Raw genomic sequence first — 72,089 nt, 5'->3', positions numbered from 1 at the left:
TGTGTGTGTGTATTCATATTCAATAAATACTTCTAAGACCGCTGCATGCATTTGGTTAATTACCACAGCTCTGAAAAAAATTAATTTGACAATTTTCACCAATTTTCTTATTTACTTTATGGAAGAGAGAATTTTGCCATCTTTGCTGAAATAATTCTTGTTTAGGAGTTTTGCATTTTCTGTATAAATTTTTAGGCTTTTTTTTCTGTGAAATCTTTCTCAAGTCTTCATATTAGTGTTAAACTCACTCTATAAATAGAATTTGGCACTTTTCCCTTTTTGGAGGAGTTTTATCAGTTTTGCAGTTATTTGTTCTTTCAAAGTTTTGGAGAATATTCTGTGAAACCATCTGAAAGTAACAGTTGTCTAAAGGAATAGCAGTTTGATCACGTTTTCTATTTAATGTATCTAAATATATATGTTCATATTTTTAATCTTTTCAGGCAATAATTCAGTAAATTATATTTTCTTAGAATATTACATTGTTTATTCAGACTTTCAAATATAATTATGTAGGTTTAAGGAGAGTAATCCCTCATCCTTTTAGTTAACTCTGATTCTGAGGTTATTTTCTTCTTAACACTTCTTATCTTTTATTAGTGTTTTTTCTCTTTTTATTCTTAATTAGTTTATCTAAATATATATTTGGGGATTCATTTATTAATTCTAATATGTTTCTTTATTTAACTCAATTTCTCTATCTTTAGTAAATCATTATTTTAAAGTTGTGATATTTTGTTGTTATATTTGTGATTTTAAGTCAGATTATTAACTCATTTATTTTCCTCTATTACTGAAACACATATTTAAGATCATGAATTTCCCCTTGAGCACTGCTTTAGCTATATCTCAAAGGTACTGATATATACTGCTTTATTTAATTATGTGTTTTAAAGACATTCATAAACTTTGTATTTCCACTTTAACCTCAAATATTATGATTTGTTTTCTTTTTATAAGCAGGAAATACTGTTTTTATGATTTAAACATTTATAAAGTTCTCAACTTATTTTATTATAATCAGAGAATGTTTTTGTACTACATATTAGTTAATGCTATAGAGTCTTGGAAAGTATTCTCTTCTCTATTTTTTAATTTTAATTAATTAATTATTCATTTATTTTCATTTATTTATTATTGTTGTTCAAGTACAGTTGTCTCCATTTCCACCCTGCCACACCCCTGCCACACCCCTGCCCCACCCATCCCTGCCTCCTGAGCTTAAACCTACCTTTTTTGGCTTTGTCCATGTGTCCATTATGCATGTTCCTTGATGACCCTTCTGCTATTATCCCCTCTTATTCTTCTCCCTCCTCTCTGGTTACTGGCAATTTGTTCTTTATTTTATTTTATTTATTTTATTTTATTTATTTACAATTTTTTAAAAGATTTTATTTATTTATTTATATTTAGAGGGGAAGAAGAGAGGGAGAGAAACATCAATGTATGGTTGCCTTTCCTGTGTCCCCTGCTGGGAGTTGGCCTGCAGGGAACCGGCCTGCAACCCAAGCATGTGCCCTGACTGGGAATCGAACCGCGATCCTCTGGTTCGCAGGCCCGCGCTCAATCCACTGAGCTACACCAGCCAGGGCCTGTTCTTTATTTTAATGTCTCTCCTCTTTTCTTTAGAATACAGCATCCACTATATATGAAAAGTTACCTATTAATTATATTATCTAGTTTTCCCAAATTCTTACTTACTTTTGTTCACTTGATTTGGCATAGACTGCGAGAAGAAGTATCATTCTACTATAATTTCTCTTCTTATTTCTTATAATTTCTCCTCTAAGAATGGTTTTATTAAATTACTTGGTGACAGACACACAGCTCTATTTTATTTTTAAAAATATTTTATTTACTTACTATTAGAAAGAGGAAGGGAGGGAGAAAGAGAGCAAGAGAAACATCAATGTGAGGTTGCTTTTCAAGCAACCTAACCAGCAACCCAGTCATATACCCTGACTGGGAATCGAACTGGCAATCCTTTAGTTAACAGTCCAGCACTCAATCCACTTAGCCTCACAAACCAGGGCAAGATATACAGCTCTATTATAGCCTACACATAAATTGTATCCTTTATTACTTTAAATATTCATCTCTGTCCTTTTTGATGATTTTAGGCTCAATTTCACTTTGTTTTAAATTTTAAAAAATTGACCTTTGGCTTATTTCCTTTGTATTTACTGTTTATATATTTTTACTTGCCACTTCTGTGTGTCACTTTGTCTTGGGTATCTCTCTTGTGTATCCAACATAAATTTGGGTTTTGCTTTGTGATGCAGTCTTGAAGTTCTCTTTAAATTAGTGATGTAAGTCCATTTAGTTTACAGATATTTAAAACTTTTGTTCTCATTATATAATAAAATAATTACTTAAAACACATACTCATTCTCAGTATTTTCTTTTGTATAAACATACAACTATTTACTTCCCTCAAGTATTACTGTGCATCATCATATTCAAATGGTTTCTTTTATCCCCATCTACTACAAATAAGGTCAGTGGTGGACTTATTCTACTTACATGTTCTTTCCTTTTCCTTCTAATTTGCATCAATTATATGATTTTTACATCTTAAGGCATATACCATTTATAATATTATCTGTCACTCTATTCCCACTTTTTTGGTCTTAGTTATACAGTGAAATATATTCAGAGTTCATTGTAAGTCATCTGATTTAATGTTCTCTCTTACCACTTTTTGGCGTAAAATAGTCTTCTGATGGTTTTCTCAGAAAGGCTCACAGAAACAATAGTCTCTGAAATCTTACCAATTTAAAAGGACTTGTCTGTAGTCTTTACACATGACTGGATATAAATCATTAACTCACATTTCCTTTCCTTGAATACCTTGTAAATGTTGCTTCACTGTCTTTTAGTGTAGATTTTTTCCTGTGGTGAAATCAGAGGCCAGATTAATTCTTTTATCCTTATACATGACTTAATCTTTTTGTATGGCTGCTCAAAGAATTCTTTCTCTATTTTTAACAACTCTTAACATTACTGCACATTTCCCAGCATGACCACTCTTACTCATTTTTTTTTTAAGATTTTATTCATTTATCTTAGAGGGAAAGGTAAGGAGAGAGAGAGGCCTGCATCCCAGGCATGTGCCCTGACTGGGAATCGAACCACGATTGTGTGGTTCGCAGGCCCGCGCTCAATCCACTGAGCTACACCAGCCAGGGCCCTTACTCATTTTTTTGCACACTCTGTCCCTTATACAGTTCTTTCTATATATAAATTTTTATTTTTCTTCAGTAGAATTTTATTTAATTATATGTGCAAATATTTGTTCCATTTTATTGTTTCAGTTTTCTTCCTCAGGTATTCTGTTACACATATATTCACTCTCCTTTGCCTGGGATGTAAAACTCTCATTAATCTCATATTCTCACCATCTATTTAAAACTCTTTTTAAAAACCTTTAGTGCTGTTTCAGTAGAGTAAATAGCACTAAATCTTTTCATTTAATATTTATTGCATTTTTCATTTCCATTTATAACTCTTTATTTGCTTTATTACTACCCTGATTATTATTTACTTTCTAATTTCTATTCTATGTTTCTATCCATTTCACATAATATTTGTTCTATTTTGTTACTGTATCAGTTTTGCTTTTGTATCTGATATTAGTGTTATTCACCTACTTATTCTTTTATTGATTCCATCTCACACTTTATTGCTTCTATTTTTCTCATCATTTCCTTCCCAACTGTGTTTTTCTTTACCATGATCTTCCTTTATAAAATTGATCAATTCATTATTTTTTTAGTATTTTGTTCTATTGAACCATATTTTGGTGAATATTCTTTTGTTATATAATAAACAAATTATATTTTAACAAATTATGCTGCTAAATTCTGTTGTTCTTTTATATATTGTTTTGTTTTGTTTGGGGGGTTGTGAAATTTTTTAAATTATTTTATTGTTGTTCAATGTGTATTGTTTTTACAATATCTTTGTATGAATGCCATGACAGTTGCTTTCTATATTATTCATCACTAAGTGAGTTGGCTTTCCTTGGACCATTTATTTGTAAGTTTCTTGAAGTTGAGGCCACCACAGCTATTTGACTTTTACATCTAAAGAATTTTTCTTTCTCTATTACCTTAGAGGCAGATGACTTCTTGCAAATATGGTTCATGCATGTCATTCTTCTTCTACCTCTATTTGTTATCCTTTGAAATGAACTGAGACTAACCCTATAAACCATTTATCACACCTAGTTTCCAACAGAAGATGCAGTAGTTATACTTCTTGGTGAGAATTTATCATTCAGAGTATTTCATGCTTGCACTATTTGAAATCTGCCACTTCTGAGCCAACTCGCTGTTTCATGTCTTCATTTCCTCCCTTGAGGTTTTAAACTGATATGTGGATTATATTTGACTTGCTGTCTTATGGAAACTATGGTTTGAGGGTAATATATAGATATCATAATTCCTTCTTCTTCCTTATTGGAGAGAAAAGGCAAAGGTAAAACGCACTGCTATGTTTTTTCTGTCTGCATGATGAGGCAATTTCTATGTAATAGGTTCTATTGTTTCTATGAAGTATGAGACATAGGGCAATAATGGATAGCTTCAATATTTAGGGAGAATAAACAAGGTATCAAAAAGTGATTTCAGAGGGTAAGAAAGCAAAATTTAAGAGATATTTGTAAAAACTGCTGTGATTTTTGCCCTGGTCAGGTGGCTCAGTTGGATGAAATGTTGTCCCATACGCCAAAAGGTTGCAAGTTCAATTCCAGATTGGGGATTGTTCAAGGGGCAATCTCTCTCTCTCTCTCTCTCTCTCTCTCTCTCTCTCTCTCTCTCTCTCTTTCTCCTTCATCTGTTTATAAAAAAGCAATAAAAACATCCTCAGGTGAGGATTAAGAAATAGCTGGGGTTTGTTAAGTGTTCATTTGTTTTGCATGATCACACATATAGGGTAATATATACTAATCTACATGTCTGATGCTTTTCTGCTGGGCAAGAGATGGATCATCTAGAGACTTCCGCCAAGATGGAGGCATAGGTGGAAACACTGTGCCTTCTCCCACAACCAACTTTGAATACAACAAAGGTTTAGTAAACAAAGACGCAGCCAAAGAACAGAAAACTGAACTATACGGAAGTCCCACAGTGACGAACCATTCAACCAGGACTGGTAAGAGGGGCGGAGCCAGCAGCGAAGCAGGGTCTGGCAGGAAGGATCCCGACCCAGGCAACACAGGCGACCCAGGCGACCCAGGCCCATAGGCAGCCAGGGTAGCATCCTGGACCCAGTCAGGGTGCAGAGCAGGCTGAGTGCGGTTGCACATTCGTGAGCACAGATAAACCCAGCAAAGGAGTGAGCAGTGAGATGGACCGCGCAGCCCCCGAGGGGGGAAGAGGCAGAGGGGATCTCCATTGCTGTCCTTTGACCCCACCCCCACATACAGTGTCACAACCCAGTAAACTGAGTTGCCCCGCCCTGGTGAACACCTAGAGCTCTGCTCCTCCTATGTAACAGGCATGAACAGTCCAAAATATGGCTCAAGAAGAACTCAAAGCCCCAGAGCCGATAACTCTAAGCAACCAAGAAATAACAAACCTCTCAAATGCACAGTTCAAAACACTGGTGATCAGGATGCTCACAGAACTGGTTGATTATAGTCACAAATTAGAGGAGCATATGAAGGCTAAACTAACTGAAATAAAGGGAAATGCACAGGAAACCAATAGTGATGGAAAGGAAACTGGGACTCAAATCAATGGAGTGGACCAGAAGGAAGAAAAAAATGACCAAACAGAAAAGGATGAAGAAAGAAGAATTTTAAAAAATGAGGAGAGTGTTAGGAACCTCCAGGACATCTTTAAATGTTCCAACATCTAAATTATAGGGGTACCGGAAGAGAAAGAGTGACAAGTGGAAAGCTTATTTGAACAAATAATAAAGGAGAACTTCCCCAGTCTGGCAAAGGAAAGAGACTTCCAGGAAATCCAGGAAGCTCAGAGAGTCCCAAAGAAGGTGGACCCAAGAAGGAACACACCAAGGCACATCATACTTATATTGCCCAAGATTAAAATGAAGGAGAGAATCCTAGAAGCAGCAAGAGATAAGGGGACAGTCACTTACAAAGGAGCTCCCATCAGACTGTCAGCAGATTTCTCAAAAGAGACTTTACAGGCCAGAAGGGGCTGGAAAGAAGTATTCCAAGTCATGAAATCCAAAGACCTACAGCCAAGATTGCTTTATCCAGCAAAGCTTTCATTTAGAATGGAAGGACAGATAAAGTGCTTCTCAGATAAGATCAAATTCAAGGAGTTCATCATCACCAAGCCCTTACTATATGAAATGTTAAAGGGACTTATATAAGAAAAAGAAGATGAAAAATATGAACAGTGAAAGGACAGCAAACACACAGTTATTAACAACCATACCTAAAACAAAAGCAAACCAAGAGGACAGCTAGATCAGGAGTGGAACCATAGAAATGAAGAACACATGGAGGGTTAGCAACAGGGTAGTGGGAGGAGGAGAAGGGGGGAGAAGGTACAGAAAATAGCATAGACAGTAGGTAGAAAATAGATAGGGGAGGACAAGAATAGTAGGGGAAATATAGAATCTAATGAATTTGAGACACGTGGTCACAAACTAAAGGGGGGGAATGGTGGAGGAGGGGGTGTGCAGGGTGGAGGAGAATGAAGGGGGATTAGAACAACAACTGTAATGGTATAATCAATAAAATATGTTTCAAAAAAGAGATGAATCATCTAGATTTGAATATTTCCTAGTTAAGGCTGGTATGGAAAAATGTGAATTACAATGACTATGTGATTTATCAGGAACAGGGTTTTTAGCAAGAGAAGGGGTGAGTAAAATCTGTAAGTAACATTGAGCAGCAAGGAAGATACCAATCTCAGCAGTTTATGAATTATGACAGGAAAACAAAGCATTGCTCATTTAGGATGATAGAAGAAAAAGGAAAAATTGTTTTCAGGAAACTGCCAAGTTTCGGAGGAGATAAGAAAATGAAAGAAGCATTCAGAGAAGCTGTGAATATAGAAGGTTTTTCTGATAATGCACCAGGAGCTTCAGGAATTACAGGGGTAAGATTATAATTAGAGTTCAAGGAGGGTTTTCTAGCCACCTGCAACTTTTAATTTTCAGTAATTTTCTTAATTGTGGCTAAAGAAGTATGTCTGAGTTAACACAGTTGGGTCAGAAGTTTAATGATATTGTACATAGATAATAGGTGGCAGGGCTGGGAAAGATAAATCACCTCTTTAAACATGCATTTCCTCATCTCCATAGTAGTCTTGTGAATATTAAGGGAGATCATACATATATAAACTACCAAGCGCTGGACCTGATATATAGTAGGCACATAAAACTGTTGTACCTTCTTTGTTTCTCACTCAGGATGGTGCTTCATTAAGACACATACTGTTATCCTCTTAAGGCTTCATTGACATGCAGTAAAGACTTCTTTGATACATTCCAATGAGGTCAGGCTTTTTATTTCTTCCCTGACTTGGGCTGCTATATAGGCCTCCTCCTCCCTCATTTCCTTTTACCTTCACTTGGTATTGGAAACTACAAAAATACTTTGACCTAGGTATGAATTGCCTTTTTCATTGCTATGGCTTTATTGCTGAGTTAGCTATTATGATTCCTTTTTTCTTTAAGTAAGCGTGGAAACACTTCTGCCTTTTTTAAAATATCCTTTGCTATAGAAAATATAGGAATTAATGAACTTGCCATTGAATGGGAATTCCCAGAGTTAATGCTCTAGATATACATGTCTACATTGCTTTACCTTCAAAATCTAAATTCCTAAAAGTCTTACAATATAATAATGGAAGGATTAATATTAATAATTAAGTTGGGTGGCAGTTTTAAAAATAATCTAGTATTGAACAAAAGCTCTCTTACTATTTGACAACTTAGAGAGACATTTTATTTTTTTAATGTTTCGCTTACATTTACTTCTCTTTTGATTATTATCATATTCAGGGTATAGATGAGCAAAGCCACTTCATATTGAATTGAAAAGGTATAGTCAATTAGGTATTTATTGCCTTGTTGATACATCCACTGTCAGACTATGACAACAGCTGGCAGGGGTGAATGCTGTTGTGAATCATTGTTGTTTATAGATCTCTTGAAGACAAAGTGTTGCTCTCAATATGTTTTAAATGTTTAATATCTGTACTATGTGGAGAACATTGTCCAGGATGAAGAAATTATGTTTTTAATTTCATTTATATGCAACCAAAGGACTTTTACTTTAATAACATTTAAATATTTAAACCTGACACCTCCGTACAGCAATGTCTCTATTAGCTGTAGATAATACAATCATGTATTTGTAGTCTCCCAAGATAGAAGGGTGTTGAGTTATGCCAAATAAATCATGTAAAATACATACAAATTTTTTGTTAATTGGCCAATTGTCAGGTATTAACAGTCATAGAAATGAAAGCACATAATAGTTTGATATTTGCAAAATCCTTATTTTCCACTGCTTCACAAACTTCTATCTAAAGTAAATATATCTACTGACCAGATTCAGAGCACAGCTGTGCCAGCTGTAAGATTGAATGCATTTTGAATTTTCACTTCCCCGTTTATTTTCACAAATTGCTGAGGAGTTGTTGGGAGCAGCTCACTTGGTTTCAGAATAGAATGACAGTTTATTACCAATGAGTGGCTTAGTGCCTAGGGGCTTATAGAGGAAGGAAGGAGGAAAGTCAGAGCAAGCCACACAGCAATCATGTTTGTTGGGAGTAACCACTGGATTACAATAACCTAGCCTCTCTATTAGAAAAGGTAATAAGGGGGCATGAAATCAGGCAAAAGAATAATGAGAAATGCATTACATAATTTCTAAGGCACATACACTTTTAATTTTTCTGTAAAACACTCCCCGAAGTCCAATAAGCTAACCTCTAAATGGATTTCCTTTGACAGTCTGAATTATGAATTTTAATGAAGTACCAAATGTGAAATGATAGAGAACCGCCCTGCTAATGATTACCAGTTGAACAACAAAGCTCTTAAATTGTGTTGGCTATTTTCTCTGTAAACCATCCTTTCTATATAATAACATCATTATATTACTGAGATGTAGAGTACTCCTCTTATTGAAATGCTAACAGCTCTATACAGCCAACTGCTGGCTGTTATCTCACAAAATGGTCCCCATTTTATACTTCAAAGTAAGAAACATTATCTGGGAATAGAAGCTTGAACAGTAAAATGAATCTTAAAGTCAGAACGTTTACCATATGTCATATTTTAACTTTCTACATGTTATGATGAGCAAAGAATTATAATGTTCTTCAAAATATCTGCAAATGAATGTCCCTAAAAATGACCGATGAACTAGACAGACAATACCAACAGAAAGTTTTCATCTTATGCAATTGATAGCACTAACCAGGATCATTAGTTTAGTGATTTGAATACTGAGCTCTCATTTTATGTATGTTTCTCTTTTGCTGTCTCTAAAATGATGATAATTGAACTGTCACAAATTTAACTCTACAGTGGAAATTAACATTAGTAAAGCTTTTGGAATTTACAAATCAAGGCAAAGAGTCTTATTATAAATATTGCCTGACCTAAGGCAAGAGCTACCATGTCTTATTATGCTGGAAAAATAAAATGCCATAGTAATGAAATGTCAAGGTACTTATCATAACGAAGAATGAACTCAAAGATACAAAGGAGGTTTACCTCAGCTTTCTCCTGTTGTAAGTCTAATTGTTCCTGATTTCCCAGTTTCCTAGAAATGGCTTCCCATTTTCTGTTCCTAGATGATACTTAAGAGGAACTAAAAACTGTTGTATTTGACATCCTTCTTCCTTAGAATTCACCTAAGTAGAACTCATTGTAGAAGAAGTGCCCAGAAAGTAAATATGAGAAGAAAAGTTAAATCTCCAAGGAGCACACATAATGCTCTTTTCTGTCTTGGCTTAATGAAGTTATTTTAAACTTTGTTTTCCTAAACTCATTTGGATGATGCAGGATTGAAAGGTAGGAATGTGCCCAATTGATTCTCAACATATCCTAAGTCAATAAATCAAAAGTGTTATAAGATTTTTGCATATGAATCACTAGGATGCTGCTTAAAAATAAAATTCTACACCACATCTAAGAACTACTGAAAAATAATCTCTTAAAATAAAGCTCAAGGCTTTTTCTGAAGGTGGTGAAGAAAGGAACCAAACTAAGAAAGTTGTAAAGCAGTGCTTCAATTAGACAGTGTTTTAAAAAAGAAAAATAAGCCCTGGCTGGCGTAGCTCAGTGGATTGAGCGTGGGCCTGGGAACCACACGATCATGGTTTGATTCCCAGTCAGGGCACATGCCTGGGTTGCAGGCCAGTTCCCAGCAGGGGACCCACGAGAGGCAACCATACATTGATATTTCTCTCCCTCTCTTCTTCCCTTCCCCTCTAAAGATAAATAAATAAAATCTTTTAAAAATAAAAATAAAAAAGAATAATAAGTTCCAAATGGAGACACTTATGCTAAACCCCACATCATCAAACCAAGACTTAATTACAGTTTTGGCTCTTTCATAAGTAGAATCTTAAAGCAGTCAGTTAGGAATTACCTGATCAGCACTAGTGATATGTCCCTGCCATCCACTAAAGTAACCTTGCAGCAACCAATCTGCTTTTAGCTAGTGTAACCTCCTTGTTCCCAGTTCCTTCTATCTGTAAAAGTCTTTGCTTTGTACAGCTCCTCAGTACCCCTTTCTGTCTGCTAGATTGGATGGCTGCCTGATTCATGAACACTGAATAAAGCCAAAAAGCTCTTTAAAATTTACTCAGTTGAATGTTGTTCTTAACAATTGTGTTAGGCTAAAGACAAAAAAGTATAAAATCACTAGACTTTAGTTGCTAAATTCGTTTCTTGCAGTGAAATGGGTAAATAATTATGAACTACATGTATATTATGTGTGAACAGTGAGTAAATATATTGTAGGTAATAAAAACTAGGTTTCACGTTATCAGAAAAAGAAGTTTACCAAAAAAGTAGAAATGCCAGAATAAACTATGTCGTGTTGTATTAGACCGTGAAATCTCAATATGAATCCATGTTTATTTTAATACATACACAAACAGATAAATAATTAAATGTAGATGTGTTTCTATACCTGGGTTATCATATCTACAAATATTTCCTAGCTCTGTCCTCTGAGAGACTTAGAAGCAGTGACACCCGAGTCACAATGAGCATACCTAACAAACAGACCTTGCTTTCTAAATACTATTTTCCAATAAAAAGAACCAGGAATATTTAGTGGAGTTGCTGATTATAGAGCTGGAACAAGAAAAATACAAGATGCTTCTATAGCATCTTGTATTTTCAGAATGTAAGAAAGTATTTAAGAAAAAGAAAAAGAACACAGTAGCCAATTTAAAAGAAGTCCCAATGGCCAAAGCTAGAACAATTACAGTAATAAAATACATGATAATCTTGTATTATAACACAAAGGACAGGTTTTATATGCTTTGTTTCTTTTTTTCTCTTTCTGGCATCCCCATGATGCAAATCTTGCTACGTTGCATGTCATCCCAAAGCTCCTTTACTCTGATTCTTTTTTTTTTTCATTTTGTTGCTTTAACTGAGTGTTTTTTCCTACTTTGTCTCTCAAATCATTGATTTGATTCTCTGCTTTATGTAGCCTGAATTTAATTCCTCCTAGTGTATTTTTCATTTCAGATATTGTGTTCTCCATTTTAACCTGGTTTTATTAATAGTTTCTATGCCCTTTTCACATTGATGTAGTTCCCACTAAATTCCTTGTAAATCCCATAAATTTCCTGGTAGTTCTTATTAATTTCCTTGAGCATCTTTATCACCATTACTTTGAACTCTGTCTGATAAATTGTTTGCCTCAATTTCATTTATCTCTTTTTCTTGGATTCTTTCTTTCCTTTGAATGGGGGTTGTAGAGGTCTCCCCACTTTAAGTGTTTGTTTGTTTCTACATATTAGATTGATCTGTTTTGACAACCTGTCTTCATGGGGTGGCCTTCTGTGATAGGGGGTCCTATGAGACTCAGTGGTCTTCTTGTTCCCTTATGTTGTTGTATAGCTGCCAACAGAACAAAACAAAGAAGTTAAAACCCACACCAGCAAAAATACCTGTCACAAACAACAGCAATATCAGTGATTAATAAGTAGAGATTAATAAAGGTGGAAAAATGAAAATATTATGAGAAAGGTAAAAAAGAATGTAAGATGATAAATGAAAGAAAATTATTTTAAGAGGGTAGATGGAGGAGAAAAATAAGAGTAGGGAATGAAAACGAGGCAAAGAAAGGAAAAAATAAAATCTAAAACATAAATAAGAAAGGGAAGCAAGAAAGCAAAATGTAGCAATAAAGGGGAAGAGTAAAATATGAGGTTTGACATAATAAAAATAGTTGTGAAAAAATTGGAAAAACAACAGCCACAGCAATATCAATGACAAATGGGCAAAGTTCCACAAAGGTGGAAAGAGAATAAAAATATTGTAAAACAGAAAAAAAAAGAATATGAGATGAGCAAAGGGAAGGAAAGTGATTTGGAGAGGATTGAGAGTGGGGAAATAAGAAGAGTAAGGAATAGAAACAAGTTAAAAAAAGAAAAAACAAAATTTAAACTGAAATTAAGAAAAGGAAAGAAGAAGGCAAAATGGAGTAGGACAAGGAGAGAGTAGAATATGAGATTTGAAATTAGAAAAGGAAGGCAAACACCTGGCCGGTGTAGCTCAGTGGTTTGAGTGTGGGCCTGTGAACCAGATGATCGTGGTTCGATTCCCAGTCAGAGCACATGCCTGGGTTGCAGGCTAGTTCACAGCAGGGGACTCACAAGAAGCAACCATACTTTGATATTTCTCTCCTTCCTTTCCCCTCTAAAGATAAATAAATAAAATCTTTTAAAAATATCTGTTTGTCTAAAAAAAAGAAGGCAAACAATTAAAAATAACAAGGTGGAATTCATTTTAACAGAGTCCAGAGCTTGCCTGCTGGCCTCTCCTTCTGATTCAACACTACAAATGTCAGATGCCATTCCCATCTAGCTCTAGGCAGCCTGCTCAAAGCTGCAAGTGATCCACAGTCTGTGGCTGTCTCTTTCAGCTTTGGCTGTGTCCAGGATGGGCTTGCTGCTCTGCTTTCCTGGCTTTTCATCAGTGCAAGGCCCAGAGGTGGAATAAGGCTTGAGGAGCCAGCATGGTTTGTCACAGCTGAGAAAAGTCTAGAAAGCCCCCTCTTTGGCATCTCTCTTTCTTTCCCCTGTGGATATGAACCCAGTAGGAGGCCTCTGTTCTATAGGAAGAGGACCATGGCTTTCCTTTCCTAAAGGTTTTTACTATGAGGGTCAAGAGAAACTGGGGCAGGTCTGCTTGGCTGCAAAGAATCTCAAGTGCTCAACTCTTGCCTTTCTAACTCCCAACCCACTGCCTTTGCAGGAGATGCAGTGTAAAACCCTGCATTCTGTGCAGCTCCTGGCTTGCTAGTGGAGCTGGGAAGGGCCCGGCAAAATCCCTCATTGCACAACCTTATGTTCTCCCTGCCCAGCTGGATACAGTGGGAACAAGCAGTGCTTTCAATCTGGTCTCTTTGCTGGAAGAGCAACTGTGTGCAGGGTCCTTGCCCAGTCATGTTATAGCTCCTCTTTAAAAAGTTTCTATGTGGCGCCCACACCAGAGTACTGAGTCACTGGCTGGTTCTCTGCACATCCCCCCTCCCTACAATGTAAAATGTGTTTCACAATCATGGATGGCCGTAGCCTGCTTGCAACTATGACAGACCCAGGTGTAGCAACCTGATCATTTTAGGGGATTGAGTCCCTATCTGAAATTTTGCAGGTTAGCATTCCCATTGTAGTTATTCTGTTCACTGTGTTTTTGTGCATATGTATATAGGCTTCCCAGACTTCATATATGCTCCCAAGTCACTCCCTGTTAGAGCTGAGGCCAAGTCACTCCCTGTTAGAGCTGAGGATACTTGTGCAGGACTAGAACCCTGTGTTCTGAAACAGGAGGAAACTCCAAAGCTGTGATTTGTCTGGTCTCTCTGCTGCAAAGGTACTATGCACAGGGTGTTTCCCCTACAACTTATAACATCTCCTTACTAGGTGGTACAGTCTCTCCTGTACTCCCTACCTTCAAAATTTCATATCAGCTAAGTTTTCATTCTTTGTTCAAGTTAATTGTCAGAAGAGCAACTGAAAATCTGAGTTGGAGGCAAGAGCAAGTGGACTCAGCTTCTACCTTCTTGGCTGCCATCTTTAACTCCTCAGTCTAGTTAACAGTGTTGCACCAATGTTAATTTCTTAATCTTGATAAATGTACCATGATTATGCAAGATGCTAACACTAAGGAAAACCGGGCAAGGTCTATATGAGAAATTTTGCTTTAGTCAGCTCAGGCTGCCATAAACAAATATCATGGACTGGGGCTTAAATAACAGAAATTTGTTTGTTCACAGATCTGTAGTCTGGAAGTCCTAAATCACAATGTTAACACAGTTTCTGATGAAAGCTTATTTCTTGGTTTATGGATGGCCACCTTCTCATTATGTCTTCATGTGGGCTTTCCTCAGTGCATATGTTTGATGAGAGAGAGAGAGGAAACATAAGATGATAATTTCAATTGAGCCATTATGATAATTTTTCCACATCAATATATGATAATCTGGCCTTTTACTAACCAAGATCCTTAAAACATGATTGTGACTACTTGTATTTACATAAACACTAATCTGTCTGTGTTTTTTATGTGTGCTAGCATAGCAAAAATATGAGTTTAGTTGTGAAACAATTAAGTTGCTAACAAGAACTGATAGCAGACATTTTTATTAGTATATAATTAAATATTATATGTATACTAATAAATAGACATCAATGAGTCAATGGGTTGCAATTTGACAGTAGTCCAATTCTTCAAAGTCAGCGAGTAATGAGAAAAATGTGTCAACTCTTTAAGATCGAAAATAATTTCTAAAGAAGTTTATTTCTGCTGCCTTTTCATCTCCTATAAAAAAACACAAGTAAAAATGCAAACTAACAAATTTTACTGGTTTGTTAATAATCAGTCTTCAGTGAATTAAACTTGAATTCACTGTGTTATGTGTTTTGGCATCTTGAAATTCTATATATTTTAGTTTATCTCTATTCCCTAAATGTAGATTGCTTGATGGCATGCATGTAAGAGAGCTAATTAGATGTAAATACCAACCAGCACCCAAATAACATGGATCATAATAATCACACAGTGAACAGCTGTGCCATTCAATAAATTGATTTCTTCTCTAATACTGTAGCAACTGAAACATTTCCTAGCTCCAAAAATGTTTTTGCCCTTCATAGACTGGATTCAATTAAAAAGAAAAGTCCTGCTAATGCAGGACTTCAGAAGGCCAGCAAAGTCTGAGGCTTTGTGAACTTTTGTTACAAAAGCCAGACAGAATTTTTAGTGACTCTGACTTTCTCTGATTTTGTAACTGATAGCACAACAGCACGTAGGAGTAATGCTTATGGGAGCAGTGCAAAGAGGGAATACTGGATTATAATTCAGGACTGAGAAGTAAATAGCTGTCTTTTCTAAAATTTAGCCCTAATCAGTTTTGTTTTGCTTCATTTTACCATTTTGTGTTTTGATCTACTATGAAAAGGTTTGGGGCAGTGTGTCAATGTCAGTTTAGGATGACCACTCTAAATTCAATTCAATGTATTACATTTTATTTAATGCCTACTAAGTGCCTTGGTGCTAATTTAAGGGCCGGTAAAGTAAAGAAACATTGTTTCCTTCTTCCTTCAAGGAACTAACAGTCTAGTTTTAGGAAGAAAGCAAAACCCCCTTGTTATTACAAAACAAAATAAAGACAAATTGTGATCTCCATGGTTGGGGAACACAGGCTAGGCACTACTCTAGGAAATCATGGAGGACTGAGGAATGACCTTAGATAAGCAATTCAGGAAGCTTTCTCTGAGGAAGCAGCATTTAAGCTGAGACTCAATTTAAGCTAATAAAAAGGGAATACCTCCCGTACTTCCACAGTACAAAAAGCAACAAAAATTCATATTACTTGCTTTATGATCATGTCTCAGACATATTTTGAAGTTTCAAAAAAGAGCTGCCAATTTTAGTTAAAATTATTGCTTGAATTCCTTGCCACTCTTCTAGGACTCCACTAATATGACAAATTATTAAAGTAGGAAAGGTCCATAGTATTAGTAAGATGGAAAGAAGTGAAAAGGAGACAACAGGAAGAAAATGTCTGCAATGTCAAAAGCGAAATAAGCCAGGCGGTGAAAGATGAATACCATATGATATCACCTTTAACAGGAATCTAAACAACAAAACACACAAGCAAGCAAAATGTAACCAAAGACACTGAAATACAGAATGTGCTGACAGGGTCCAGAGGGGAGAGGGGAGAGAATCACAGGGGAAAAGGGGAAGGACTCACATGAATAAGTATAAAGGACACATGGACAATAACTAAGGTGGGGGGTGGAGATGGGAGGGAGGTGGGGGACGGAGATGGGAGGGAGGTGGGGAGCACTGGGGGGGAGCAGGGCTGGGAATACAAGAAAGAAAACTGTACTTGAAAAAGAGTTAAATAAAAAATAATTAATAAAAAAAAGCAGATGGTTGAGAAGAAACTGACTTGGCACAACCAGGAAAACTAAACCCCATGCTCATAGTTGAAAAAGTCAAGAGAATCAACCAGTTTTCTATTCATACTCTCCAAAACCTCTGGAAGATAGTGCCAGGAACTTCTAAAAAAGTGAATATGAGGCTAAAAGCTGGAAGATTGGTTTAAAACATGTACTTGAGGAATTAGAACCCCAACCCTTACTCAGTTTCATATAACTGACACATTCTCTCGCCAATCCTTAGAAAAATAACGGAAGTAAATTCTCTCGAGAAAGTAAAATAAAGGATCTCTGGAATGAAAGAAACTAGGTATAACCAAAGACTGAGCTACTATAATAAAACAAGGAGTATGTAAACGTTCATATATTCAATATTAAGATCTACATAATCCCCCCCACTGAGATTCTCAAACCCTTGATAGCTAGGTCTATATTGCATAGTAAGGAGATCACAAATTAATTACAGCTGTCCCCAAGAAGGATTTAACCAGATCATACTACCATGAAATATAGTTACAATACCAGATATTTCAATGGGCATTTAAAAATAGCCTATAATATAAAAGATGGATATCAAAACACATATACGTAACAAAGTAAGAGCTTCAGAAAGTTAAGAAAGGTTATTAACCCATGAAACCAGAACTGTGTGCTATAAAAAGAACAATTAAAAGAACAATAAAGAGCTTTTGAAAATTTAAAAAAAAACTTTTTTAAATTTAATTATTTATTTTTAGAGAGAGGGGAAGGGAAGAAGAAATAGAGGGAGAGAAACATCAATGTGTGATTGCCTCTTTTGTGTCCTGTACTGGGGGCCTGGTCTGCAACCCACGCATGTGCCGACTGGGAATCCAACTGGTGACCATTTGGCTTGAAGCTCAGCACACCATCCAGTGAGCCACACTACCCAGGGCTAAAAATAACTTCATTTTACATGAAAACTCAATAAGAATGGTTAAAAGAAAGTTTAAGAAATATCTCAGGAAATAGAATAAAAAGGCAAAAAAGTTAGAAAATAAGTGATTACAGAAATCTAAGATTTAAATACATTTTACAAAAAGAGAATATAGAAATTGGAAGAAAATAAAGAAGTAATGCAATAAAATGTCTCAGGCCTGAAGGACATGAGTTTCAAGACTGAAAGAACTCATCAAGTACTCATGAGAGTGGATAAAAGTAGCCCTCACCAAAAATACATCATCATATAATTTTTAGAATTCTGGAGGAGAGAAAAAATTTTCTAAAATGTTCAGGAAGAAAAAAAAAACCTGTTTCACACAAAGGGTCAGATCTCATTACTGAAAGCTAGAAGGGAATAAAACAATTTCAAAATCCTGATACAAAATTATTTTCAATCTAGAATTCTATGTTATGAACTATCAATCAAGCTGAGGGTAGAATTAAAATTTTAGATATGCAGAGTCTCAAAGCATGTTCCACCTAGACACCATTTCCTGGGAAAATACTAAAAGATATAAAACTCTCAAACCAGGGGAAATATCCAGCAAAGAGAAGATAACAGAGACTCCATCATATTCTCAAAAATATTAGTTCTTGGAAGGACATTCAGAAGATGAAATTTTGCTTGAGTGTATGAAAGTATATTTACACAACTGAGGGAAGTATGGGAATAGATTAGTGATAAATACATAGAAAGCTAATCACTCAAAGCCAAAAAATTGTTAGGGGAGAACCAATAATTGGATAGGGAGAAAACACACAATTCACTCTATAACTCTGCTCAAACACTTGAGCAATATTAATTATATAAACATTGAGCAATATTGAATAAATTAACTACATTACAAAGATGTGACATAGAAGGGTAGTGTAGGTTGTGAAATAGAACTTCTTATCTTCTACATTAAGAAGTAAATAGAGCCCTGGCTGGTGTAGCTCAGTGGATTGAGCTCGGGCCTGCAAACCACATGATCACGGTTCAATTCCCAGTCAGGGCACATGCTTGGGTTGCAGGCCAGTTCCCAGCAGGGGACTCACGAGAGGCAACCATACATTGATATTTCTCTCCTTATCTCCTTCCCTTCCTCTCTAAAGATAAATAAATAAAAAAAGTAAATAGATATACTGAAAATGCAAGAAAATTAATATGTAACTATATAAATATGTTACCTGGCAATATAGAGGTAGGTACCAAAATGATCAGTTCAAAGAATGAGCCTGGTTGTTAGTAGGTTGCAGGAAATGTGGTATAGAGGGTGTCAGGAAACTGATCTTAACATGCCTCAGAGAAGTTTTTGACTATTTAAATTGTGTACCTTGATTATATGGAGGGAGGAAGACAGCGGCCATGTAGGTGGGAGCTGAGCCCACTTTCTCAGCTAGTAAGACAATTTGCCACCTTCCAACTGGAACACTTAGCCAAACTTATGAAAAACAAAGTGAACAGCCAACAGAATCTCAGCCAATATAAAGTTTGGAAGCCAAAGTGTGCCAAGGATGCTTTAAAACAGGTGATAAGAAGGTTTTATAAGCCAATGGGAAGGTCCCTAGGCCTGCCATCAAAGACTGTGGCAGCTGTGGGGACACTGGAGGACAGCCAGGTCAATTATAACAGCCTAGTGGCTTCCTCCCCTCCAAGGGCAGGGAAATCCCAGACCCACAGCAGGAGAGGCCTGCATTCATAAAGTCACTGGGGTGGGGGGGAGGCAGCAAGCACACACAGCGGATGGAGTACCCAGGCAAGGGTGATGTTCTCCAGCCAGGACATTGCCAGAAATTTGGGGGATCCCAGTGATACCTAGAGCAGGGAGAGGAGGTAAGCCATGATTGGCCATGAAGCACCTAAGACTATGGACTTACCAGAGGGTTAAATTGTGTGGGAAGCCAGGTGCTGGCTCAGAGCAGCACAGGAAGAGACTTATGTTAAAAGGGGAAATGAGGTAGACTATTCAGGGACCTTGTGTACACAGCATGGATGAGTGGGGGTGTTATTTGCTCCCCATTTACTGCACCTCACAGACAGATCAAAGGGATGCAAAGCAAGGTGGCTTATCTGGTTCCAGCTGGACAGAAATGAACAGAGAGTGCCTGCCACACAATGCTCTGAGGGCAGCAGACTGGAAACTGGGCACCTGTGATTATTTTAGCCCATTCTCAGCCCCTACCCTTGCAAAGTGACAAGAAAGGAAAAAACAGAGCCCAGCCCCACTCTGTGTGCAGGAACTTAGAAGACCTGCAAAATGGCATGGCAGTTGTTCTTTGTTTGTTTGTTTGTTTTGCCTCAAAAGTAAAACAGTGTGATCTCGAGCTCAGAGAATACCAGAGACAGATCCAAAGTGAAGTCAGAAGATGAACACCAACAGTTGGGGCAAATTTCACTTTGCTCTTAGTAGAATTTACATGTTTTCTTTATTTCTCTTTCTTCTTTCTATATACTTAGTGTTTTGTTGTTTGTTTTAATTGTACATTTTGTTTTTATATTCTCCCTTTCATGTGACATTTTAATTTTTCTTCTTTCACTTCACTCATATTCCAAATCACACACTACTCTTGGCCTTTTATTTTTTATTCTTTTTATTCAGATTGTATATTCCCTATCATACTGTAGTTATACCAAATCCCACAGAGCATCTTCCCTGATCTTAATCTATTTTGCCATCACCCTGAAATTTATTACTATCGTGGTTAACTTTATTTTCTCTCACACTACACCAAGTTTCTATCCCTTACTCTTACTATTTCTCCTCCATCTAAACTCACACAAAGGCTTTTCTTTCTTAACTCAGCTCACGTTCTTTTTTCCCTCTAATAAGACTCTTATTTCTTTTTCACCTTTTATAAACAGTGGCTATGTGTGTGAAATACCATGATAATTGCTGAACTTCTCCAAAGGAACTCCTCTTTGTTCATTATTTATTTCTACTTTAAATCCTATAAAACACTCTCCTGCTATCTTACTGCATTTCACCTTCCCCCAGCTCCTGATCATGGAGTGAGGAATTTTATTTCATTGTTTCTCTCTCTCTCTCTCTCTCTCTCTCTCTCTCTCTCTCTCTCTGTCTCTCTTTCTCTCAACATGTGCTTTACTCTTACTGTTATTAGTTTGCTACCCCAGTCCTCTCAAAATAATTTTTTACTGCAGATATCTCACATTCACTTTTCACTTTTCTACAATAGTCTTATTCTCATTCCACCTTGACTAAACTTCATTCACCTGTCACTACTATTGACCCTGTTGTGGTTTTTCAGCAATTTTGCCCCAGTTTGCCCAGTATCCTTTCAATTTTACTTCAAACCCCATAGCATACTCTTCCCTTTTCTTGTCCCAATGTTCACATCACACTTTCATATTATACTTATCTTTTAAATTTTGTTCCCTCATTTTCTTCACCTTGCTTCTATCCCAAATGTTTTCAATGCTCTTCTCTCTTACCATGCAATAACATTTGCCCTCATTTAGTCATCTCATATTCTCTTTAACATGTCTTTTAATATCTGGTATCTCTCCTCACCTCTATTAATCCTAATGCAATTGCAGTTGAAATTGCTGACGTGGTAGGGGAGTTTTTGCTGGCATAGCTTTGGTTGTCTGGTAACACTGCTTTGTTCACCAACACTTGTACAATAGCATACAAGACGAGGTGGGAGTTGTGACTACCAGTAACCCCACTGGAGGGGAGAACCCAACAACCAAGGAGCCACCAACAAGTAAAGCCCAAGTACAACAAAAGAGCCCACACAAACATAAGAAACAGCAACCCTAGAGCATTCAGACAAGATCAAACAGACTGCAACCACTAATTCCCACAGAAACCCTAACAAGTTCACACCAAAAAGACAGCTAGAAAAGCAGAGCATCGGGAATCACACAAATAACAAATAACATTTGTTGAACAAATGCCACCTAAAAGAGACCCACCTCAGAACAAAAGCCCTACACAGAATGAAATTGAAGGATTGGGAAAAATACCCCAAGCAAATGGACAGAAAAAGAGTCAGGGTAGAAATACTTATACCAGACAAAATAGATTTCAAAACAAATGCTATAAAAAGAGGAAGAAGGAAGAATTCCTTCTTCCTTCTTCAAAGGAAGAAGCCAGCAAGAATACATCAACATTGAAAACATGCATGTACCCAACATAGGAACACCCAAATATATAAGGAAATCCTGGAGGACAACAAGAAATATATAGACAGCACCATGCTTACACCAGGGTATTTTAAACAACCTAATGTGAAAAATGGATAGATCTTCCAAACAAAAAACCAACAATGATATTGTGGCATTAAACAACAACCTAGATCAAAGGGACTTAACTGAATATCTATATATCTATATCTATATCTATCTATCTATCTCACTCTCTCTCTCTATATATATATATATACACACACACAGCTGAATATATATACACAAAATTATATATTATATATTGCATTATATACATATTTCTTAAATTTTTATTTTTTTGATTAATTTATTTAATTGTTATTCAAGTACAGTTTTTTGTCTTTTACTCCCATCCCAGCCCACCCCCCAGCGGTCCCCACATCCCTCCCATTTTCACCGCCCTTAGTTTTTGTCCATGTGTCCCTTATACTTGTTCCTGTACACCCTTCCCCTTTTCCCCTGAAATTCTCTGTCATCTCCCCTTTGGTCACTGTCAGACTGTTCTCTATTTCAGTGTCTTTGATTATATTTTGCTCACTTGTTTGTTTTGTTGTTTAGCTTCCTGTTAAAGGTGAGATCATATGGTATCTGTCCTTCAACACCGGGCTTATTTCACTCAGCATAATGCTTTCCAGTTCCATCCATGATGTTTCAAAGGGTAGGAGCTCCTTCTTTCTTTCTGCTGCATAGAATTCCATTGTGTAAATGTACCATAGTTTTTTGATCTATTCATTTACTGATGGGCACCTAGGTTGCTTCCAGCACTTGGCTATTGTAACTTGTGCTGTGATGAACATTGGAGTGCATAGGTTCTTTTGTATTGATGTTTTAGGGTTCTTAGGATATACTCCTAACAGGGGAATTGCTGGGTCAAAAGGCAGATCCGTTTTTAGATTTCTTAGAAAATTCCATACTGTTTTCCATAGTGGTTGTACCAGTCTGCAATCCCACCAACAGTGAACTAGGGTCCCCTTTTCCTCACAACCTCTCCAACACTTGTTGTTTGTTGCTTTGTTTATGATGGCCATTTTGACTGGTATAAAGTGGTATCTAATATGGTTTTAATTTGCATCTCTCTGATAGCTTGCCATATTGAACATCTCATGTGTCTCTGGATCCTCTGTATGTCATCCTTGGAGAATTGTTTTTGCCCAAATTTTAATTGGGTTGCTTCTCTTCTTAGAGTGGAATCATGTGAGCTCTTTGTATATTTTGGAGATTAAACCCTTGTCTGAGGTATCATTGGCAAATATATTTTCCCATGCATTTGGTTCTCTTTTTATTTTAAGACTGTTCTCTTTAGCTGTGCAGAAGCTTTTTATTTTGATGAGATCCCATTTGTTTATTCTTTTCTATATGTCCCTTGCTCTAGGGGACGTATCAGTAAAAATGTTTCTGCATGAAATATCTGAGATTTTCCTGCCAATTTTCTTCTCTAGGACTTTAATGGTGTCACAGGTTATATTTAAGTCTTTTATCCAACTCAAATTTATTTGGATGTATGGTGGAAGTTGTTGCTCAACTTTCCTTTTTTTTGCATGTAGCTGTCCAGTTCTCCCAACACCATTTGTTGAAGAGGCTATCTTTACCCCATTTCATTTTAATGCCCCCTTTGTCAAATATTAATTGACCCTAGAGACTTGGTTTTATTTCTGGGCTCTCTGTTCTGTTCCCTTGGTATATGTGCCTGTTTTTATGCCATTAACAGTCTGTTTTGGTTATAGTGGCCTTGTAATACAGTTTGGTATCAGGTATAGTGATCCCTCCTACTTCGTTCTTCTTTCTCAACATTGCAGCTGCTATTCAGGGTTGTTTATGTTTCCATATAATTTTTTTACATGGAACTAGTGTTTGTTCATTGTCTGTGAAATATGGCATTTGTACTTTAATAGGTATTGCATTGAATGTATAAATTGCTCTGGATAGTATGGACATTTTAATGATGTTAATTCTTCCAATCCATGAACACGATATGTTTCCATTTGCTTGTGTCTTCCTTGATTTCTTTCTTCAGTGGTATGTAGTTTTCTTTATAGAGATCTTTTACCTCTTTGGTTAGGATTATTCCTAGTTATTTTATTTTTCTTTCTGCTATATCAAATGGGATATTTTTATTGATTTCTTATTCTGCTGTTTCATTGTGGTATACAAAGATGCCTTTGATTTCTGGATATTGACTTTGTATCTTGCTGTTTTTCCAAATTCATTTGTTAGGTCAAGCAGTTTTTGACAGTCTTATAGGATTTTCTATGTACACTATCATGTTATCTACGAACAGTGACAGTTTGGTTTCTTCCTATCTGATTTGAATGCTTTTTATTACCTTTTCTTTTCTGATTTCTGTGGCTAAAACTTGTAATACAAATATTGTTTGAATCCAGGAGTAATAGAGTTGAGGAAACTGTGAAGTGGGCTAAAATCTAAGAAGGGTGTTGTGAAGTTATTACGCTTGTATAAAACAGCTATTATTTACAATAATATCAGAGCAACAATCATGTGACAGAATCTATTTGATCTGAATACTATGAATAGGGTATATAGGACTTTGAGTAGTGTGCTAAAGGAACACAAGTGACATGAAGTATAGAAAATTCGCCATACACTGTGGAAGACAGAACAGGGGAAACCTGTCAAATGATACAATATAAGCAGCCAAGTCAAAGAAGACTATACAGAAAGAAGAGGAATACAAAGATTCTATTAAAATAAAAGATATAAGAATAATAAAATAATAAGAATACAAATATGCAGTAATATCTAATTTCTCTGCCAGAGCAAAGTGAAATTTGTCTCTCTGTCTCTACTGCTGGGATGCCCCCTCTTTGGGTACAACTCTGGTCTTTTCACAGTTCCAAGTTTTTTGTCTCACTTGTGGAGTTTTAAAAAAAAAGCAGGAGAAGGGAGGAAGAAGCAGTAAGTTTGGATAGAATAGAAAGAAAGAGGGAATATAACAAGAAAGAAGGAAAGAGAAAAAAGTATTGAAAGATAAAACAATAATAAAATTAAAAGATTACTAAAAAAAGAAAAAAAAAACAACAACACCTCTTGTTGGATTCAAACTGGCCAAACTGGTTTTTCTGGTCTCGCTGGCTGCAGCAGGCTAAGGGGTAATTGGTGTGGCCTTTCTCCCTTCCTGATGCATACTCAGCCAGGCTTGGGAGCCCTCTCCCAAGAGCTAGTCTGGCGCCTCTCCCCAGCACCCCACACAGGGGATCCAGGTCTTCTTCAGAGCATTCTTTCCCTGGGGGTCATCGCCATTGGCTGGGTTGTGGGGGTGCACCCGGCCAGGCTGCCTGGGTCCCTCAGGTTTGGGCGGGAACCATCCCAGTGCTATGGGGGAACACAGGGTCTTTCGCCTGGCTGGGTTGAAAGTAGGCCACAGGAGAATCCCCCAAATAGTTTTACTTTCTAAGAAATTCCTCCTACTCAAGCCTGCCACTCAGTATGGCCCAACTGTCTAGCCAGACCAGTGACTATCCGGGTGTGAGCCTGACACTGCGACTCTCAACTCTCCAGTGACCACAGACTCCACGGGTGATCACAGCCCTTGTGTATTTGCCTCTTTGTCCTTATTCCCCTCTCTGCAACTTCAAGCAACCAGGTCTCTCCCAGTGCTGCTCAAAGCCTGCTTAGCCAGGGAGGGAGGGAGTAGTTGACCCGGCTCTCTCCCAAGGACTCTGTGGCAGGCCTGCCACTCCCAAGGAGTCTGTGGTAGACCCAGCGCTGGGTGCCAGATGGTCCGAGGCTGCTGCTGCCGCTGTCTCTGCACTGATCCCTGGGACCTTATTGTCCTGCAGCCGATTCCTTACTGCCAGTTTTTCAGTGTCTGCTACAATTTCTGGTGTCTTATTTTCATATATGATGGGGTGCTGTTGGCTGATTGCTCTGTTCCTCCATAGATCAGCCAGGTTCTTCTCTCATATGTAAGAGAAAGTGGAATCTACTCCCCCCTACTCCGCCACCATCTTACCAATCCATAATATTATATAAATAACTTGGAGGATGGGGAAGAAAATGGCGGCAGAGTAGGACAGAGCGACTCCAGTTCTCCTACACCTGGGAGAAAATCCTGGCAGATTTACAGAAGAACAGCACAATCAATTCCCCAACCAACAATGCCCCAGCATTTAGGAAAATAAGAGACCAAAGATAGTGACGAACCAGACAGCTAGAGGTCGTTGGGGTCTCAGGGACGCAAGTAAGGATGGAGACAGCCAGGCCTGCAGCAGCCATTAGCCGGCGCGTAAAGACCTCCGAGCTGCCGCTGCCGCGGCGGTCGGAAACCAAACGCTTCCTTCCGTCTGTGCCCAGCGACAAGGGCATCTGCCACGGAGAATTCATTGGGGCCCCGGCACCTGTCAGTAAAGACAAAAGCGGCAGCGGCAGGGCCGGCTGCCCTCGGGAGCCAGGCACCCCAGAATAAAGTCAAAAGCAGTAGCGGCGGGACCAGCAGCCATTGGCTAGCACATAAAGACCTCGGAGCTGCTGCTGCTGCAGCTTCCAGGGCCCAGAGGCTTCTGTCTATGGCCAGCATTGGGCCGTCTGCCACAGAGGACTCAGCGGGAGCCCAGCAAATGTGAGTAAAGACAAAAGCGGCAGTGGCAGGACCCTCGGCCAGCCCAAAACGCCTCGGAGCCGCTGCTGCCGCTGTGTTAGGGGTGTAGAGGCTTCCGTCTGCAGCCAGTGCCACGGAGGACTCATCAGGAGCCCAGCACCCAGTGGAGCATTGGGCCGGCTGAGGGGTCCCTGGAAGAGCTGGCTCCCTCCCTCACCATCTAGGCGGGGCTGGGTGGCAGAGACCTGTCTGCCTAGGTGTGCAGGGAGGGTGGCAAGGACAGGGGGCCATGTTCAGTTGTGATCTCTGTGGTCGCCAGCCCACCAGCCTGCCAGCCCAGGAAATTTGAGAGGAGCATTGTCCTAACCAATCAGGTTGGGGATTGGGCTGGGCTGAGAGGCACGCTTTCTGGAGAAGTTTTTACTGGAAAGTGGACTGAGGTGTTCTCCTGTGAAGGCAGCTTGATTTGCTTCTCACCCAGCCACAGGACTGGGAAGGACCAGTACCAGATCCCGTGGTACCAAGTCAGCCTGTAAGGTGGGCGGGCGCCTACACCTCAGTCTGGTAGCCTGGCTGGTAGGGGGGTGTGTGCCTGGGCCTACAACCCAGCCCACAGAGGGGTCCCACCGAAACCAGAAAAACCGGATTGGACAGTTTGAAACCAACAAGGAAGGAGGTTTTTTGTTTGTTTTTTTTTTTACTTTTATTTTTAAACTTTTTTCACTAATGGTATATATATTTAATTTTATTGTTGCTGTATCTTTCAGTACTCAGTTCCTCTCCTTTCTTTTTTCCTGTTTTAGTCCTTCTTAATTTCACCCCAAACTTATTGCTTTTTCCTCACTTCCCTTGCCCTTTTTTTGTGTGTTTGTTTGTTTGTTTGTTGCTTTCTATACCACTGAAAATACTTCACAACACATTGTTTGGGTCTTAGCCCAATTTACAAGTTCCTGAATTCTATTACTGTAGTGATTAACTCTACTTGCTCACACGCTACGTCTATTTACTATTCTTTACTCTCACCTTACCTCAAAATCTGACCACCCGCAACCTCAATGCTTTCTAGATACAACTCACAAGCCTTCCCTCCCCAACAAGAGACTTATCTTTGGTCTATCCTTTCTTAAAAGTGGCAAATTGGGTTGAAGATTACAGTTAACACTATATAGAGCCTAAAGATCTTCTATCTCTTCTCCACCAGCTGTGACTGTAAATATCATAAAGTACTCTCCTGCTGTCATAAACCATTTTGCCTCCCCCTCCAGCTGATCACACACACACAAAGAAAGGAGTAGGTGGAAGCGGAGAACATCAAGATACCTGCAGGAGACTGCACCACTGAATTTCACAGGTATTCTACCATAGAAGTTCACATTATAAACCCAGGGTATCGGAACAGATCAATTTAAGAAGCTGAGGCTAACAAGAAGAGTCTCATAAGCAATGGGAAGACAAAGAAACAATGCCCAAATGAAAGAAAAGGTGGAAGTCTCAGAAACAATGTTAGATGAAAGACAGGCAAATCAGTTATCAGATATGGAATTCAAAGCACTGGTTATCAGAAAATCCAAAGAACTCACAATGAGCTACCAGAAACTAGAGGGGAACTACCAGAAACTAGAGGGAAGCTACAAAGAGCTCTCCGCAAATTATATTAGCATGAAAAAGGAAATAGAAACTATCAGCAAAGGACAAGAGGAAATGAAGAATACAATTTCGGAACTGAAGAACACAGTAGAAGGAATGAAAAGCAGGATCGATGAGGCAGAAGATCAGATCAGTGAGTTGGAGGACACAGTAGAAAGAATCTCCCAGAAAGAGCAAGAAAGGGAAAAGAGGCTCAAAAAGAATGAAGATGGACTAAGAGAAATGCTAGATAATATGAAACGTAATAATATCCGAATAATAGGAATACCAGAAGGAGAAGAAGAAGAACAAGGGTTAGAAAACCTATTTGAAAGAGTAATGATGGAAAATTTTCCGAATCTGATGAGAGAAAAAGTTACACGAATCCAGGAATCACAGAGTCCCATTCAAGAGGAACCCAAAGAGGCCCACTTCAAGACACATCATCATTAAAATGGCGAAATTCCAAGACAAAGAGAGAATCCTAAAGGCAGCAAGGGAGAAAAAGGAAGTAACATACAAGGGAGCCCTAATAAGCTTAACTACTGACTTCTCAATAGAAACACTGCAAGCAGAAGAGAACAGCAAGAAATCTTTCAAGTAATGAGAACCAGAGGCCTACAACCAAGGCTACTTTACCCAGCAAGGCTCTCAATCAAGATAGAAGGCCAAATAAACACCTTCCAAGACAAAAGTAGTCTAAAAGAATATGTCTCCACCAAACCAGCTCTACAAGAAATACTAAAAGGGCTGCTTTAAGGAAAGGAAACAAAAGAGAGAGACAGAGAGGAACTGTGCTACAAAAATGGCAATGAATAAGTACCTACCAATAATAACCTTAAATGTAAATGTATTAAATGCTCCAATCAAAAGACATAGAATAGCTGAATGGATAAGAAAGCATGACCCACACATATGCTGCCTACAGGAGACCAACCTCAGGACAAAAGCCCATCACAGAATAAAAGTGAAAGGCTGGAAACAAATTTTTGAAGCAAATGGTCAAGAAAAAAAAAGCCGGGGTAGCAATTCTAATATCAGACAAAATAGACTTCAAAAAAAGGGCCATAAAGAGAGACCCAGAAGATCACATCATAATACTCAAGGGAAGAATCCACCAAGAAGACATTAACATCATAAATATATATTCACCCAACATAGGAGCACCCAAATTTATAAGAAAAATCCTAGAAGACTTCAAGAAAGATATTGACAGCAACACAATTATAGTAGGGATTTTAACACCCCACTGTCTAAAATGGACAGATCTTCCAAACAAAATATCAACAAAGATATATCTGCACTAAACAACACCCTAGATGAAATGGACTTGACTGATATATATAGAGCCCTTCATCCCAAAGAAGCTAAATACACATTCTTTTCAAATGCACATGGAACATTTTTAAAGATAGACTGCATGATAGGACACAAAACGAGCCTCAACAAATTCAAGAAAATTGAAATCATACCAAGCATTTTCTCTGATCACAAGGGACTGAAATTAGAAACCAACCCCAAAGGAAAAAACCCAAAACACCCAAAATCATGGAGACTGAATAGTATGCTATTAAACAACGAATGGCTCAAGATTGAAATTAGGGAAGAAATCAAAAAGTTTCTGGAAACAAATGAAAATGAACTCACCACAACCCAAAAACTTATGGGACACAGTGAAGGCAGTCCGGAGAGGAAAGTTCATAGCAATACAAGCTTATGTAAAGAAAATAAAAACATTTCAAACAAACAACCTAACCTGATGCCTGCAAGAACTTGAAAAACAACAACAAAGACAGCCCAGAGCAAGTACAAGGAAGGAAATAACCAAGATCAGAGCAGAATTAAATGGCATAGAGTCTAAAAGCACAATTCTAAGGATCAATGAACCCAGGAGTTGGTTTTTTGAAAAGATAAACAAAATAGACAAGCCTTTAAGTAGGCTCATTAAGAAAAGAAGAGAGAGGACACAAATAAACACAATCAGAAATGAAAGAGGAGAGATTACAACTGATACCACGGAAATAGAAGGGATTGTAAGGAATTACTATGAAGAACTGTATGCTAAGAAATTTGAAAACCTAGGTGAAATGGACAAATTTCTAGAAAAATATAATCTTCCAAAACTCAATGAAGAAGAAGTAGAAAGCCTGAACTGACCAATAACAGCAAATGAAATTGAAGCACTAATCAAAAAACTCCCATCACACAAAAGCCCTGGACCACATGGTTTCACAGGAGAATTCTACAAAGCGTTTAAGGAAGAGCTAACCCCTATTCTTCACAGACTATTCCAAAAAATCCAAAATGATGGGAAACTTCCAAATTCTTTTTATGAAGAGAGCATCATCCTAATTCCCAAACCAGATAGAGACACAACAAAGAAAGAAAACTTTAGGCCAATATCGCTGATGAACATAGATGCTAAAATCCTCAACAAAATACTGGCAAATCGTATCCAACAATACATCAAAAAGATCATACACCACGTAAACAAAAGCAAAGACAAAAACCACATGGTCATATCAAGAGATGCGGAAAAAGCTTTTGATAAGGTACAACACCCATTTATGATAAAGGTACTCAGCAAAATGGGAATAGAGGGAGCATTCATATAATAAAGGCCATATATGAAAGACCTACAGCCAACATCATACTCAATGGGCAAAAACTAAAAGCTTTTCCACTAAGATCAGGAACAAGACAAGTTTGTCCTCTTTCACCACTTCTATTTAATATGGTATTGGAAGTTCTAGCCACAGGAATCAGACAAGAAAAGGAAATAAAAGGCATCCAAAGCCAAAAGGAGGAAACAAAACTGTCATTGTTTGCAGATGACATGATAGTGTACATGGAAAATCCTATAGACTCTACCAAAAAACTGCTCGAACTAATAAATGAATTTGGCAAAACAGCGGGATACAAAGTCAATATCCAGAAATCAAAGGCATTTCTGTATACTAACAATGAATCAGCAAAAGCAGAAATCAAGAAAAAAATCCCATTTGATATAGCAAAAACAAAAATAAAATATCTTGGAATAAATCTAACCAAGGAGGTAAGAGACCTGTATGCAAAAAACTACACAACACTGAAAAAAGAAATCAAGGAAGACAGAAACAAATGGAGATATATACCGTGTTCATGGATTGGAAGAATTAACATCATGAAAATGTCCATACTACCCAAAGCAATTTACAAATTCAATGCAATACCTATTAAAGTACCAATGGCATATTTCACAGACATAGAACAAACACTTCAAAAATTTATTTGGAACCATAAAAGACCCCGAATAGAAGCTGCAATGTTAAGAAAGAAGGACAAAGTAGGAGGGATCACAATACCTGATATGAAACTGTATTGCAAGTCCACTGTAATCAGAACAGCCTGGTACTGGCATAAAATCAGGCACAGAGACCAATGGAACAGAATAGACAACGCAGAAATAAACCCAACTCTCTACAGTCAATTAATATTCGACAAAGGGGGCAGTAACATAAAATGGGGTAAAGATAGTCTCTTCAACAAATGGTGTTGGGAGAACTGGGCAGATACATGCAAAAAAATGAAACTCGAGCACCAGCTTACATCATACACCAGAATAAATTCAAGGTGGATAAAATACTTAAATATAAGCCATGACACCATTAAAGTCCTAGAGGAGAACATTGGCAGGAAAATCTCAGATATTTCACGCAGCAACATTTTTACTGATATGTCCCCTAGAGCAAGGGACATAAAGGAAAGAATAAACAAATGGGATCTCATTAAAATAAAAAGCTTCTGCGCAGCTAAAGAAAACAGCATTGAAATAAAAAGACAACCAACTGTATGGGAAAACATATTTCCCAATGATACCTCAGACAAAGGTTTAATCTCCAAAATATACAAACAACTCCCACGACTTCACTCTAAGAAGACAACTAACCCAATTAAAAAATGGGGAATGGGCTTGAACAGACACTTCTGCAAGGAGGACATACAGAGCATCCAGAGACACATGAAGAGCTGCTCAATATCGCAATTTGCATCAGAGAGATGCAAATTAAAACTACAATGAGATACCACTTTACACCGGTGAGAATGGCTATCATAAACAAAGCAATAAACAACTAATGTTGGAGAGGGTGTGGCGAAAAGGGGACTCTGGTCCACTGTTGGTGGGATTGCAGACTGGTACAACTATTATGGAAAACAGTATGGAATTTTCTCAGAAAACTAAAATTGGACTTGCCTTTTGACCCAGGAATTCCACTGCTAGGATTGTATCCTAAGAACCCTAAAACACCAATCCCAAAGAACCTATGCACCCCAATGTTCATAGCAGCACAATTTACAATAGCCAAGAGGTGGAAGCAACCTAGGTGCCCATCAGTAAATGAATGGATCAAAAAACCATGGTACATATACACAATGGAATTTTATGCTGCAGAAAGAAAGAAGGAGCTCCTACCTTTTGCAACATCCTGGATGAAACTGGAAAGCATTATGCTGAGTGAAATAAGCCAGGTGTTAAATGAGAAATACCATATGATCTCACCTTTAACAGGAAGATAAAGAACAAAACAAACAAGCAAGCAAAATATAACCAAAGACAGTGAAATAGAGAACAGGCTGACAGTGACCAGAGGGGATAGGGGAGGGAATTTCAGGGGAAATAAGGGAGGGATTTAGAGGAACCTATATAAAGGATACCTGGACAACAACTGAGAAGGGTGGAAATAGGAGGGAGGGGGAGCATGGGGGATAGGATGGGATGGGAGTAATAGACAGAAAACTGTACCTGTAAAAATAATTAAATAAAAAATTGGAAAAACATAACTTAAGGGACTTAACTGAATATATATGTGAATATATATAACATTTATATATATGGCATTTCATCCCAAAGAAACAAAATATACATTCTTTGCAAATGCACATGGAAAATAGTGAACGATCGACCATATGGTGGGACTCAAAATAAGCCTCAACAAATTCAAGAAAATTGAAATCATGTCAAGCATTCTCTCTGACCACAAGGGCCTGAAACTAGAAACCAACATAAAGGAAAAAACTCAAAAACATTTATATTAGTGGAGTTTGAATAGCATTAAAAATCAATGGGTTAATAATGAGATCAAGGAAGAAATCAAAGGGTTTCTAGATACAAATGAAAATGAGCACACAAGAGCCTAAATTTATTTGACACAGCAAAGGCAGTCCTGAGAGGGAAATTCATAGCAATATGGCCTACCAAAAAGGATAAAAAATATTTCAAATAAAAAACAACCCTACATCTTCAAGAACTGGAAGAAGGGCAACAAAGCCCAGAGGGAGTAGAAGAAAGGAAATAGTCAAGTTCAGAGCACAATTAAATAACATAGAGACTAAAAGAACAAGTCAAAGGATCAATAGTATCAGAGCTGGTTCTTTGAAAAGATAAACAAAACCAACAAGCATTTAAGCAGCCTAATCAAGGAAAAAAGAGAAAGGACCCAAATAAAAGCAGATGGAAGAGGAGAGATTACAACTGATACCACAGAAATACAAAGGATTGTAAGAAATTACTATGAAGTACTGTATGCCAAGATGATACAGACCCCTGCCCATGGGTTCCGTGTGTTGTGGCTGCAATGAACAAATTCACACAGACTATAGAAGTCCTGTGGAGAAAAAGGGATGGCATGGCCACATTCTCTGTGAGAGAGAGCCCCGACCCATGCCTGGACAGGCCTTTATTGCTTTTCTGGGCACATTGCATCAAGGATGGTCCTCATTTACTATGCACGGATTCACTTTAGGTGGTTACCTTTTACAGAAAACAGAGGAGAGGATGTTTCTAATTACATCAGAGAAGAAGGATATTTGCAAATTCAAAGGGAAAAAGTGATTGAACTGTTTACACTCATCCTTGGGAGGTTTAGCATAGATTTTAGAAAGTTACTTTAAAGATATGCAGTAAATATTTTCTGCTTCAATTCAACGTGAGGGAGTTTCAGCAAAAGCAAGCCTCAAAGCAGCCTAGGTACAATGCAAGCTTGATTCCCCATGAAACAAGCTATCCAGGGGCATGTGTCCTGTGTGCCGACCTGGCTCCCCATTGGTTTTCTGAAATCAGGGGCTAAGCTACATTCCCCACTGCCATGTGGAATGGTCCCCTATATACCATATTTACTGAGAAATTTTTTAAAAGATTGCATTTATTTATTTTTAGAGGGGGGGAAGAAAGGGGGAAAAAATGAGAGAAACATCAATGTGTGCCTGCCTCTTGCACGCCTCCTACTTGGGACCTGGCCTGCAACCCAGGCATGTGTCCCGACTGGGAATCGAACCAGCAACCCTTTGATTCACAGGCCAGCACTCAATCCATGTGGGCCAGCATTACCCATGCCACGTGGAATCGTCCCCTCTACCAAGAAATTTGAAGGCCCAGGTGAAATGGACAAGTTTCTAGAAAACATATAACTTCCAAAGCCCAATGAAGAAGCAGAAAGCATGACCAGACCAATAACAACTAGTAAAATTGAATCAGTAATAAAAAAAATTCCCACCACACAAAACTTGAACCATATAATTTCACAGGAGAATTTTACAAAACATTGAAAGAAGAGCTAACCTCTGTTCCTCTATTCTTCTCAGACTATACTAAAAAATCCAAGAAGAGGGAAAAGCGGAAGACTCTTTTTATAAAGCCAGCATCATCCTTATCCCAAAACAAGAAAAAGACACAAGAAAGAAAGAAAACTACAGGCCAATATCACTAATGAACATAGATACTAAAATCCTCAACAAAATATTGGCAAACTGCATCCAGCAATACATTACAACAATCATGTGCCATGATCAAGTGGGGTTACCCCAAGGATGCAAGGATGGTACAACATTCACAAATCAAAAAACATAATACATCACATAAAAAAGGATAATCACATAATCAAAAGCCACATGATCACATCAACAGATGCAGAAAAAGCTTTTGATAAGATAATGTACCCATTCATAATAAAAACGCTAAGCAAAATGGGACAACAGGGAGCATACCTCAGCATAATAAAGGCAATCTATGAGAAATCTACAGCCAAGATTATATTCAATGGCTGCAAAAACTAAAAGCTTTCCCACTAAAATCAGGGACAAGAGAGGATGTCCCCTTTTACCATTGCTATTCAATATAATATTGTAAATCCTAGCCAGTCATAGATGACAAAAAGAAATAAATGACATCCACATTGGCAAGGAAGAAGTAAAACTGTTATGATTTACAGATGGCATGATAGTGTACATAGAAATCTCTACAAATGCCACCAAAAAACTACTCAATCTAATAAGGGAATTTGGCAAAGTGGCAGGATACAAAGTCAACATTCAGAAATCAAAGGCACTTTTTGTACACAAACAATGAAATATCAGAAAAAGAAATCAGAAAAAAATTCCATTTGCTATAGCAATAAGAAAAATGAAGTACTTAATAATTAACCTAACCAAGGAGGTAAAAGATCTATACTCAGAAAATTACACAACACTGAAGAAAGGTATTAAGAAAGACAAATTATGGAAGTATATATCATATTCATAGATGGGAAGAATGAACATCATCAAAATGTGCATACTAACCAAAGCAATTTACAGATTCAACATAATTTGTATTAAAATACCAATGACATATTTTATAGACATAGAATAAACATTTTAAAACTTTATATGGAACCATAAACCACCTCAAATAACAACAGACAATTGGAGAAAGAAGAAATAAGTAGGAGGGATCACAGTACCTGGTATCAAACTATATTACAAAACCACAGTAATCAAAACACTCTGGTATTGGCATAAGAACAGGTACATAGATCAATGGAACAGAATAGAGAGCCCACAAATAAACCCAAGTCTCTACAGTCAATCAATATTTGACAAATGAGGCTGAAGCATAAAATGCAGAAAAAATAACTTCTTCAACAAATGGTGCTGGGGTATCTGGACAGCTACATGCAAAAAAAAATGAAACTCCATCATCAACTTACACCATACACAAAAATAAATTCAAGATGGATAAAGCACTTAAATATAATTCTTGACACCATAAAAATCCTAGAGGAGGACATAGACAGGAAAATACCAGATATTCTACACAGCAATATTTTCACCAACATGTCTCCTAGAGTAAGGAACATAAAGGAAAGAATAAACAAATGGGGCTTAATCAAAATAAAAAGCTTATGCACATATAAACAAAATATTAGTAAAATGAAAAGTGAACCAACCATATGGGAAAATATATTTGCAAATTATGCCTCAGACAATGGTTTGATCTCTAAATATATAAAGAACTCACATGACTCTACACCAGGAAGACAAAGGACCCAATTAAAAAATGGGCAAGGGACCTGAATAGGCAGTTCTCCAAGAAGGACAAACAGAAGGCCCAGAGACATATGAAACGATGCTCAGCATCACTAGCCACCAGAGAGATGCAAATTAAAACCAAAATGAGATACCACTTCACACTGATCAGAATGCCCATCATAAACAAATCAAAAAAGAGCAAGTGCTGGTGAGGTTGTGGAGAAAAGGGAACCCTAGTACACTGTTCATGGAAATGCAAACTAGTGCAGCCACTGTGGAAAACAGTTTGGAAGTTCCTCAAAAAAAAAAACTAGAAATGGAACTTCCTTTTCACATGGCAATTCCACTGCTGGGATTATACTCTAAGAATCATGAAACGCCAATTCAAGAAAACCTATGCACCCCAATGTTCATAGCATGGCAAATTACAATAGCCAAGTCCTGGAAGCAACCTAAATGCCCATCAGTAAGTGAGTGGATAAAAAACTTTGGTACATTTACATGATGAAATACTATACAGCAGAAAGAAAAAAGAAACTCCTACCTTTTCCAACAGCATGGATGGACCTGGAAAGCATTATGCTAAGTGAAATAAGCTAAGCAGTGAAAGACAAACACCATATCATCTCACCCATATGTGGAACCTAATGAACAAAACAAACAAGCAAGCAAAATATAACCAGATACATTGAAATAAAGAACAAACTGACAGTAATCAAAGAGGAGGGGGAAGGAGGATAATGGAGGAAAAAAGAGGAAGGGATATCAAGGGACATATACATAGAACACATGGACAAAGTCAAAGGGGAATAGGATTGAAGGTGGGAGGTTGGATGGATAAGCCCGCTGGGAGTTTTCAAGGGAAAATGGAGACAACTCTACTTGAACAACAATAAAAAAGAAGTTGTAAATATAAATTCATATCAGAAAGGTAAGTTTGGTAGTATTATGAAGGATGTATAATGTATACAATCTTTTTAAAATTTAATTCTTGTTCAAGTACAGTTTTCTGTCTTATATTCCCAGCCCTGCCCCCCCCCCCAATTTTGACTGCAGAAGTGCTATAATACAGTAAAAAGTTATGAGGCCTGAGCTAAGGAAGGGTCAGTAGGAAAAAAAGAACAAATTAGGTATTATACTGCAAATTTATTTTTGAAAGTAGAATTAACAGATTTTGATTATTGCTTAGATGTGGGTTTTAAAAGAGAGACGCCCTGAAAGACTTCCAGCTTCTAACTGGATTTGCCATAGGGTACTTGTATAATACATAGAGTGAGTAAAAGAAAAAGAAGACAGGTTTGTGTAGAAACATACTGAGTTGACATTCAGACCTGTTAAATTTAAGTTGGCATGAGAAAATCCAGACTAAGTTTTCTAATAGTCAGGTGGATATATAGATTCACAGCTCAAGAGCGAGACAGAAACTTGTTACATGAATTTGAAGTCAAGGATGTTTAGACAGAAGTTAAAATTGCAGGAGAAATTATACTGCTCATGAAAAGTGTGTGAAAAGAAGACAAAAAGCAAGGTCTTGTGGGACATTAAGGTTTAAACAGCAGAAGGAGTGAGGGGAGAAAACACTGACCTAGCCACTTCTATGTTCCAGGCTCTTTGCCACACTCTGCCTTCAGTGCAGTAGAGTGAAAACAAAGGGTGAATATTCTGAAGTTAGGAGATTATCAGTGGCTATTTTAGTGTAATAATGTGGAAGGAAGTGATAATACTGAGTTAGGAATTGAAGTAGATGCAATTATTGGAGATTATGTATATTTTCAAGAACCATAGCAATAATAAGGCAGTGCCTAGAAGTGAGTATAACAAGGTCCAATATACAATCCCTCATATATCATATATTATATGATATATGCAAATGTGGACACACGATGTTTTACCTTCTGTTGTTGTATCACTGCTCACTTAAAGACAACATTATTGTACTCTTGGCACCTGTCTGAACTTTATTGATTTTAACAATTTGATTAGCTTTTAACAACTTTAATAATGTTGACTCCAATGAGTCAACATTATCTTCAGCTCAGATTTTCTGGTTCTGTTTATTCATATTTATGTTTTTGCTTGAGTTAATTGGCCTATGGTTTTTATAGTTTGTTTTTGAGCTGTCTATTTTGTATTATTGTACACAAGAGTGGAAACAATGGCATTTTAAACAGTCAAAAAATGTCAGCACTTCCTGTCCTGCTCAATAAGTGATGTCACAATGACCTGGCACTATTAATTAATACCACTTGACTCAGTTCATGCTAAACCCATATTGTAAAATAAGGAAAAGGATATTAGTTAGAACATTTTGTTAGTTGGGTTTAAAAGTGTGACTTATGCTAAAACATCACATAAATTTAAAGCATCCCATTTTCTCTGATCTTCATTCTTCTCTTTTCCCTCCCATTACTCCCTTACTCTTCACAATTACTAAAAATTTAATGACAGATTTTGTGCATTGCACAGCTATTTTTTGCTATCTGCTTTTCCCTTTTCTTTCTTACAGTGCTAGAGTAACCAAAGAAGATGGAAAGCAAATGATTTTGCACTCATTATTTTACTTTTGTTATTATCAAAAATATTCATCATTGTAGGAAAATGTAGCTTGCTTTCTCAAAAAATTCTAATATGCTGACTGATTTCATATGGACTGATTTCCCTAAAGCTCATATTCTTATCCATATCACAATCCCATAAAGCTACTGTCTGTGTATCTGTGAATTTAAGGATAGGGTTTTGCAAAATAATAATTAATGTGTTTATCACATTTGACAAATAATGGCATTTATACATATTAAAGCTTTGCTTTCATCTTTTAATTGTCTTTATAATAATAATTACTATTTTCTGCAGCATATTCTACATTTGCTAGCTTTAGAGAAATACCAAATTTTGGCAATTAGCATTCAGCTACTAATGAAAATGTGAAAGTACTGGACTTACAAAAACATCTAATGGTAATTATAAATTTTCAATAATCTAATTTAATAAAGGACACATGGACAATAACTAAGGGTGGGGGGCAGAAATGGGAGGGAGGCGGGGAGCATGGGGCGGGGGGTGGGCAGGGTTGGAATATAAGACAGAAAGCTGTACTTGAACAAGAATTAAATAAAAAAATTATTTAAATTTTTTTTCAATAATCTAATTCATATTTGCTGGTTTCCTAGAAGTAACAAATTCACTGGAGCAACCAGTTAAAACTGGAGTACTAAAATTTGGATGTAATAAAATAAAAATACTCTGTTAATCATTTGACATATTACATCATCCATCAAAAGAAACAGTTATTTTTAGCCATTGTTTATAACAATTCAACATGAAGTGTTGTAAACTTTCTAATTATCTCAATAGTTGTTATTAACATACTATAATTTTATAAAACAATTTTTATTTACTTTGTTTTAAACCATTTGTTGTTTATACCATTTACTTTTTAACTTATTTTTAATTTCAGTTGACATACAGTATTATATTAGTATCAGATATATAACTAAGTAATTAGAAATTTATATAACTTATGAAGTGATTCCACCAATAAGTCTAGTATCCACTTGTTTATACTGTTTAGAGTGGAGTACACGTTTCACAAAATCAAATAACTAGCAAGATGTCACCAAAATGTTAGTATGCACACATTTCTGTTTTGAAATCTTACTTCTCTCGGTGGTGGTCCAAACCCAAATAGATTATATAAGAGAAGACTTAATTCATATTCTCTGTGCTGTTTTAAAACTACCACATTATTTTATCAGCCAACAGGTAAATAAAAATAACATATATAAAATCCAGCCATTGTTAATATGATAAGAATGGTTTATGCAACATCAGTGTAACATAACAGCCAAGGTGAGTGGACTGGAATGCACATGTGTGAACAATGATAACTTCACTGTACTAGTCAGTGGGGGCAGTCGATTCTGCTGAGCAAGCATGCGTACTGTGTGGCCATCACATTCAAAATGACTGAGTGAGTAGAGCAATGAATCTGCATTAAGTTTTGTGTTAAGCTTGAACATTCCTCCAGAAACTATTTGGATGATTCAGAAGGCCACAGCTATGGACACTTGTGATTGGCAGCTTCATCATGACAATGTGCCTATTTATGCATCCTGTCTCGTACAGTTTTTTGGAGAAACGTCAAATCACCAAGGTGACCCAGCCCCCAAATGTACAGCTCAGATTGGCACCCTGTGACTTCTGCATTTTTCCAAAACTACAACCACCCTTGAAAGGGAAGAGATTTCAGACCATTGATAAAATTCAGGAAATTTGGCGGCAATGTGGCAGCTGATGGTGATTGGGAGAACTGTGTAAGATCCCAAGGTGCCTATTTTGAAAGGGACTGAGATGTCATTGTCCTATATACAATATTTCTTGTCCCCTGTATTTTTTCAATAAACATCTCTATTTTTCATATACATAGCTGGATACCTTCTAGACAGACCCCATATGTTTACAAAATAAATAAGATTAGAAGGCTCACGTCATTAATGAATGGTATTTCAAAACCCCATATATAAACCTTTAAGACCACATGACTAGAAATTGCGTAGCCATATTACCATTTTTCAGTCTAATACAACAATAAAATTCCTTAGCAGGACCCCCTCTCACTATTTGCCTTAACCCTCTAGTGACAGAAGATAGCTGGAAAAGTTTTTCTTAGAGAAAAACAGGAAAGCCACCATTTCATAGTGAGAAAGAAAACATTTTATTGCAGTTGGCTCAAATCAGGGAGAAAGAAAATACACACTTGCAAGCAAGGTTTTAGCTGAAAGCTTAGCTTTCCTGCAAAGTCTGAATTTTGAGAAATTCTATGACCTGCATCACAGAAACTTAAAACCATCTACAGACACAAGCTTCAGGGGACTGGGTAAAATTGCAAGGTTATTTTTAAAATTCTATGGACTTTAGATTTTGACAGAGTTCAAAAGTTGATACTTTCATTTGAGACTGTAATTTTCAAAGAAAGAAAATGGATGGCTAAAAGAAGGTAAACAATTTTACTTCACTGATTGTACTGAAAAAATATTGGCTCTATTTAAGAAGACTAAGTATCTGTGCCATGGCAAAAGCATTGCTTCAAATGACTTGTAATTAGCTACAAAAAGTATAAAAAAGAGGAGGGCAGCTAGAACAGTGTATACTAGAGCCAGTTTCTTATAAAGTCATGTGCCACATAACAATGTTTTGGTAAACTATAGACCATATATACAATGGTGATTTCATAAGTTTATAACAAAGGTGAAAAATTCCTATTGCCTAGTGATGTGATGACCATCATAAGGTCATAGCACAATGCATTGTTAGCTTGTTTGTGGTGATGCTGATGTAAACAAACCTACTACATTACTAGTCACATAAAAGTATAGCACATAAAATTATGTATATTGCATAATACTTGAGAATGGTAATAAATAACTATGCTACTAGTTTCGGTATTTACTCCCCTGTACTTTCCCATCATTACTATAGATTATACTCTTTCTACTTATTTAAAAAGGGGTTTGCTGTAAAACAGTGGCATGCCAGCTGCAGCCTCATACATCTCATGTTTACCATATCCTAAGATTGCATAAGTTTCTCTTGTACTTGGTTTAATCTCGTGTTGTTTAGAAAATTTAGTGTAACCTTAGCGTACTGTGTTTATAAAGTCTACAGTGGTGTACAGTAATGTCCTATGCCTTCACATTCGCTCACCACTCAAAGACTCACCCAGAGCAACTTCCAGTCCAGCAAGCTCCATTCATCATTAATGCTTTATTACTTCATATTTTTACTGTAACTTTTCTATGTCTAGGTATGTTTAGATACACAAATACTTAGCATTGTGTTATACTTGCCTATATCATTTGGTACAATAACATGTTGTGTGGGTTTTAGCCCAAGAGCAATAAGCTATACCATATAGCCTACATATGCAGTAGACTATATCATCTAGATTTTCCTAAGTAGGTTCTGTGATGTTTGCACAATGCCAAAATTGCCTAACAACACATTTCTTGGAACTTACCCCTATTATTAAGTGGCATATGACTGTATTAACATATTTGAACATCAGTTGTGAAAGAATGGCCAAGAAGTTTTATTTCATATAGCTGCCTCTTCAACATTGGCATTAGTGTCGGACTATAGCTTGGAAAAATGTCACTGAGTTATTCTGTTTTTGTTCTTTATCTAGAAGATCAGAGAGGAGGAAGAAATTTTGCTGAGGCTGTGTGAGAAGATAATTTCCATCAACTTTTACTTCTCCCCAAGTTGTCAGTCAAGTATAATTTTGTACTTTATTATTCCCTAATTATGGATGCTTCCTCTCAATGAAGGATATGATTTTATGCCTCTGTATAATCCCCCAAAAGTCACAGGGCCTTGCATGGCTGAACATATGAATAGAATTGCATTTACAAGAATGATAAATTCTATAAGGACCAGTCTGGCCCAGATTTACACAGTACTCCACACAGAAAACTTAAGATATATATATATTTCTCTATCCTCAAAGTTCCTTGCCACAACAATAGTTAAAAATCTTTCTAGCTTTTGGATCTTCTGACCAAGATAGAGGCATAGGTAGATACATTATGCCTCTTCACACAACCAAAAGAAGGACCACAACAAATTTAAAAGAAAAAAAAACAGAACTGACAGAAAAATGAACAGTATGGAAGTCAGACAACCAAGCAGTTAAGGAAGAAACATTCATTCAGATTGCACCACAATGCAGTGATGTGGGCTGCCCTGCACTGGTGAATACCTAAGGCTCCATGCCTTGCAACATAATAGGTGTACCAAGACAAAGAAATAAGAAAGAACAAATCAAAGCTCCAAAAATAGAAGAAAGTATTGAAAAGATAGTCAACCTATCAGATGCAGCATTCAGAACACTGGTATTCAGGATGCTCACATAAATGGCTGAATTCAGTCACAAAATAGAGGAAAAGGTGAAGGTTGTGAAAAGTGAAATAAAGAAAAAATATACAGGTAATCAACACCGAAAGGAAGGAAACCGGGGCTCAAATCAACAATTTGGAGAAGAAGGAGGAAACAAACATTCAACCAGAACAGAATGAAAAAACAAGAATTTAAATAATGAGGAGAGGCTTAGGGACCTCCAGGACAATCTTAAATGTTTCAACATCCAAATCATAGGAGTGCCAGAGGGAAAAGAGGAAAAGCAAGAAATTTAAAATTTATTTGAAAACATAATGAAAGAGAACTCCCCCAATCTGGCAAAGGAAATATACGTCCAGGAACTACAGGAAGTTCAGAGAGTCGCAATGGACCCAAGGAAGCACACACCAAGGCACACCATAATTACATTACTCAAGATGAAAGATAAGGAGAAAAAACATCTTCAAAGCATCAAGAATAAAAGAGACCACTATCTACTAATGAGTTCCCATAAGTCTATCTGCTGATTTCTCCAAAGAACTTTTCAGGCAAGAAAGGGCTAGCTGGAAAGAAGTATTTGAAGTCATGAGACAAAGACCTATGTCCAAGATTACTCTATCCAGCAAAGCTATAATTTAGAATAGAAGTGCAAATAAAGTGCTTCCCAGGTAAGATCAAGTTAAAGGAGTCATCATCACCAAGTCCTTATTATGTGAAATGTTAAAGGGACTTACCTAAGAAAAAGAAGATAACTAGAGCTATGAACAGTAAAATGACAACAAACTCACAGCAACTGAACCTAAACAAAAACAAGAGGCAGGAAGATGGCAATGGAGTAGGACGGAGTGATTCCAGTTTTTGTACCCCTGGGAGAAAATCCTGGCAGATCTACTGAGGAACAGCACCATCAACCAACAGTTACCCAGCATTTATGAAAATAAGAGACCAGAGATTGTGACAGAGGGACCAGACAGCTACAGGTCAGTGGGGACTCCGGGGTGTGAGTAAAGACAAAAGCGGTGATGGGGAGGGGGTGGCGGCACTCTCTGCCAACGCCTAATGGCCTCTGTGCCTCTGCTGTGGTCAGGGTACAGAGGCTTCAGTCTGGGACCAGCACTGGGGGCATCTGCTAGAGAGGGTGCTGCAGAAGCCCAGCACCTGGCAGGTCTACAGCAGATTCTTTGGAAGCCTTGGGCCTACAACAGGGTCCATGGGAGAGAGCTGACCCCTCCCTCCCCATCTAAGCAAGGCTGGGCAATACCGGGCAGAGACCTGTCTGCTGAAGTTTATCTAAAGGGTAACAAGGACTAAGGGCCATGTTCAACTGCAGACTCTGTGGTCACCAGCCCGCCAGCCCGGGAGAACTGAGAAGAGCATTGTTGTCACCAATCTGGCTGGGGATTGGGCTGGGCTGAGAGGCAGGCTTTACAGAGAAGTTTTTTTTAATATATTTTATTGATTATACCATTACAGTTGTTCTGTTCCCCCCCTTCATTGCCCTCCACCCTGCACACCCTTTCCCCCACCATCCCCCCTTTAGTTTATGACCACGTGTCTCAAGTTCTTTACATTCTATATTTCCCCCATTATTCTTGCCCTCTCCCTATCTGTTTTCTACCTATTGTCTATGCTATTTTCTGTATCTTCTCCCCCCTTCTCCTCCTCCCATTCCCCTGTTGCTAACCCTCCATGTGATCTCCATTTCTATGGTTCCACTCCTGATCTAGCTGTCCTCTTAGTTTGCTTTTGTTTTAGGTGTGGTGGTTAATAACTGTGAGTATGCTGTCCTTTCACTGTTCATATTTTTTATCTTCTTTTTCTTAGATAAGTTCCCATCAGACTGTCAGCGGATTTCTCAAAAGAGACCTTACAGGCAAGAAGGGCCTGGAAAGAAGTATTCCAAGTCATGAAATTTAAAGACCTACATCCAAGACTGCTCTATCCAGCAAAGCTTTCATTTAGAATGGAAGGGCAGATGAAGTGCTTCTCAGACTAGGTTAAATTCAAGGAGTTCGTCATCATCAAGCCCTTATTATATGAGAAGTTTTCATTGGAAAGTGAACTGAGGTGTTCTGTGACAGCAGCTTGCCTTGCTTCCCACCCAGCCCAACAGCCATCCAGAGGAGGGGCAGGAACACTAGAGTCCCGCCACAGGACTGGGAAGGACCATGCCAGATCCCGAGGGACCCAGGCAGCCTGCTGGGTGTGCGGGTGCCACAGAGAGGTCCTGCTGCAACCAGAAAAACAGGTTTGGACAGTTTGAAACAAACAAGAGAAGGGTTTTTTGTTTGTTTGTTTGTTTGTTTGTTTTTCTTTTTTTAACTTTTTAAGGTAATCTTATATTTTTTTATATTTTATTATTGCTTTATCTTTCGATACTTTGTTCCTCTCCTGTTGTTTTTCCTGTTTTAGTCCTTCTTCCTTTCTTCCCAAACTTATTGCTTATTCCTCCTTTCGTCTCCCTTTTTTTGTATTTTTTTTGTTTGTTGCTTCATTTTCTTTTGCCCATAAGAGACACAAACAACTGGGAACTGCGAAAAGACCAGAGTGTGACCCAAAGGGGGGGGCATCTCAACAACAGAGACAGAGACAAATTTCACTTTGCTATATCAGAGAAGCCTCAAGTTGCTGCATGGTTGTATTATTTTTTCCATTATTCTCACTTCTTTTATATTTTAATAGTATCCTTGTATTCCTCCTCTTTCTGTGTAGGTTTCTTAGTCTGGGCTGGTTATATTCTATTATTTGACAGGTTTCCCCTGTTCTTTCCTCCACAGTGTATTGCTAATTTTCTATACTTCACGCCACTTGTTTTCCTTCGGCACACTACCCAAAGCTCTATACCCCATATTCAGACAGATCACATAGAGTCTGTCATATGATTGTTATTCTAACATTATTGTAATTAATAGCTGTTCTATACAACTGTAAATACTTCACAACAGATCTCTTGAAAGTTTATAGGTTCCTGAACTCTATTACTGTACAGATTAACTCTATTTTCTCACATGCTACACATAGTTACTATTCTTTACTCTCACCTCATCATTAAAATGCAAAAATACCAAGAAAAAGACAGAATCTTAAAGGCAGCAAGGGAGAAAAAGGAAGTAACATACAAGAGAGCCCCAATAAGTTTAGCTACTGACTTCTCAATGGAAACACTCCAAGCAAGAAGGGAATGGCAAGAAATTTTCCAAGTAATGAGAACAAGAGGCCTACAACTAAGGTTACTTTACACAGCAAGGATCTCAATCAAGATAAAAGACCAAATAAAGAGCTTCCAAGACAAAGGAAGTCTAAAAGAATATGCCTCCACAAAACCAGCTCTACAAGAAATACTAAAAGGACTGCTTTAAGGAAAGGAAGGAAAAAAGACAGACAGAGAGAAACGCAGGCACATAAATGTCAATGAATAAGTACTGATCAATAATAATCATAAACGAAAATGGATTAAATGCTCCAATCAAAAGACATGGAATAGCTGAATGAATAAGAAAGCATGACCCACACATATGCTGCCTACAAGAAACCCACCTCAGGACAAAAGACCGACACAAACTAAAAGTGAAGGGCTGGAAACAAATTTTGTAAGCAAACAGACAAGAAAAAAACGTTGGGGTAGCAATACTCATATCAGACAAAAGAGACTTCAAAAAAAGGGCCATAAAGAGAGACCCAGAAGGTCACTTCATAATATTCAAGGGAAGAATCCACCAAGAACACATTCACATCATAAATATATAGGCACCCAACATAGGAAAACCAAATATATAAAGAAATTCTTAGTCCTGGCTGGCATAGCTCAGTGGATTGAGCACGGGCCTGCGAACCACAGGGTCACGGTTCGATTCCCAGTCAGGGCACATGCCTAGGTTGCAGGCCAGGTCCCAGCGTGGGACTTATGAGAGGCAACCATACGTTGATATTTCTCTCCCTCTCTTCTTCCCTTCCCCTCTAAAGATAAATAAATAAAATCTTTAAAACAAAGAAAATCTTAGAGGACTTCAAGAAAGATACTGACAGCAACACAATTATAGTAGAGGATTTTAACATCCCACTGTCAAAAATGGACAAATCTTCCAAACAAAAGACCAACAAAGATATCAAAGCATTAAACAACACTCTAGATGAAATGCACCTAACTGATATATATAGAGGCCTTCATCCCAAAGAAGCTAAATACACATTCTTTTCAAATGTGCATGGAACATTTCCAAAGATAGACCACATGATAGGACACAAAGCAAGTCCCCAAAAATTTAAGAAAATTGAAATCATACCAAGCATTTTCTCTGACCACAAGGGACTGAAATTGGAAACCAACCCCAAAGAGAAAATCCAAAACACCCAAAACCATGGAGACTGAATGGTATGCTATTCAACAATGAATGGGTCAAAAATGAAATTAGGGAAGAAATCAAAAAGTTTCTGGAAACAAGAGAAAATGAACTCACAACAACCCAAAAGTTATGGGACACAGTGAAGGAACTCCTGAGAGGGAAGTTCATAGCTATACAGGCTTACCTAAAAAAGATAGAAACATTTCAAACAAACAACCTAGCCCTGTGCCTGCAAGAACTTGAGGAACAACAACAAAGACAGCCCATAGCAAGTAGAGGGAAGGAAATAACCAAGATCAGATCAGAATTACATAGAGACTAAAAGCACAATTCTAAGGATCAATGAATCCAGGAGTCATTTTTTTGAAAAAATAAACAAAATAGATAAGCCTTTAAGTAGAATCATCAAGAAAAGAAGAGAGAGGACCCAAATAAACACAGTCAGAAATGAGAGAGGAGAGATTACAACTGATAACACAGAAATAGAAGATATACTGAAAAATTACTATGAACAACTGTATGCCAAGAAATTTGAAAATCTAGGTGAAATGGAGAAATTTATAGAAAAATATAATCTTCCCAAACTCGACGAAAAGGAAGCCAAAAACCTGAACAGACCAATAGCAGCAGATGACATTGAAGCAGTAATAAAAAAAATTCCTGTCACACAGAAGCCCTGGACAAGATGGTTTCACAGGATAATTCTACAAAGCATTTAAGGAAGAGCTAACCCCTATTCTTCACAGACTATTCCAAAAAATCCAACATGAGGGAAGACTCCCAAGCTCTTTTTAGGAAGCCAGCATCATCCTAATTCCAAAACCAGATAGAGACACAACAAAGAAAGAAAACTTCAGGCCAATATTGCTGATTAACCTAGATGCTAAAATCCTCAACAAAGTATTGCAAATCGCATCCAACAGTACATCAAAAAATCATACACCATGACCAAGTGAAATTCATCCCAAGGATGCAAGGATGCTTCAATATTCACAAATCAGTAAATATAATACATCACACAAACAAAAGCAAAGACAGGAACCACATGATCATATCAATACACATGGAAAATCTTTTGATAAGGTACAACACCCACTTATAATAAAGGCACTCAGCAAAGTGGGAATAGAGGGAGCATTCCTCAATATAATAAAAGCCATATATGAGAGACCTACAGCCAACATCTTACTCAATGGGCAAAAACTGAAAGCTTTTCCACTAAGATCAGGAACAAGACAAGGTTGTCCACTTTCACCACTTCTATTCACTATAGTATTGGAAGTTTTAGCCACAGCAATCAGACTAGAAAATGAAATAACAGGCATCCAAATTGGAAAGAAGGAAACAAAACTGTCATTGTTCGCAGATGACGTGATAGTGTACATGGAAAATACTATAGACTCTACAAAAAAACTGCTCAAACTAATAAATGAATTTGGCAAAACAGCGGGTTACAAAGTCAATATCCAGAAATCAAAGGCATTTTTGTATACTAACAATGAATCAGCAGAAGCAGAAATCAAGAAAAATGTCCCATTCGATATATATCAAAAACAAAAATAAAATATCTGGGAATAAACCTAACCAAGAAGGTAAGAGACCTGTATGCTGAAAACTACACAACACTGAAGAAAGAAATCAAGGAAGACACAAGCAAATGGAAACATATACCATATTCATGGATTGGAATAATTAACATCATCAAAATGTCCATACTACCCAAAGCAATTTACAGATTCAATGCAATATCTATTAAAGTACCAATGACATACTTCACAGACATAGAACCAATACTTCAAAAATTTATATGGAACCATAAATGACCCAGAATAGCAGCCGCAATTTTGAGAAAGAAGGACAAAGTAGGAGGGATCACAATACCTGATATCAAACTGTATTACAAGGCCTCTGTAATCAAAACAGCCTGGTACTGGCATAAAAACAGGCACATAGACCAGTGGAACAGAACAGAGAGTCCAGAAATAAACTCAAGTCTCTATAGTCAATTAATATTCGACAAACGGGGCAGTAAGATAAAATGGAGTAAAGATAGCCTCTTCAACAAATGGTGTTGGGAGAACTGGACAGCTACCTGCAAAAAATGAAACTTGAACACAGACTTACACCATACACCAGAATAAATTTAAGGTGGATGAAAGACTTAAATATAAGCCGTGACACCATTAATGTCCTAGAGGAGAACATTGGCAGAAAAATATCAGATATTTGATGCAGCAATATTCTTTCTGATATGTCCCCTAGAGCAAGGGACATAAAGGAAAGAATAAACAAATGGGATCTCATGCAGATTAAAAGCTTCTGCACAGCTAAAGAACATAGCATCAAGATAAAAAGAGAACCAACTGTTTGGGAAAACATATTTACCAATGATACCTCAGACAAAGGTTTAATCTCCAAAATGTACAAAGAACTTACACGACTCCACTCAAAGAAGACAAGCAACCCAATTAAAAAATGGGGAAAGGACTTGAACAGACACTTCTCCAAGGAAGACATAAGGAGGATTCAGAGACACATGAAAAGATGCTCAATATCGCTAGCTATCAGAGAGATGCAAATTAAAACCACAATGAGATACCACTTTACACCGGTTAGAATGGCTATCATAAACAAAGCAATAAGCAACAAATGTTGGAGAGGGTGTGGGGAAAAGGGGACTCTAGTCCACTGTTGGTGGCATTGCAGACCGGTACAACCATTATGGAAAACAGTATGGAATTTTCTCAGAAAACTAAAAATGGACCCAGCCATTCCACTGTTAGGAGTATATCCTAAGAACCCTGAAACATCAGTCCAAAAGAACCTATGCACACCAATGTTCATTGCAGTACAATTTACAATAGCCAACAGTTGGAAGCAACCTAGATGCCCATCAGTAAATGAATGGATCAAAAACTATGGTACATTTACACAATGGAATTCTATGCTGCAGAAAGAAAGAAGGAGCTCCTACCCTTTGCAACAGCATGGATGGAACTGGAAAGCATTATGCTAAGTGAAATTATCCAGGTGGTGAAAGACAAATTCCATATGATCTCACCTTTAACAGGAACCTAAACAACAGATCAAACAAGCAAGCAAAATATGACCAAAGGCAATGAGATACAGAACATGCTGACAGGGACCAGAGGGGTGAAGGGAGAGAATCACAGGGGAATGTGGGAAGGATTCACAGGAACAATTATAAAGGACACATGGACAATAACTAACGTGGGGGGTGGAAATAGGATGGAGGTGGGGAGCACTGGCGGGGGTGGGCAGGGCTTGGAATATAAGACAGAAAACTGTACTTGAACAATAATTAAATAAAAAATTAAATTAGATTTTAAAAAACAAAAACAAGAACAAAAAGATAAGCAAACAACTAGAACAAGAACAGAATCACAGAAATGGAAATCACTTGGAGGGTTATCAGTAGGGAGCAGGATGGGACAGAAAGGGGAAAAAAGTATGGGGAATAGGGAGCATAGATGGCAGGTACAAAATACACAGGAGGTTATGAACAATATAGAAAATGGAGAAGCCAAAGAACTTATATGTATGACACATGGACATGAAACAAGGGGGGAGAAATGCTAGTGAGAGAGGGTGTGGAGGGCAGAGGGGAATAAAGGAGAGAAAAAATGGGACAAATGTAATAGCATAATCAATAAAATATATTTTTTAATTTAATTCTTATTCAAGTAGTTTTCTTTTTTATATTCCCTGCCCTGCCCCCCCAGTGCTCCCCACCTCCCTCCCATTTCCGCCCCCCACCTTAATTATTGTCCATGTGTCCTTTATACTTATTCATGTCAGTCCCTCCCCTTTTCCCCTATGATTCTCTCCCCTCTTCTAAAATATACTTTTAAAAATCTTTCCAGCCCTGGCTGGTGTAGCTCAGTGGATTGAGTGTGTGCCTGAGAACCACATGATTGCCGTTCGATTCCCAGTCAGGGCACATGCCTGGGTTGCAGGCCAGTTCCCGGCAGGGGACACAAGAGAGGCAACCATACGTTGATATTTCTCTCCCTCTTTCCTTCCCTTCCCCTCTAAAGATAAATAAATAAAAAATCTTAAAAAAATGTTTCCAGAGGAACATGTATAAAGGATACATGGACAACAACTGAGAAGCGTGGAAATGGGAGCGAGGGGAGGAGCACGGGGGGTGGGATGGGATGGGAGTAATAGACAGAAAACTATACTTGAAAAATAATTAAATAAATTTTTAAAAAGGGGGGAAAAGCAAATTAAATGAACAAGTAGAACAGAAGCAGACCCATCAATAAAAAAAAAATCTTTCCAGCTTTTGCTTATCTACTAAGTTCTTTCATTGTGATAATGCTCTGTTTACTGCCTACTTTCTTGGCCCATTGCACACAGCCTAACCTACTGAGCAGAAATTGTCACCAGTAACTGTCTTCCAACCACAGGCCAATCTAGAAGGACTGGTAATTCAATTGTTCATTCCTTCCCCTTGACAACTGTGGTTCTTCCCCAACTGTGACTATTCTCTTGCAAGAAAATCATCATGAACCATCTCATTACATTTGTATTCCCCAATAGTACATCTTTAAGGTCATTTTAGATACTTAAAAATTACTTTCTGGTTGAAAATGTGCGAATTTTACTAGCTTCTTATTCTGGAACTACTTCTTCCAGTTGATTTTCCCCATGTCATATCAGGAAAAAAGAAGTATCAATGTATTTTCTTATTTATGCAAAATGTTAAAACTGACTCACATCTCAAGCACAGTAGTCCACCCCTTCCATCAACAGTTATGTTTCCAGTGGTTTCAATTATTGGAAATTAAAACAGGTCCAAAAATAATATGTAAAAAATTTCAGAAATAAACAATACATAAGTTTTAAAATGCACACCATTCTGAGTAGCATGATGAAATCTCATGCTATCCTGCCCCACCACACCTAGGCCAAGAATCATCCCTTTGTTCAATATAGCCACCCTGTACATACTACCCATCAGTTAGTCACTTAATAGCCATTTCAATTATCAGATCAACTATCACTCTATGGCAGTACTTGTCTTTAAATGACCTTTATTTTACTTGATAATGCCTCATTTACCCCTTCATCTATCTCATCACATAGGAATTTCATCATCTGACATCATCACAAGAAGGTTGAATAGAGTACAATAAGATATTTTGAAAGAGTGCATTCACATAACTTTTATTATAGTATATTATTATAATATGTTGTATTTTATTATTAGTTGTGGTTATTAATATCTTACTGTGCTTAATTTATAGAGTAACCTCTATCATAAATATATATGTATAAGAAAAACATAGTATATATAGGGTTTGGCACTATCCATAATTTCAGGCATCCAGTAGGGTCTTGACATGTATCCCTATGGATAAGGGGGAATATTGTACCTAAAATATAATCTATGAGCTCAGTACTGAAGGACTGTTAAAAGACTACATAGATCTACAGCAATATTGCTGTGCATCTCAAACTGACAATGGTGTCATATATATTAATCTGTGCAGCAGCATTCTGGCTGAAAATCATGGTCTCTTTCTGATATCTCTGGGGTAACAGAACATTCACAAGTGAAAAAAATTAATGCAGAATTTATACACACACCCAACACTTGTGCAGAAGAAAACACTGTTAGGTCAATTCTTCATTTTCCAAATTGACAGAGAGGACCAGAAACATAAAGAAACCAAAAATAATTCTTATAAAAATTAAGGCAATATACATTTTTGTTGAACATTTACCTTGAATCACATTTGGCATAGTTCAATAATATAACGTTTTAGATTCCCTGAACACACTACAAATGAAAATGGCAAAAGGCAGACTAGTAACAATTTTGGCATAGTTTAGAAAAAAAATCACAAAGCTATAGCAGTACAAATCTATACTACCTTATGTCAACTATTCCTTCACTGCTAGTGAGTAGTTCTTTTATTTCTTTTTACTGACTTTTTATTGTGCTTCTGACTAATTTTTCCAGGTCAGTTAGTGTTTTGGTACCAATTCCAATGAGGTGTGCTTGTGTGTGTGTGTGTGATTTTTTTAATTTTTATTTTTACTGTATTTCATTTTCCCCATAGCAAGCAAATCTCTGACACCAGCTGGGTATCTTACAATTTAACTCAATTCTGACACTACCTCCAGGTAGATAGTCTCAGAGCCCACAGGTAAAGGGCTCAGTCTTACAAGACTGCCCTCCTCCTCCATTTCAGATGCCAATTACAAACCCAAGTTGGCACATGTATCCTTGACCATTTAGTTATAAACCAGAAAATACCATGACACCCTTCCTTGTGTTTGATTATTTGCTAGTACATGTAATATAACTCAGAGGAACATTTTTACTTTCTAGTTATTACCAGTGCATTATAAAAGGCCATATAATTCAGGAACAGCTAAATGGAACAGCTTCATAGGACAAGATATAGAGAAAGGATACAGAACTTCATGACCTTTCCCAGTTTTCCAGTCTCCCTGAACTCCATGTGTTCACCAACTCAGAAGCTCTCCAAACCCCATCCTTTGAAGCTTTTAGGGAGGTTTCATTACTCAGGCAGGATTGATTAAGCCAGTGGCCAGTAGGTTAGGGGGGTGGAAATGAAAGTTCCAACCCTGTAATCAATGATTGCTTCTCCTGGCAACCATCCCACATCTTAGATGCTTTCCAAAACTCATTAACACAAGAAGACACAACTTTATTGCTCTCATTACAGGAAATTCCAAAAGTTTTAGGAGCTCTGTGCTAGAAATGAGAATAAAAAACAAATATATATTTTGTTTATTACAAATCACAATATCACACAGGCCTTTTCTACATTTCCAAGCCCACAGTTTATGTTCTATGTTCAAAAACACCCCCTGAGAAATTTTATTTTGTATTTCCTTGAGAAGATGAGGGCCATAAACTTCTGCATCTTTTGTCCTCTCCTAATCAAAATATCTATCACCATATTTTCTCAAATGCTGTACAACTCCAAGAAAGGAGTATTCCACCTACATTCTTTTTTGTTTATCACCTCACCCTTGCTCTTGATCCCATCTCATCCCATTTCCTCTAAAACCTTGGTCTGTCCATTTCACTAGGTGTCATTAAGTCCAAGTTTGAAATTTGCTCATATATTTGTTTTCTTTTGTCTGCATAGAGTTTGTTTTATTTTATTTTTCTTTGGTGCTTTTAGACAGGTTACATACTTTTTACTTTGTTTCCACACCCACTCTTTCCTTCCTAATTACATTCACTAGCTTCATTACCTACCCAGGCCCTAAAGACATTTGAGTTTCTGACCTCTGATTTACATTTTCAGGCCTTTTCACTGGCTCCTTAGTTTCTTTTTATGTTCTCAGATTCTTCGTATCCTAAGAAATACAAGTGATAGTTTCTTTAAACTTTGCTGTCAATGTAAGCTATTACATGATTCCAATACTTCTTCATGTTACTCTATATCCTCACTTCTTGTCATTTCATTCTACCTTGCCACTTACCCTGTCACTGTAAAAAAATGTATAAACCTGTAGAAAATTTATATGAGTTTATTTGAGCCAAACTGACAACAGTTGTTGGGAAGCTAAATCTCAATAGATTCAGAAAATGTTTCCCAAAATGGTAGTTTACTACTTATTTTATACATCAGAATAAAAGGGGAAGACATAAGTGGTTATGGAAATGTAAGAAAGCAAAGCAGAAAAATGTCTGAGATTGGGTGAAGAGTAAAATGAATAGACACGTACTTCTTTTACATTGATGGGTATAAGATAGTTAATAATTGGCATTTACAGCACACAGGTGGTATTCTGGAGAATGAGATAACAATTAGGGGCTCTGTGGTCTCTGCTCTGGTGGAAGATAGCGCCCTGAGGGATCTGGAAAAAAGGGGATTGTTCTGACATTCCAAAGGTATGGCAGATGCAAAAAGACAATAGAAAGGCAGGCTGAGTTAAAATAAAGATTAACTTTTGTCAAGAAAGTTACTGGCCTAGGACATGACTACCCACCATGAACTACTTTTTGTTAAGAAGTTTTAATTTCAGATCGTCATTTGTGGTTACTTTAGGTCTCTGAGATTGTAAGGCCACCACACAGGCCTCCCTAAGCTTGTAGGGTTTAGTATTTGGCCAATTTCCCCCCTACAACCTTAATTTTGTGCAAAGAAAACACACACATACACACAAATCAAGAATTAAGTTTTAAAAGTAACAATAATATACATTTATGAATTATAGGTTGGCTTTCTTACTTACAAACTTTGAATAATAATTTAACTTCTAAGATTCAGTTTCTCTATTTGAGTATTAATATCTTACCTGCCTAGTTTACAGGATTGTTTTAACAAAATAAAAAAATAATAGTAGATTCTAGTATTCAATATCTGCTATATGCCAGGATCTTTGCTGAGCGATTTACATTTATCCTCTCATTTACTTCTCACAATAAGCAAATGGAGAATATGCTATTATCTTTCATTTTATAAAAATAAAAAACTGAAACTTATTGAATTTAAGCAGATAACCTGAGCTTACACAATGATAAAGTGGTAATATAAGGGGAAAAGCCAAATGCCATTTTCTTAAAGCTGAAGCAATAACCCCTACTCTCTCTTCTGTAAGCCTGCTTGGTGCACCTAAACCACAGACATCCACCTGCTCCAGCACAGCAGCCTTGGGAAGGAAACCCTGCGAAACGGGCTGCTGAGCAAGCTAAAAACTGTTAGCCCCTTGTCACTCACCCTGCTTGTCCAGATGTATAAAAGGGAAATTAAATAGAAGCTCGGGCCCAGACTTTGGGAGGCTACTCCTCTGGGACTGCATGATTAATAAAGCTCCCTTCCTTACTCTCTGTCTTGCTAAGTCATCCGGAGCCTGGTTTTATGCAACAATAAAGCCACAAAAAGTATATAATTCACATGAAAATATTTGGTATTTCTTTTAAGCCCTGAGTTTGAGTACATACTGATTTTTGTATCTATATTGGTCCAGTGTAGAAAAAATAACAGGTATTACCAGCATTTTCCCTAATGTCATTTAGCTCTAAACAGTCAGAATGTATTTTCTCTCATTCTGAAACCATGTAAAACTTCTTTTAATCATGTGCCCATCTCCTTAGAACTTCACATTGGCCTCATCATGTCTAAGGTAGACAGACATGAAAGAGAGCATTTGTTTTATCCCTGAGTACAGCCTTTTGCAGGTCCAATGACAAAAGTACCAACAGAGAGCTATGCTCTTGCAAGTTAACCATGGAGGCATAAACTTAAATTTCTCCTTCTCTTTTCACTAAATCCTAGTTACAATAAAAAAAATGCAGCTTGGACAGGAAACTTACCCATAAAACTGCCATGTTCATATAAAGCTGCATTAACTAAAAAGATCAACTTTGTTTTGTTATCTTCTATTTAAAAAAATTCTATTATGACTATAACAAAAAGAAACAAGACTTCCAACTGGAAATGAAATGTCACCCAAATACGTAAGTCCTTCAGGTACTTTTTCTGGCTGAAGGATCAAGATTTGCAAGGCAGGAAGGAGTAAAGCACGAGCAAAGTGTTTCGATTATTGAGAGGACCTTCCACTCCTCTCCTTAAATCTCCTTCCCTATTGTTACACAGGATAAGAATTCCTATGAGCCAGGATCAAGATTTTCATTCTACATTTAGAGCCATGGCTGAAAATGTAAAATCTCCCAGGAGAGACTACACATACTTTCCTTATTCATGTTGATGTAAAAATGATTGGTAGCAAATCTTCCCCTGAAAGCAGATATTTAAAGGGGATTGAGAATTTCAATAACCACTTTTAACTCAGTTTCTTATTTTCCTATTTTGCCAAAAGAAAAATGTTGGATATCTTTACTTGTGCACCCAGACTAGCCAAATTTAGTGGTTGACTACTGTAATAGGAAACCTCTAAATGCTCTGAAAATTAGAAAAAAAGCTTGGTTCCATGTAAAGATCCTTCTTGCTATTATTAACTCATAAAATGTTCCAATTCTTGCCCTTAATCCTGATCTTTTGTGGCACAGGATCTTGGTCTGGGTTTTGAACTCTGTGATGCCCACGTTATTTCCTTAGCTTCCAAACATATTGTTCATTGCACTTTTTATTATCTGTGTGATTTTCAAGACTTGTCTGATCACCGGGTTGCCTTTTTCACTCCAGGTAATCAATTACCTCCCTGGTCTTTCAGATTCCATGCTTCAGAGAGATCATGAGCTTGATGAGGCAATCTCCACTACAGTGCCTATTGTCTAGACTACTTTTCCATTTTGCCTCAGGTATCCAACAATGGCTTGACACTCTTCTTTTGTATAAAATAATAATAATTCCACTGTAGAGCAGAGACATAGATACAAATATGAATATTCCATGCCCCACTTAAAAAAGAGAGATTAATAGTGATAGAGGGAGCAGGGAAAACAATGCAAGGTAACAGCTAAGCCTGTGAACTCTGGAGTAAATCTGTCCCAAATTCTAACAGTTTCCTTTACTAGTTTTATGATATTAAGCAAGAAATAGTGAGACTACTGTAAAAGAGCAAGGAACATTTTATCTCAAAATACTATGGGGAAACTCAACAGCTACTTTCAAATTTTATTTCCCATGCCATAACTAAACAGAAGAAATGAAAATTTTAGATTATCAAAAGGCCCTAGATCTACAGATTGTAGAATTGGTAGTTGATGAGGACTGAAGCCAGTGGGGTCAATGAGTTGTGGCTGTGATGAGCAAATTCACATGGACTACAGAATTCCCATGGAGAAAAAGGGATGATATGGTTGCTCTCTGAGGGAGAGAGGGCCCCGACCCTTGCCCGGACAGGCTTTTATTGCTTTTCTGGGTACATTACATCAAGGATGGTCCTCATTTACTATGTGCACTGGTTCACTTTGGGTGGTTACATTTTATAGATAACAAAGGAGAGGAAGTTGCTAATTACTACAAAGAAAAAGGATATTTGCAAATGCAAGGGGAAAATTGGTTGGACTGGTTATACTCCATACTTGGGAGGTTTATCACAGATTTTAGGACATTAAATATATGCAATAAACATTTTCTGCCTCAATTCAGGGTGAGGGAGTTTTAGCAAAAAGCAAGCATCAAAGCAACCTAGATATAATGCAGTCCTGATTCCCCATGGAAAAACTGATCTGTGGACTTGGTTCCTGTGTGTTGACTCACTCCCCATTGGTTTTCCAAATCAGGGTCTGGGCTACATTCACCATTGGCACACAAAATGGTTCCCTATAGGTAGTTGCCAATTTTTTTTTAAATGAAGGTGGTCCTGTTTTGTGTGGCTCAGTTGATTGAGTGTTGGCCTGTGAACCAAACGGTCACTGGTTCAATTCCCTGTCTAGGGCACGTGCCTGGGTTGAGGGCTAGGCTCCCAGTAGGGGGCACAAGAGAGGCAACCACATATTGATGTTTCCCTTTCTCCTTTCCTTCCCCTCTCTAAGAATAAATAAATTCAATTTTCAATAAAAATTTTAAAATGAAGGTGTTTTCATACCAGAGGCTATAAAAACAGAAAACAGGTGAAATCAATATGGATTTTTTATTTTGGTTAAAAAAACATGCAACATGAGATTTACCCTATTAACAAATGTTTAGGTATATAGTACAGTGTTGGTGGCTACAAACACAATGTTGTACCCCAGATCTTTAGAGTTTTCTAATCTTTCATAACTGAAGCCATATACTCATTGAACTCCCTTTCCTATAGCCCCTAACAACCACCATTCTACTTTATGTTTCTAAGCCTGACTTCTTTATTTGTTTTCCTTTTTAATTAAATTTATTGAGGTGACATAGGCTAATAAGATCATATAGGTTTCAAGTGTATGTTTCTGTGAGATTCAGGAGAATATCCCAGGGAAGCTGATGGCAATTGAAAGAATTGTGTGAGGTCCCAAGGTGCCTACTTTGAAGGAGATTGAGCCATCACTGTCCCAGGTACAGTGGTTTGTCACTTATTGTGGGAGTTATGTTCCAGAGACCCCGGCAATAGGTGAAAGTCCACCAAGTAGCACCATTATATTTATTTTATTATTTATATATAGTTTAAGGCTTTATAAACCCTTCCCACACTCCTACAAACCTTTCCCACTCTCTTATTAACCTTTCCCACACTCTTATAAACATTTCATATGCTCTTAAACACTCTGTACACTCTTAAACCTATGTAATTTTAACAACATATAAAATTCTATGTGGGTGCTCATCAGTAAAATATATTACAACTTGAGTGATGAAGATCATGAATTATGTAGCTGTGAAGTACTGATGGCGATGCAGGTGATGACGAAGAGATGAATGTACTGCATAGCCAAGGAGAGCATTACAGCTCTTCTGAAGGCACCACTTCATCAGGCACTTCACCAGGTGGTGCAGTATCTTTGCCCTGGGCTGTAACTTCTATTTCTGCTAAAGGCATAGATGTAACTTATCTCTTCGGCTGAGCAACGAACATAGTTATGGGGAGTTGCTGGTGCTGCTTTTTGTCTACCAAGACAGCTTCTCCATGAAGAGAAATGCTTTTGAGTCCAAAACGTCTCTGAAATTTGTCAAACCAGCCCTTGCTGGCATTGAATGGGATTTCTCTGGTGGGAGAAGCACTCAATGGCCCTGCTTCTGTGTCGTCATCCTGTTCTTCATCCTTGTCACAGTCGTGAACGTCTGTGCTTTCTGCAAAACTATCATAAAGTTTCTTGGCCTTTGTCCATATGGTATTAGTATCCAGTGAGATATTCTTCTTCCTGCAGTCATTTATCCGCAGGGCCAATGCAGACTCCATCCTCACAACGGCCTTATTGCAGGAAGTGATTAACCTCTTTGCAGTCTTGCTAAAAGTCATTGTTGCCATAGACCTAATATTCTTCTTGACTTTCTTTATGTAGTGAACAGCAGATTTGTTGATCCCATAATAATGGCCTATAGCTGCATAGCTTTTGCCTTCCTTTAACATGTTGAGAAGTTCCACCTTTTCTTTGATGGTAAGCATATTCCTCTGGCTCTTGGGTTCAATGCCAGAAGCCTTAGAAGGCACAGAACATTTGGATGGCATCATAGGGCTTGAAATAAATTCAAACATTTATTAAAATTTCACAAAAACACAACACTGTAGAGCAACACTATGTACAGCAATCAGATGTTGATGTGAAGTGGACAAGGAGAGATGCTGAACCTATGGGTACAGTGTGGGACAGCAAAGACACCAATGCTACAGTCACTGAGCCAATCAGGGCCCAGGATACAGAACAGAGTGTTGTGGCTGGCTGCCTTCTATTCTATCAGCCAATATTGTGCCATGTACAATCTCATGTTGGCAAATTTGCACTAGCAGTAGTGGCAATTTGCATTTCCATTGTGTACAGTATGGTATTCACCTGCTGATGAAATACATACCATATTTTATTTTGATTTAATATTTTAATATGTTTGAATTAACACATTTTTTACATTTTTATATTGTTTTAAACTTTTAAGACAAAGAATAGTTAAAATAATAAATATTATATAAATACCTATATATTGCAAAATGCTGCAATATAGCAAAAACTCCGTGATACAGAATTACATATTTTTTTAGCCTATGATACAGTGAACCTGCAATAAATGAACCACAATATAGCAAGGGATGACTGTATTCTTTATTTGAAGGTCTCTAGCTGTATTTTGCTTGCTTGTTTTGTTGATTAGGTCCCACTTATAGGTGAGACCTTATGGTATTTCTCTCCAGCACCTGGTTTATTGTGTGGGGGCAACTTTGCCAGCAAGTACCCCTGGTCACATGGATGAAAGTAACACTGCCAACACATGATCTGCTTGGGGAGGAGAGGTGGCCAATCTCTCAGAGGAGAAAGGCCAAGAGTCTCTTCCTCAATGACTTTTATTGGGTTGTAATACACAGGAATACAGGTGGTAAGCATTGAACAGCAGACAACATTTCAAAGAAATCTGAGGACTTAGTCTGAGTCAGTGTCTGTCAGAAAAGGGGGTTGCAGAAACTTTAGGAGACACACTCATTTCCTGCTCAGACCCTTAACATATGAATAAAAGCACTCTTAGCAAAGCAGGATTCACAAAACTTTTAGAAATTCATTCTTATGCTAGATCACCCTGGATCCCACTCTAGCTGTCAAAGGGCTGCACCACCTACCCCATCACAGGTTTTCAGGCTTAAGTGAATTAGAGCCAGGAAGCACTTCTCCCAGAAGACATGGGAACTCAGGCTATGTCAGAATAGCCAGGGAGGGGGGGGCGAGGGTCCATCACCCCCTCTTTGTTGCAGCTCCTGAGTCCTTCCATGATGGCCTCCCAAGTGATTATGTCTGGCTTAGGTTGCCCCCCCCTCTGAGAGGTTACTGATCATGGACTATCCAGCCATGCATTGCAGGCTGGGGGATGAAGCAGAAGCAGTGTTTGCTACCAGAGACAAGCTTTGTCTCCTTGTGGTTTGCATTCCGGAGGTCGCTCACTCCTCCTTAGCCATGGGAGGCAGTTACAATTCCTGAAACTAGGCAGAGCGGTTCCCAACATTATTGCACATAGCATAATGCTATCCAGTTCTATCAATGCTGTACCAAAGGATAGGAGCTCCTTCTTTCTTTCTGCTCTGTAGTGTTTTATTTTGTAAATGTGCCACAGTTTTTTGATCCACTCACTTACTGATGGACGCTTAGGTTACTTCCAGCATTTGACTATTGTAAATTGTGCTGCCATGAACATTGGGGTGCATAGGTTCTTTTGAATTGGTGTTTCACTATTCTTAGGGTATAATCCCAACAGTGATATTGCTAGGTCAGAGGGCCATTCCATTATTAGGTTTCTGAGGAAATTCCATACTGTTTTCCACAGTGTCTGAACTAGTCTCCATTCCCACCAACAGTGCACTAGGGTTCCCTTTTCTTCACAACTTCTCTAACACTTGTTATTTATTGATGTTTATGATGGACATTCTCACTGTTTTGAAGTCATATCTCATTGTGGTTTCAATTTGCGTCTCTCAGATGTCAATTAAAAAATGGGCAAAGGACTTGAACAGACATTTCCAAGAAGGACATACCATGGGCCCAGAGACATATGAAAAGTTGCTAAAGTATTTAATGCCATTAAGAGAACTGGAGTTTTGAGGCTTCTGAGAAAAATTGGCAGTTCTTAAAATTCTCCCAATATACTGAGGTTAATCTGTGATGACATGTGCCATACTTTTGTGCCATGCAGTTTGACTGACCCCAAAATGGTAAGAAGAACATATTTAAATTTTTTTGAGATCTAGGAAGGTAGAGGCTGAGTGGCAATGTTGGTAAGAAACAGTCACATTAATTGACTAGATCAACTTCAGTGAGAACATGTAAGTTGCCAAATAGAAAACCTCAAAGACATAATCAGAAAGTCAGATATTGAGTACCACATATGGATTTTACCATCTGGTTTGTTTATTCTTGTTTCTGTTTTGTTTTGCTTAGTGTTAACTGGGTCAGCCAAGATTGCAAAAGTTTGTCCAGGGTATGTTAAAGTTGGTAAATCAAAGACAAATGAATAAATTCTTCTTCGATAAGTTCCCATGTAATGAAACAGAATTCATTCTCTGGAAATGGCACACTCAGCCTTGTCTTTATGTCTATTCTATTTCTCTTTCTTTGGACACCTAGCTCACCTTTCCACTACAGAAAGAAGCAAATTTGATTATTTTTCTCAAGATCTAGTTTGAATCAGACTTCAGGTGTTTATGCAACTTCTATTCTCTTGTTTTTATTTAATTTTAATATATTTCTAGGATTCTCTTTGTGGTATTATACTTACACGACTCTCTTCCCCTCAAGTGATGAGGTTGTGGTGCAGGCTTGACCAATCAGAGTGTTGCCTTCTCTTGGCTGTAGTGATTGTTTCACAGATAATAACAGGACCCAAACAGAACGAATTAGAGTTAGAGAATATTATCTCATGGGGTTTCCTGAAGAGTGGAATTTAAACCTAGGGTTGCTGGTAACCATCTTGCTACCAGGAAAGGAGGAGCTTCCTAAAAGTAGAACCAATCGGGAGGAAAATAGAGCTGGCAGATGCAAAGGGGGAGAAGAGAGAGCATTTTGTTTGGATTTGCTGAATGCATTTGTGTTTAATGTATACGCCTCAACTTCGCAGTTACATACATCGATGAATCCCACTTTGGGGGGAAGACAGTTTGTGTCGGTTTTCTGCCACTTCTAACATAGTAATTTATAACTACTACCATTGCTTCCTTCCAAAAGTCTTTCTTGAACATTTTACTTCAAATAATTCTTTCACAACTCTAAATTTGCATAGGTTTTCTAAATTTATATTATGTAATCTCACACTTTGTTATATACTATCTTTTATTTTTATCCACTTATTAAATTTATGTGAATCTCATCTACTCAATTTGAATAATAGAAATATAGTCATGATTTATAAATTCATTTTGCATTTAGTATTTAATTTATAAACTCATCAAGGGAAGATATTTTGTATTATATTTCTTATGTATTTTCCATACTACTCAGCATAGGATGGTCACTTAATGGGTAGCTAACAAGTACTGGATTTATTCAAAATTCCATTCATAGCTATGTTTCTGATTTGCAAGCATCTGAGAAACTTTCAATTTAACAAGCTACAGGCATCAGACATGTTTTCAGAAACAGTAATCTTGGACTTTACAAAAATAAATGAATGCAATTCATCATGAACCATTTGCAGATATAGAACAGGGCCAATTCATTCCAGTGAACTCCAGGAAGTTAGAAACCTTGCCATAATTTTCTTTGTGCACACCACAATCTAACCCAATGCCAGGCAAATAGTAAATGCTCCATACAGATTTATTACATGAATTAATGCATTGTTTATAACATTCTATCAGCAAGGATATAAATGTACTGTAGTTTGTGCTGTCCAATATGGTAGCCACATGTGACTATTGAACACTTGAAATGTTGCTGCAGTGACTAACAAAATATTTCTTTGTTTGTTCATTTATTTTTAATCCTTACCCAAGAAGGAAGGGAAAGGAGAGGATGGTGGGGGAATCAATTAGAGAGAGGGAGAACATCAATTGGTTGCCACCCATCAGTTGCCTCTTATACGTGTCATAACTAGGGGTGGAACCCCCAACCTAAGTGTATGTCTGGATTGTGAATTGAATCTTCAACCTTTTGGCATGTAGGACTCTACTCCAACCAACTAGCTACCTGACCAGGGCCTGAATGTTTATTTATATTTCATTTTAATTAACTTAAATGATCATATTTGGCTGGTGGTTACTATGCTGTTCAGCAAGGATTGATAAGCTCAAAGAAGCCCTATGCAGTTCAACTCAAGTACCTCTTTGGAAATACACATTTAAGAAGCCATTACAGATCTGGTTCTTTGGAAGCAAACCTAAATGATAATGATAGTCAAAGCAACAAGGAAGTCTTCTTTTAAACTTCAGCTCAAATATCACCTCTTCTGTGAAACCTTCCTTGATTCTGACTCACACCTCATCATCACACTCATCCAGGTCAGAACTAATAAATTATTGATTCATTTCAATAGTACTTTGTTCATACAATTATAATCAAGTTTATTATGCTATATTATAACAAGTTTAACTTATGCTTCATTAATGAGTTATGCTTATTGTTTTTTGAGAGCATAGACTATGTCTTATTCTCCTTTATTCATTTGAAAGTACTTATAAAGTTCTTCTGTCAGAGCTTACAGTCTATGAAGCAAAATGGATCTTAAAAGTATTTTAATAATAAAATGTAATAAATATCACATGGTATGGAATTATATTCTTCCAAAAATTTATGTGTTGAAGTCCTAATCCCTAATGTGACAGTATTTGGAGACAGTTCCTATAAGAAGGAAGTAAGGGTCGAATGAGATGATAAGGTGGAGCCCTAATCTGATAGGATTGGTGTCCTTATACAAAGAGGATGAGACACCAGAGTGCTCTTTCCAAGCCTACACATAATGAAGAAGTCATGTGAGCATACAGAGAAATGGTGTCCACCTACGACTCAAGAAAACAGACCTCAAAATGAAGCTTACCTTGCTGGTATCTTGATCTCAGACTTCCCAGCCTCCACAACTGGGAGGAAAAAAATTCTGTATTTTAAGCCACTGAGTCTATGGTATTTTGTTATGTCAGTTAAAGTGGATTAATATATTATAACTGAGGTATATACCAGAGTCCTATGAAGGCATCAAGCAAAACAACCTATCAGGGTATCGCACAACTCACAGTGTGTTTTATTTGTTTTTTTCTATTTTATTTCTTTATTTAAAACATTCACATTTTTATTGTTATTTGAGTACATTTGTCCCCATTTTTCCCCTCACACACTTCCCCAACCCAACCATCCCCACTTTCCACCCATGATCCTACCCCACTTTGGCTTTGTCCATGTGTCTTTTATACATGTTCCTGACAACCTTTTCTCCTCATTATCCCCTCATATCTCCCCTCTGGTTACCGTCAGTTTGTTCTTAATTTCAATGTCTCTGATTGTATTTTGCTTGCTCATTTGTTTTGTTGATTAGATTGTACTTATAGGTGAGATCATATGGCATTTGTCTTTCACCACCTGGCTTGTTTCACTTAGCATCATGCTTTCCAGATCCATTCATGCTGTTGCAAAGAGCAGGAGCTCATTCTTTCTTTCTATTACATAGTATTCCATTGTGTAAATGTACCATAGTTTTTTAATCCATTTGATGTGGACTGCAGCCCACCAGGTCCATGTGTTGTGGCTGCAAAAAACAAATTCACACAGACTACAGAAGTCCTATGGATAAAAAGGTGTAGTATGGCTGGTCTCTAAGTGAAAGAGAGGGTCTGACCCCTGCCTGGACAGGCTTTTATTGCTTTTCTGGGTACATTACATCGAAGATGGTCCTCATTTACTATGCACAGGGTTACTGTAGGTGATTACCTTTTACAGATAACAAAGGAAAACTGTTGCTAATTACTTCAAAGAGAAGGATGTTGCAGATTAAGGGGAAAAGTGTTTAAACTGGTTACACCACATACTTGGGAAGGTTTAGCACAGATTTTAGGAAGTCACTTTAGAGATATGCAGTAAACATGTGTGCCTCAATTCAGGGTAAGGGAGTTTTAGCAAAAGAAAGCCTTATAGCAGCCTAGGTACAATCAGGCCTGATTCCCCATGGGAGAACTGATCTGTGGGTTTGGCTTCCTGTGTGCTGACCTTGCGCCTTGTCACTTTTTGGAATCAGGGGCTGAGCTACATATGCCATACCAGATAGACAGGTTTCCTATATCCATTCATATACTGATGGGCACTTAGGCTGCTTCCAGCATCTGGCTATTGTAAAGTGTGCTGCTATGAACATTGGGTATACAACTCACAGTGTGACCCCAGTGATGCTACCCTGAGGTGGCTTCTTTTAAGTTCAGATCCAAGAAAGACCAGAAGATAGCCTAATGAGGGACTACTGAGGAGGCAAAAGAACTAGTCTATCTCAAGTGAGTGATACCATGTGGAGCACATGAGGAAGTGAAAGAAATTTGTTATATCTGGAACCTAAGTAGGAAATAGTGTAAAATGAAGAGGAGGTTTGCGAAGGATCATGGAAGCCAAGGCAAGGTACTGAGACTTTATCTCAGAGCCTCCAAAATGAAGCTATTTAATTCATTTTAAGCAGTAGAGTGAAACAATTACATTTTTGGGGGGAAAGCTGACTGGTTGCAGAGGAAAAACAAAATTTGAAGAAAGCCATTTTGAGTCAGGGAGACCACTTAGAAAGCTGCTGCAGTTGTCCAGATGAAAGATGATAATGGTTTGGACCAGAGTTCTTATATTTTTAAGGCCTGGTACAATACCCAAGACATAACAGGTGTTCAGTGAATGAGGTAAAGCAGTTTGAATTAAAATTCACAGGTCAACATGTTCTTTTTTGGATGACAAAAATAAAAGCAGAACTACAAAGAGAAATAGCATCTTTCAATATTTGTGATGCTAACAGATATATCAAGATCTTACTTCAGATGCATAAAACAAGGAAAGGATTTTAGTTCTCACACTACTAATTTTGGTTGCATCCAAACCAAAAGAAAACTATTTATGCCACTAACTCATTATAGAAATGAGTTATACTCTTTATACTCATTAAGAAAATGAGTAAGATTAGCAGTACAGAGATAAATAGAACAGAAAGATGTAATAGCTGACCACTGGATTCAGGTCCAAACAAGGTTTTCAAATTAATTGAAACCAAATACAATTATGACTTGTAGTCTGTATTTTAGGACTTGAAGGCATTTTCTGAAGGCCAAAATTTCAGAGAATTATCCTACAAATTTTTTATTTCCATTTCCCTTCTAAAGTAAGCTCAGATGTTAATAGTAGAATTTAGTTTGGTAAAAAGAATATCGGAAAAGATTGAAACTATTGAAATTATCTGATCTAATAAAGGAAATGATTTATACAACTTTAAGAATTTGGGTGTTTGTTAGGGTGTAAGATGGTGGGGAGGTAGGTGGGAGCAGAGCCCAGTTCTCCCTGTGCCCAGCTGGAACACCTAGCCAATCTTCTGAGGAACAGAGTGAACAGCTAACAGAGTCCCAGCTTATATGAGGTTTGAAGACCAAAAATTGTACAGGACATTGAAAAAACAGATGGTGAGGGGATTGAGCTGGGATGGTATGGTCCTGGGATCTGCACAGGGACCTAGGCTTCTGTGGCCCCTAGCCAGTACCTGCCACAGGATATGGGGAGGGGAGTTAGGTCACCAGCTCCCTCCCCTACCAGAGCAGGGAGGGCAACCCAGAACTAGGAGGTACCTGGGTGCTGGAGGTCACTAGGGGTAAAGAGACAAAGTGGGAGACACACAGAGGCAGGTATAAATCCACTGGGACTGTGGACACCAGCACCAGAAAAATTGGGGTGCTGGGAGACACCTGGGGAAGAGCGGAGTTGGGCAGTGTCTGACCCTGACTCGGATAGTCTCTGGACTGGATGGAAAGCTGGGCTAAGTGAAAAGCCATGCACTTGTTAAGAATGGTGGGCAGTTGTTTTGTAAGGAACTCTCAAGCAGTGGCTGGCTGGACCCAATGGTGATTTGAGCTGCATGCGCCCAGAGACAGAGTGACTAATATGAGCCTGGAAGCTCTTGGAGAACTTGGGCAGGAGGCTGGGCAACTGTGAACATTGTAGCCCACACCTGGTCGCCATCCTTTCAAAACCACAGGAAGCAAGAAAAATAAAGCCCAGCCTCCTCTTCCTGTGGCATCCAGGAAGACCAGCAGAAGTAGCTGAAAATGTTTAAAGTCAACAGGAGGCATAAAGGGACATAAAGGAAAGAATAAACAAATGGGATCTCATCAAAATATAAAGCTTCTGCACAGCTAAAGAAAACAGCATTAAACTAAAAATACAACCAACTGTATGGGAAAACATATTTGCCAATGGTACCTCAGACAAAGGTTTAATCTCCAAAATATACAAACAACTCACATGACTTCACTCTAAGAAGACAACAAACCCAATTAAAAAATGGGGAAAGGACTTGTTTCATTTTTTTTTTTTGCTTCTTTCGTCTCTCTTATTTTCCTTCCTCCAAGTGAGATAATAAGAGGTGGAGTTACAAAGGGTCCAGAGACAGATCCAAAGGGGAATCACAAGGCTAACCCTTAAAACTGAGAAGCTGAGACAAATGTCACTTTCCTATCCCATAGAGCTGGCATTTTATTGTTTATGTGTATCGTGATTATTGTTTCATTGTTTTTACCACTTTTATTTTATTAGTATTTTAATTTCTTTTTTTTCTTTTTAAAAATGTATTTAATTATTTTTCGGAGGGCGGGAGCACGGGGGGTGGGATGGGATAGGAGTAATAGACAGAAAACTGTACTTAAAAATAATTAAATTTAAAAAATATATTTTTCAAGTACACTTTTCTGTCTATTACTCCCATCCCATACCATCCCACCCCCCGTGCTCCCCCCTCCATCCCATTTCCACCCTTCTCAGTTGTTGTCCATGTATCCTTTATATATGTTCCTATAAATCCCTCCCCTATTTCCCCTGAAATTCCCTCCCCTCTTCCCTCTGGTCACTGTCAGCCTGTTCTCTATTTCAGTGTATTTGGTTATATTTTGCTTGCTTGTTTGTTTTGCTGTTTAGCTTCCTGTTAAAGGTGAGATCATATGGTATTTGTCCTTCAACACCTGCCTTATTTCACTCAGCATAATGCTTTCCAGTTCCATCCATGATGTTGCAAAAGGTAGGAGCTCCTTCTTTCTTTCTGCAGCATAAAATTCCATTGTGCATATGTACCATAGTTTTTTGATCCATTCATTTACTGATGGGTACCTAGGCTGCTTCCAACTCTTGGCTATCGTAAATTGTGCTTCTATGACCATCGGGGTGCATAGGTTCTTCTGGATTGGTGCTTCAGGGTTCTTAGGATATACTCCCAACAGTGGAATTGCTGGGTCAAAAGGCACGTTCATTTTTAGTTTTCTTAGAAAATTCCATACTGTTTTCCATAGTGGTTGTACCAGTCTGCAATCCCACCAACAGTGGATCAGAGTGCCCTTTACCCCACACCCTCTCCAACATTTGTTGTTTATAGCTTTGTTTATGATAGCCATTCTCACCAGTGTAAAGTGGTAATTCATTGTGGTTTTAATTTGCATCTCTCTGATAGCAAGCGATATTGAGCAGCTCTTCATGTGTCTCTGGATCCTCTATATGTCCTCCTTGGAGAAGTGTCTGTTCAAGTCCTTTCCCCATTTTTTAATTGGGTTTGTTGTCTTCTTAGAGTGAAGTCATGTGAGTTGTTTGTATATTTTGGAGATTAAACCTTTGTCTGAGGTACCATTGGCAAATATGTTTTCCCATACAGTTCGTTGTATTTTTAGTTTAATGCTGTTTTCTTAGCTGTGCAGAAGCTTTATATTTTGATGAGATCCCATTTGTTTATTCTTTCCTTTATGTCCCTTGCTCTAGGGGACATATCAGTAAAAAGGTTGCTGTGTGAAATATCTGATATTTCCTGCCAATGTTCTCCTCTGCGACTTTAATTGTGTCACAGCTTATCTTTCGGTCTTTTATCCACCTTGAATTTATTTTGGTGTATGGTGTAAAGTGGTGCTCAAGTTTCATTTTTTTTTTTTTTCACATAGCTGTCCAGTTCTTCCAACACCATTTGTTGAAGAGGCTATCTTTACTCCATTTTATGTTACTGCCCGCTTTGTTGAATATTAATTGACTCTAGAGGGTTGGGTTTATTTCTGGGCTCTCTGTTTTGTTCCATTGGTCAATGTGCCTGTTTTTATGCCAGTACCAAGCTGTTTTGATTACAGTGGCCTTGTAATACAGTTTGATATCAGGTATTGTGATCCCTACCACTTTGTTTTTCTTTCTTAACATTGCAGCTGCTATTTGGGGTGGATTATGGTTCCATATAAATTTTTGAAGTGTTGGTTCTATGTCTGTGAAATATGCCATTGGTACTTTAATAGGTATTGCATTGAATCTGTAAATTACTTTGGGTAGTATGGACATTTTGATGATGTTAATTCTTCCAATCCATGAACACGGTATATGTTTCCATTTGTTTGTGTCTTCCTTGATTTCTTTCTTCAGTGTTGCGTAGATTTCTGCATATAGGTCTCTTACCTCGTTGGTTAGGTTTATTCCCAGATATTTTATTTTTGTTTTTGCTATATCGAATGGGATTTTTTTCTTGATTTCTGCTTCTTCTGTTTCATTGTTGCTATACAAAAATGCCTTTGATTTCTGGATATTGACTTTGTATCCCGCTTTTTTTTTTGCCAAATTCATTTATTAGTTCGAGCAGTTTTTTGGTAGAGTCTATCGGATTTTCCATGTACACTATCATGTCATCTGCAAACAATGACTATTTTGTTTCCTCCTTTCCAATTTGAATGCCTTTTATTTGTTTTTCTTGCCTGATCGCTAAGGCTAAAACTTCCAATACTATATTGAATAAAAGTGGTGAAAGTGGACAAACTTGTCTTCTTTCTTATCTTAGTGGAAAAGCTTTTAGTTTTTGCCGGTTGAGTATGATGTTGGCTGTAGGTCTTTCATATATGGCCTTTATTATATTGAGGAATGCTCCCTCTAATCCCACTTTGCTGAGTACCTTTATCATAAGTGGGTGTTGTACCTTATCAAAAGCTTTTTCTGCATCTATTGATATGACAATGTGGTTTTTGTCTTTGCTTTTGTTTATGTGATGTATTACATTTACTGATTTGCAGATATTGAACCAACCTTGCATCTCTGGGATGAATCCCACTTGGTCGTGGTGTATGATCTTTTTGATGCATTGTTGGATGCGATTTGCCAATATTTTGTTGAGGATTTTAGCATCTATGTTCATCAGCGACATTGGCCTAAAGTTTTATTTCTTTGTTGTGTGTCTATCTGATTTTGGAATTAGGATGAGGCTGGCTTCATAAAAAGATTTGGGGAGTTTTCCATCATTTTGGTTTATTTGGAATAATCTGTGAAGATCAGGGGTTAGCTCTTCCTTAAAAGCTTTGTAGAATTCTCCTGTGAAACCATCTGGTCCAGGGCT

Source organism: Sturnira hondurensis, unplaced genomic scaffold, assembly GCF_014824575.4.
Source record: "Sturnira hondurensis isolate 20B ecotype Veracruz unplaced genomic scaffold, ASM1482457v3 Scaffold0023226, whole genome shotgun sequence".
Lineage (NCBI taxonomy): Eukaryota > Metazoa > Chordata > Mammalia > Chiroptera > Phyllostomidae > Sturnira > Sturnira hondurensis.
This window is presented reverse-complemented; position numbering follows the sequence as displayed.